Here is a 72,089-nt window from a genome sequence, read left to right on the forward strand (position 1 = left end):
AAAGTTAGCCTTAGAGGATTTCACCAGTGACCTTATTTGCTTATTCAGACAAAGGAGAGATTACTTCCAACTTGGCACCTGCTCCTTCTTGGACCTGGACAGCAATTTTTTTCATTTTATTATAAAGTCTGTTTATTGCTGCTGTCCACCAGACAGGTTTACTCTTCCTTGAGGAAAATGATTTTGTCCTGTCAGGTATTGCTGAGTCCATGCAGATATATAGGTGGTCATATAGTTTTCTGGTGTAGACTTGGACATTAGTGCTTGTTCCAACTGAAGGGATGGTGGCTGTGAAGCTGCTTATAACTGCTCTCAGGAGGTTCTAGTCAGCTTTGGAAAATATTTTTTGTAAAACCCTAGCAAGGGGGTGGAGGAGGTCAGGGGAGATGGTGCTTTGAAAGATCTTAACAAGGAGGATGACACTGTAGGGGGTGCTACAGTGGCTACTCATGTTGGTTAGTACCAGGTCCAGGATATTTTCACCTCTTGTGGGAGAGTTGAACAGCTGATCCAATGCACTGGCATTGACAAAGTCAAGGAATCTCTTGGCATTTGTGTTTGAGCTAGAATATGTCTTTCACTGTATGGTTGGGTAGTTAAAGTCACCCAGAATCAGAGTAGAGGGTTGAATCTTGATGGATTCATATTCCAGATATGAAATTCAATAAATATGTTGTTGTTGTTTGTCTTTCGGCTTTTCCCGGTTAGGGGTCGCCACAGCGGAACTCCGGTCCGCTATTGATTGGCAGTAGATTTTCACGAACGCCGAGGTGCCAGCTCGACGTCCAACCTTCAACGAAGGCTCGCCCATTTACGCATGTCTTTCGAATGCCCACCCAACTGCGGGGAGTTTTGCTTTTATTACATGTAACTGCACAAAACATTTTAAATGCAGAGCAAAATATTTATCATAACACTATGGAAGAGTAGTCCTGTACAACATACTTAGATGAAAAGCATAACTATTTGAATTGTTCATAGAAGTTAAACATTTTAGTGAGCTATATTATACATTTCAGTTGAACTAAATCAATAATTAAGTGAATGTTTCACAGTAGTTGAAAGATTTTAAAGTGATATACACCAGCTAGTCATTTGAACTGTTACTTCCATTATCATGCCTAGTCTTTTAAATAAGCTGGCTTCTTTTTATCTCATCTTGAAAATCCTCTACATATAAAATCATTGTGAGTAGTTCCAACTAAATTTTTTTACAGTCAAGATTTGAATAAAACTGCTACTATTATACCTATTAAATAGTGTATTCTACTATTATATCCATTTCTACATGGTTGTATTGAATCTTTAATGTCATAATTCAATAAAGCTCATTGGGAAAAGAGGAGTTGGTTTGTTGAATCGTAAACCAGTATACAATCTCACGTTTTATAGTTATGTCATATGCAGTGTCTAGTCCTTATGCATATTCCTCTATTTTCATTTTCTTCCTCTTCTGTCATTGGCATGCTCATTACAAGTCTTCTTGGAATAAGTACATTTTGTTAAAAAAAGGATGTTTTGTTCTAAAAATCAGTTTTCAGCAGTATCTCTGCAGAGGAATGGCCTGAAGTACCTTGAGATGTGATTCTATAGCCTACACTGTTTCTATGGTATTTCCTTGGCAAATCCAGTTCGTACTGCCTTCTTAATTATGAACACAAATCTTTCAACGACACTTGTTTGCAGCCAGTAATATCTAGATCCCATGTATTCAGTGATGATGGACCATTATCAGCTCTCAAATGTCCGACATGTCAAATAGAAAATACTTTACCAGTTACTTAGATTACTACATTCAAATATATAGAAATGACTGGCTCATTGGCAAAGTATCTGCTATGATCAACAGTAATGACTAGAAGGTATAAACCATAAACATACAACCACAAAAATCAGTACTGTCTTATTTTGCTTCTTGTGTCAACTCTCATATGTGAATTTGCATGGCTGATCTGTTTGTACATTTGCCTGACAAATTATACATCTTGAAGTACAGTCACCAGATATCTTTCACAAACAGTAAATCAGATTCTTTTTTCTCACAAATGCCCTTGTTTTCTATACAAGTCTCATGTTAATTCCAGAGAGCGCTGTCTCGTAAAGACAGAGATATTATTAACTTTATCATTGTCCCAATAAACTTTTCTTAAGAAGAAACACTGAGTTCTTGCTGTCAGTTATGTTTCTACAAAATGGAAGCATTCTTTATGCCATTTCTCAGCTTATGCCTTTAACTGACATCCCACAGTTCATTAACCTGCTGATGTACTGGACCATTACATGCTCCTACAGTAATTAGAACTAAATCACATGTATTAAAACAATACATTTTCAGCTGCCTTATTGTTCTCTGTTTATTACTTATCAAATGTTATGGAAATACATTGACAAGAAGTCTGCTATGCTTTCTTTTCTTTTCTAAACAATTTTTGTGAAATTTGTTTACGTAAAGTGGCTCCTTCTCTTCCTTGTTTTTAGTTTGAATAAAAGACTCTTTGTAAGGTTCACGTGGGCTCTTCTATCTTATTTAGATACTTAACTATTTCTTATTTTACACTTAAACTAATTTCTGAGTTCATCATTTAATCAGGAATAACAGTGAATTTTCCCACTGGAGAAAGTGCAATTTCCAGTTTATTGCACAAAAATTATCGTTATTTTGATTTTTGAATCTTTAACAAATACTACAATTTCTAGGAATGACAAGTAGGATGGAGCTGTGTGGTTATGACTTTGATAAGAAAGGTACAACTATTTTCTAGAAAAATTAAAAATAAAAAAGGAAAGTAGACACATTATTACAAAAGGGAGGTAGGAGGGACAGAAATGAACTGTTGTTAACCTTTGTATACCTCCAGGTATGATTCAGTTATGAATGATGACAATCTCTGCTCCAGGAGAATTTCACATTGCATGTGTTGAGAACATCCCCCTTGCTGTTAAGTAACAGATATCTATCCACAATGGACGAGTTGTATTTGTCCTTCAACTGCTACACTGCTTTTCATGCTGATTTAATTCATTTTCTTGAATCAATAAGACAGTGATACCTAAAGACATCAGGCATGCCCTCTTTCTTTTTAAAACTATTCCCCAAAGTGGATGACTTTAAAGAAAAAAAAAGATAAGGACATTTTTTTCAATCATTGTCAGGACACAGATGTGTATCCAGAATGTTGGGAGATGTTTCAGACCTCATTAGCACAGATGTTGAGAACTTTTACAGAGGGAAAGTTTCAGTCAATGAGTATAAGTCTTATATACTACCATTATATGTTGCTTAACGTACACAGTAACTTGACACAACTTTCTTCAGGACTGAAAAGGCAGGCGTTAGAAATGAAAGAGAAAAGTAATACGGATTTGAGTTAAAAGTTGGACTTTGACCTAAGCAAATTACAACTAAAAAACTTTTCTAATGCTCCCTCTTGTCAAAGACATTGAACACTAAGGCTTAGATATCAGGCTTTGGGTGGAATAGTAACCAAGATCAGAGATGATCTCTTTAAAAAGTGGAAAGTCTTAAATGAGCTATGTAATGTTTGAGTGAGGGAGAGACCAAAAAATTTAAAAAATCTGTTTGTTAACTTTTCTAGTTCTGTATGCCTGCAAATCTCCATGCAGAAGGGTGATTTAGCCAGGGACTTAGTTTTTTGTTGTTTATTCTGCACTTCAGAGCTGCTTTTGCATTAGGAAATTCCAGGATCATTCATTTTGTGGCAGAAGGTGTTTACCTGGTCTTTTTGAGTTGGAAAGCACTGTTTCAATTTTTCCCTGTAAAGCTTCTGATTTGAAAGCCACTGGGAAGAAGAAATGATAAAAGCTAGTCTATCTAAAATATATTTTACTTGAGTAACTGGTGGGACTGGAGAAAATTAGCTGTCTCTTTGAGGAAGTAGAGAAATTGTGATGCTGCAGTTGAAATGGAATGGCTAGGCAAAACTGCTAAAATTGTCTATGTCAGTAAGCAAGACCAGAATCATTACTACCATTGAAAACCAGCCTTTGAGAATAAACTCTGTATAAGCTGAAGTAGAGGAAAGGCATAGTTCAAGCTTTTGAGCCATGTTTGCATCATCTGTTGCTCTGGAAAGCCCACTCATACATTCTCATGTTCTCTCTCTACAAAAATAATAGGACTGAGTTATTTCTTGCATGTTGAGGCACTATTATATTGCAGTATTGCCTGAATAAATGGAAATGTAGCCTTGTGGAATCCAGTTCTGGTGAGCTTGGTGGCATAGAAGAATTGCTGAAATCTCTAAGTCACTGATAAGAAGTTTCATTGGTTATCTAGACTAGAATCCTTGTGCTGGGTAGCTCAGACAGTGGCCTTCTCATTCCAGCAAGTATGGTTAATGTCAAGATTACCACCCTGTGGTGGAGAGGGGAATAGTTTGATCAAGAGAATTAGCATCAATAAAACTGGGGATTTTTTAAATGTTTTTGTTCATATCACCTTTTTCCACGATATCCTCACTGTGCTACCAAAAGGCTCAGGCCTACACTACTGTAATATTAAGCTTTCATCTTATTCGTATCCTCACCCTTTTCCTCTGGAATATGAATGATTAGGTTCTCCATTACCTGCTGACTCTGAAACTCTACTCCCTTGCCACCACCATTTTGGTTAACTATCAAATCCATATTGGCTTAATTTCTTGTCAGTTACCCAGTCTACTGTTGAAACTTTACCTTAACCATAATATGCACTGACCTTTAAATACATCCTTCATTTAGAAGACACCCACTTCACAAATGGCAAATTTAGATATATAACCCTTACATCTTTCGTCCACCTACTATCATGTTATCTTGCTCTTGGACATCTGAGAGCACAGCTATGTAAGGTACTTAGCATAACAGTAAACCTTTCAGGATAGGTCACAGTACGAATATATCATAACTGAGTTCACAGCATCATAGGAAGTTACTAGGCTATTGGCCCTGAGGCCCTTACAAACCTAGCCAAGAATTTAGCCCATGTTCTGACAAGTCAGCACCTGATGCCCCTGTCCAGCAGGGGCATGGAGTGCTGACTTGTTGGAACTTTTCTCTTTCTTGTATCTTGTGTTTTTTTAAGCTGCTTGCATTTCCCTCCACGGACTATGGCTAGTTTGTGCTTGTGAAGGTTTGTACACAGGTGATGCAACACTGTTATATACAGCCAGCATTATCACGGGGCCTATTTAATTCTTTGAGCTTGAAATCCCCATAGACAGTGAATATATGATTGAGAAAGACAAATACTCAGTACTGAAAAATAATAGTACCAAACAATAAGCATTCATAATTACTAAGAAACACTTTTGTTCTGATTGTTAGAACAACATGAATAGTAACAATATAAACAACACCTATACGGGAGGGGAAGAGGCAGAGCATTTTGCACTTACAGTCAGTAAATGCCTTATAGATGGTCATCCTGTCATCTCCATAGAGAGGCACTGAAAAAGTAAACCATAACATCTAATTAGATGCACAAGCAGTGTGAACTCCCATATGAGAGGTGACAAGCTTGAGAGACTTATTTTCCATTCATGTAGGCAAGATTTCCATATATTAGAACTTCTGGCTTCCTTTAGGATAGTTAACACCTGACTTGAAAAGGAATCATTGGTAGGACTTAGTATGCTATTTCTCCATCTAAGAGATTCAGTGCTTTGTGACAGGGCTGCAACACCTTGTCCTACTGCTGGAGTTATCAAGGACCTGTGAAGATTTACAAGTCATGGAAGAAGACCGGTTAATTTAATCTAGAAACACTTAACAATTGGCTTGGCCAAGAAGGAGCTATGACAAGGAAGATAGCTCTGTCTTGCTCTCAGTAGACAAATTTTAGCAGATCACATCATATACAATGTGTAGCCAAATAATAGGAAATAATATACAGGCAAAAATAGTATACTTGAAGCATGGCAAACTGGCAACAGTACATGACTCTGTATTAACTGAATAAAGTCTAAATAAAATAAAGTAATGAAAACATGAATCCTTACAAATTAAGTTCTATAAGTAACTAAAAGCAACTAAACTGCTTACACTCTAGCATTGACGAGGCAGTAACCAGGTATTTGCGATAAAAGTTAAGTAGAAGACCTATCAGGCATACTCAGCAGATTCATGATAATAATTGCATTGGAGGTAAGATTTAGCTATTTAAATGCTTACTGTTATCCTCAAAGACTGCATAAAGGTGTTGTTATAACTGATGCATTTCAAAATCCTGGGTGACTGGGTTACTAGCAGGAAATCATCCAGGTACAGAAAAATGTTTTATTTTATGAGGTATACAAAGTGTCAGCTTGCAAACTGAAAATGATGATAAGCGTATCTGAAATCTCAAGTACAGTCTGTGAGCTCTCCTTATGAATGTATACAAGTATGCATCTTCTTTGTCCAGAGTTGCCATGTCGATGCCTTTCCCATTAATGGAAACATTATTTTGAACATTGGCATCCTGAATTTCTTTGCCTATATAAATGTATTTGAGTCTGACAAATCAAATACTGTTCTGAAACGCTGTCTTCTTTGGGAATCTGAAATATCCTGGAATCATACCTCTCAACCTCTTAGCACTAGAAATCTGGATAAAGCCTAAAATAATGGGGGGGGGCGCAAAACCCAAAAATATGGACACTTTTTAAATATCGGTCTTATAAACTTAGAAAGTTGCTAGAATAACAGGATTTGTATTAGCAAACATTTTCTGAAGGATGTGAACTCTGAAATTAAAATGCATGCCATTATTTGCTGGCTTCAAACCTCAGTGACCTGCCAGAAAAACTGGAAATTTTATGAGGAACAGGCCAAAAATGTGAGTCAGAAATCTGGACACTTGAGAGGTTTGCCTAGAATAGTAACCATGTTCACTTTCAATGGAATATATTTGCTGTATTACCTCCTTTTTGTAGCACAGTCACTGGAGTCTGATGGAACTGGATGTGAGGAATAAAGTGTGGCAGTGGAATATGTAGAAAGTTGATTATGTAATCATAAAGTACTTGCAATATATGTGATATATACATTATAATAATATATAATTCATAATCTTTCTCTCCGTCTTTTCATCAAAACTGGTTTCAAGCTAACAGCATTATTTAAACCAGGAGCATGGTCTGCTTGTAGTCTAATAATCCATTCAAACTCTTTAAGCTCCAACAAGTTATTCATGTCACCTTTCCTTAAACCCATTTGTACTATATCTAAAACCCTAAACCAAAAACTATGTTGCTCACCCTTATCTAAAACATGCTTGCTCAACGCAACAACTAGGAAGCTTAAGGAAAGGATTATAGAGCATAAATCGGATATGAGAAGAAAGGTAATAACAAATGCTGTTAGCTTGAAACCAGTTTTGATGAAAAGACGGAGAGAAAGATTATGAATTATATATTATTATAATGTATATATACATATATTTTTTTATATATGTATATGTGTTTATGAATGTATTAGTTTAAATAATATGTTTTTAGTAAAAGTTTATAGGTGGATGTTTTATTATGCATTTTAATAGTATTTATGTATATTTTAAAAGTTATTTATGTTTCTTTAAGTCTTAAGTGTTAAATGGTTTGATAGGTTGGCTGAAGCATGTGATTTAGTTTTATTTCCTATTTAAATGCTGAATGTGATTAGTTTATTTGTACATGGCCTTGTATGTCAGGCAGAGATCACCTCTGAGTAGGCAGTATGCAATCGAATACAGCTGGAGTTTCTTCAGTCGAGCTGCATAGGGTATCTGTTTGAGGCCAGTGATCCTCTTGGTGAGGTACTTCTGTAGTCTTTCCAGCTGTTGCAGGTGTCTTGTAAGATACATCCCAAATGGGGAGTTGTACTCTATGATGTGTCTGATGAGCAATGAGTAGAGGGGCACAATGACCTCTTTTGATCTGGATGTGAACCCTTTTGTGATAAGGTGTGTCATGTAGAAGGATTTTCTAACCACTTTGGCAATGTGATTATCAAAGGAGAGTTTACTATCTAAGTGGATCCCCAGATCCCTTATTACATCTTCCGTATTTAGGGGACTACCTCCTATGTGGTAGTTTGTGGGTACTTTGTTTTTTCCAAAGGGGATGACTATGCACTTTTTGGCATTTAGCTTGAGGCCATGATTTTGACACCAGGTGTCCGTCTCAGTGACACCCTTTTGGAGGATGTCTGTGTCAGTCAGAGAGTCAATTATAGCCCCTAGTTTGCAGTCATCTGCGAACTTGGTCAGCCATAGTCCTCCTCTGCTTACCTGTACCTCTGATAAGTATATGCCAAACAGGAGGGGTCCTAGGACTGAGCCCTGGGGAATGCCACTTGTAACCGGTTTAGAGTCAGACCTAGCTCCCGCAACTCTTAACATGTGGGTTCTGTCCGTGAGCCAGTTGGCAACCCATCTTGTGACGTAGGGGTTTATGTTCAGGCTGGTGAGCTTTTCTATAATACCAGAATGGGGAATGGTGTCAAAGGCCTTTGCGAGGTCTAGGTAGGCTGTGTGTACCACCTTTCCCTCGTCTATAGCCTTGGTAACTGTCTCAATGAAGTCCACCAAGTTTAGGAGGCATGATCTGCCCTTAACAAAGCCGAACTGGGTAGGGTTTTGTTAATATATTCACTTCATGAATATTCATAATTACATCATAATGACGCTAAACGTCAGTAAGTTTGGAAAGGTCAAATGAAACTTGTCGGAAACGGATGTTTCAAAATTTTAAGTGTTCGTGTTTCATAACTTTCATAGTTTACAGTTCGATATTCACGTATTCGAACATCTGCTAGTTCGACTACGTGATATAGACCCACTGGAGGCTGTTTTCTTTTGTACTTTCTCCGATTATGAGGCTGCTGGACAGCACACTTTTCCCATAAAATGTTCTTGAGACAGTAAATGTAGATCAGTTTAAAATGATCTCACTTTGCCCTTCTTCTCAAAGCCTTTATGACTGATGAGTGGGATCACTGCCATCAAATGTGAGGGAGAAGGGGCACCATTGTTGCCAAAGTTTGAAGTAATAGCAGGAAAGTGCATGCAAGTTTGTTTCAATGATTAATCCCCAAACAAGAAAGTTCACACACGCCTGTTTCAATTATTAATCCACAAAATACAACCTAGTTCCCACAAAAAGGAATATGTACTGCTGTCCTGTGTATGAGCTTCCAAACTCCACACACAAACTGAAATGCCCAGCTACCTAGATGAGCCTTTTTGTTCAGCACTCCCAGACTCCTGACTCACTGCTCTGTCTGTGAACTAGTGTCAGCCACTGCTCCTTTATCCAAAGTAACCGTCGTTCGCACAAACTGTTATTTTCTCACATACTGGCAGAATTCTGCTGTTCAACACAACTTTACTCCTGGTTTGGTAATACTGCTACCACTGTGATAAAAAACGGAGTCTTCCAATTAATATTTGCTCTGAAATAAAACCAAATATGAAATACACCATTTAATATCTCTTTCACTGGTAGCTGCCCAAAGCACTCTTGTAGGTGTGTGTCATACAGCCTGCATCTCCAGAGTGTTAATAATAATTACCCTCTTGTCAGATAAATAAAAGTGTATAAATATACCTATAAATTAGCACCAGACACAAGCCCTTGAATGTGAATTAATGAAATTTACTTAAATAATATAGACAATACTGTATATAGATAGTAAAATGTACATAGAATTGCACACAAAATGAACATTGTAAGAAATAATTAAACATAGGTAGGATGCATAAAGAAATACCTAAGTTCCAGATGTCAAAGTTAACTGCCAGGTTTACTACAATAATATTATCCTCATAAAAATAGTTAGTACTTTAAGATGGTTCATCAGACAAGGCAAGACAGCATCAAGACAAAACAGCCTCACCAACTGCTATAGTATACTGTTATATTATCATTCCCAGTCCCAGCGTCCATGTCATCATCATCCTACTGCTGGGTGAAACACACCATCAACCCAGTTGTTGTACCAAGGTTTTTCAAAACACACCAACATCAACTTTCTTTGAATCCTGCATCACAGATGTGTCTTAAAGTAATTATATCCCACTGGTCTTTCATCTTTGTGTGTTGCATTAACAAGAGGAGCTACCATGTCTGACGCTTCCCTCATTTCATAGACATTCTCTGTTCTTTAACATTCAGAAAAAAACAAAATTACACATTCCTATCATAAGAACACACACTGCAGATGCTCTTGAGAAGAACTTCAACCAAATGAGATTTCAAGTCTTCAGGATAAGTTTCAAACCTGAGACAATCATGTATTTTTATAACTACTCATGATATGTTAATATCAAGGGAGCATCTACTTCATCACTGGTGCATTTATAGGATCATAAGAAGTTACTAGGCTACTGGCCCTGAGGCCCTTATAAGTCTAGCCAAGAGTTTATCCCATGATTAGACAAGTCAGCACCCAAAGCCCCTGTCCAGTAGGGGCACAGGTGGAATCCCAGGGGTGTATTTTCTGTTTCCCATCCAGTTATTCAGGTTGCTCTTAAAAAGGGATAATGAGGTAATCTGCTTGATGTGAAGAGGGAGTCTATTTCACAGATGGGGAGTCTCTAGGACACAAATCTGTCCCAACAACAAATCCTATTAATGTCACAGAAAAGGTTGAGGTCACGGGTGCAGATTACTCGAGTACAGCTTGACTTGCTGATATGCAGCAGTCCCATCAAGGCGGGGTCTGAGATTGCTTTGTATGCCAGACAGAGGTCATCTCTGAGGAGTCTGTATGAAACTGAGCAGAGGGACAGGGCTTTTAGTGCATCTGTGCTCTTTGGGAGGTAAATGTCGAAGGGGGAATTGTACTCAATAATTGGCCTTATAAGGGAAGACTACATGGATGTTATGACCTTCTTGTCCCTGGATGAGATACCCTTAAGTATGAGGGGAGCCATGTAGAAAGCTTTCCATACAACGGAAGCAATATGGTGGTCAAAAGTCAGGTTGCTATCAACCTGGGTGCCCAAATCCCTCACAACTGATTGCATGCTTAGGACGTTGTTATTAATTTGATAATATGTGGGAACATCACTCTCCCCAAAGGGGATGATGATGCATTTTTTTAGCATTCAGCTTGAGGCCATGTTTCTGACACCAGTCATTTATTTGGATGAGACCCTCTTGGAGGATGCCCACATCACTTGGGGAATTGATGGCCACACCCAGCTTGCAGTCATCTGTAAACTTGGTCAGCCATAGCCCACTGGTTTTGGCCTGCACCTCAGAGAAGTATATCCTGAATAACAGAGGCCCCAAGACTGATCCCTGGGGTACGCCTCTCCTTATGGGTCTACTGCTTGAGGTTGCTTCCCCTATTTTGATTAGGTGGGTTCTATCAGTGAGCCAGTTTGCTGGCCATCTGATAACATATCGATTGTTGCCTAGGTGAGAGAGTTTATCTGTTATGCTTGAGTGGGTAATAGTGTTGAAGGCTTTGGCCAAGTCAAAGTAGGCGGTATGCACCATCTTCCCCTCATCCATGGCTTTGGTGATTGTCTCAAAGAAGTCAACCAAATTTAACAGACATGACCTTTCCTTGACAAAGCCAAACTGTGTGGGGCGGGTGTTTGGAGGTTGCCAATGTCCCTGTTAATGAGGTCCGTGATAAGCCGTTCCATGGCCTTGCAGATCAGGCTAGTTAGGGTGATGGGTCTATAATTTCCTGGATCGGTGGATGCTCCACCTTTCTGTAAAGGGATGACAGTGGCTGTCCTCCTCGGCTGGGACAAAGCTGGTACTCAGGCTTTGGTTGAATAGGGCATGGGTACCTTACTTTTTCAACCATAGTATAAAATTGGGATTTTCTTCTTTTTTTTGGCTTGTCCTTACTGACAGACTCTGGAAGTTTTTGTATATACTCCTCCACTTGGACCTCGATGGAACTCTGAGATGCACTCTTGTGAGCCATAAAATGTATGGCCCTTGTAGCCAAATTACTGTATGTATGTATATATATATATATGCACACACTTTCTTGCCATAAACGTTAAGTAACCTCAATGCTCTATCAGCAGGTAACAGGTGAAATGGTAATGGTGAGGGTACTTCTACCCTTAGACTGGGCAAGTGTGAGAGAGAGACATGGTGGCAGGATCAGCTTTGTTTATTATCATAAAGATCCTGCCTATTTATTGGTGCCCTATAGGGCCTATCTGTACTTATTATTGCATGTGTCCGGGATGTTGGGTGATGATAACTAGTCTTCTTAACACCCTGAAATGTCTGAAACAGAGCAGAGATAATCCATTTCAGCACTGACAAATGTACAATTTTTGTGTACTTTTTCTTGGGGAAGAGGGGCATCCAACAGGTCAGCAAAAGTACTCTTGTTTAAAGTTGAATACCTCAGGGAAAGCGGTGTCCTCATTGCTGCATTTGATTCAGACTGAGAATCATGCAGGCACAGGTGTGAATATCAGATTTGTATTTTGACTCCCAAATATTTGAAACACTAATATCAAATGCCAAAGTTATATTTAGTTTGTGGTACTCAAAAGAAAAGGGGTTGTTTTATCAATGCTTAACTTGTAATATGAGGCTTTACTTTAGTTGTTGATTAGTAGTGGTAAATGGGGAATAGTTCTGGTTGAATTCTGAAAGTACAAAAACATGTCATCCACAAATCAACCATTGTTAATGTTTATGTTAAAAAGATAATCTCTAATAGTTTCAGTTGATGAAGGATTCTATAAAGCAGGGGTACCAAGAAGGTATAGATAATGTAACAGATGACACTATTGCCTAGTACCAGAATAAATCTTTACAGAAGGGAAGCTTTTTCATTTATACCTATACAAGTTGGGTCTGAATCATCATGACCATATAAAATCTTAATATATTGAATATAACTGTCTGAGGGCATGTTTATTTAACTTAAAAAAGAGGACATGCAGTGAAGCAAATGCTTTCCTTACTTCTAGTGCAAACACCTTATGTTGATTGTCTCATCTTGTATTATGATTTAGACAAATCCTGTTATTCTGGGCCAGTCTTGAGTTCATGAAATTTTAAATTATTTGGTTGGCAGCAACATGAAATCTTTTAACTACTATCACTGGATAAGTCTTAATATCAAGCTTATTCAGTGATATAACAGCATTTAGTTAAACAAGAATCTTCATTTGGTTTGATATAAAATTGTTCTTGATTAGTTCATATGTTTATAACTGATACCACTTGTTTAAATGTAATTCTATAATTTTAATGAAAATATGGATAACTGCTGTTTAACCTGTTTGGAAAAAAAATGCAATGAAACAATTTGGTTCAGGAACCTTGTTTAATTTAAGGTATGCTATAGTTTCCAGAACTTCCTGTAATGTTACATTTGTGCCCAATTTCAAACTAAAGCAAACTGGGAGAAAATTTGGGGCAAATCCTGACAGAATTGTTTCTATATCAAGTTTATCTATATGAGAGTTTTGGAAAGTGTAAATCTGCTCATACATTTAATAAAATACATTGAGAATATATGCCAGTTGTTTAAAAACACTGCTTTCTTCTACTACTAACCGTCTGTTTCAGCTGTGACCATTTTAATAAGCTTGACTAAACAGAGTAGATACCCAGATGGCATGATTTGAGTTCATGATGTACAATTGGTAATAATGTAAATTTATCAGTTCCAGCTCATTATCCAACTGCAAAATATGATTGTCAAGACCATATGCTGCTTTACTAATAATGAGGATACTAAGCATGCTACTGAAGTTATCCCATCTAACATCAAATATTACGAACTTATCTTGATGCATGAAAATGATTGTGTCAGTGGTATGATGTGATCTTCAACATCCTTATTTTGCAATAGAAGATGAATTGACTCTCAAATGGCACCAGTCTTATTGTTTGGCTGAGTAATGTTTATGTGGATTAAAGAATAACAGAAATAACATTGGCTCTAAGCTACATTCAACGTAATATATTTAAGAAAACAGGACAGCAGGAAAAAAGTCCTCAACCAAGATCAATGTGATGATAAAGAGGAAGTGATTTCCTTCCCTACTGAATGTAGAGCTTTACATGGCTCAAAAAGATTATGAGCATTAACAAACTCTATTAATAATGACCTATGTCTATTATTATGGGACAGAAATTAACCATGTTTATCTAGGGAAGATGTCAAGAGCTACGTTCCACTGAAAACAAAATAGCGATTGTTGAAAACACATAGAATATGTAAGAGCTGAAGGAAAAGCCTGGCGATGTCATGACATAGTACATAGACTGAAGCCAACATTAACGGGAGTGAAAAGTATGGATGGATGCATTTCATTATAATATTCCTCCAGTCGGTGTTATTCCTGATCTTTAGTATGTTAAGTGGAAACCTCTTGTTAACTGGATGGCTACTCCACAACTATTGGTTGTGTTACCTAAAGGGCATATATTGTGGTGCCAATTTCTTCTATGTATCAGAGATGCAGACATATTTCTTGTATAAAACATACACTCCTCTTCATATCGTAGAAGAAATGACAATAGGGTTTCCTGTTAGCTATGACTTGTATGCTATGTAGCTTTGTGGAATACTTATTTGTCATCTCACATGCAGCTCTTTTTATGATGACAAAGTGGTATATACCTACCCAACTCCCTAGTTAGGCAGAGAATAAATGAACCAGAATAACAATATAACACAATGACTTTAGCATTTGAAAAGTAATATAGTAAAACTCTGTGCTACTAATAGATTTTATCTCAGGACAGCAATGCTAAAGCTGAATGAAGTGACGCTACCATTCAGAATCTAATCCTACCAACTCTTAACATGCCTAGCTAATAACATATAAATCCTAAATATAACTCCCTCCACTAACACAAACGCCAATAACTTAAGTGTTTACAATATATTTTATTTAGCCTACAACAGTTGTCAGCATTACATTGCAGTATACTGACAGCCTACTCTGCATGCTGAAACATTACGCTGGTTATGCAAATATACTTGCAATATTAAACAGGTCTGTAATATGGGCTACCATTTGAAAATAGTGGTATGATACCACAAAAACATGCAGTTCTATAAATGCAAATTAATTAACAAAGTACAAAAATGCACCTGAGATGGCAAAATGTTTAGCTTTTACTGAATATCAAAGTAAATCAAACAAGCTGATAATTTATGATGAACCAGAAAATATACACGAAAAACCATTTACATACATCTGCTTTCGGATAAACTCCCTAACAGTAGCACATCCAGTGAAACACTACAAATTCCACCTAATCACAGAAAAATAGATTAAGGATTCTACCCAAGCCAACAAATAAATTAAAATAGGAATTCACTACTGGAACAACTATGGCAAAACATATTTAGAATACCACTGACACATATCATGTACGAAATACAGAACAAATACAAATGCAGGGAATCCCCTCTTCCACAATAGAAGACCACAAGAAAAGTGTGCTACCATGAAATGCACCTATAGATGGCAATTATATTACAATATTAATTTCCCGATAGCCTGCAACTATTATTTCCCTCAGTGATACCAATATCACTCCGTACACACAAGAAACAATACAAGATCTTAAGCTGGAGCAAAGATTGGGTTTATCTTCAATAATGTTATGTGTATGCTTCTGATAACTGACTATTGACCTTGACAGAAGTAAACTAAGACAACGTATAATACAGTATCCAAAACAACACTGATATTGCAATGTAGACATAGAAATTGTCTTATAATGAATACTGACTAGTTGAGCAATACATGTAATTATTTAAATGCACCTGTAATCCCAGGTGATACAGATTTCAACCTCAGGAAAGGTGATGTATCTAATAACAACCTCAAAAAAGAGAGGTACGCAGAACATGGAAGGTATCTTTTGCTGTCAGTATTATAAGCTCAAGATGGTTCCCCTGTGGTGAGAGAGGGAGGGAACCAGGTATCAAAAATAACACACTTCAGCACACCAAGTTTAATAAATCATAATCCAAAAGTTTAGCACTTTCATCCTGGAGGACTCGGGCTTTATCAGAACAAATGATGACTGCAGAGACCTGTATACTTTATCAACATACATTGCAGGTTCGGTCACCAAGTTAAAAATTCATTGCACAAGACAGCCAGGTTTATCTTTAGTATGGCTTCCCATAAGCCCTCATTATTAACTTGTTTCTTCAGCTCTACTTTCTTGGTTAATAAGGGCTTCATTCACAGACTTAGTGAGAATATTAGGCTCATTTCCCCTAGGAAGCATATTTGCATGGAAATCTTCCAGAATGGAAGCCATTTTTTTCATTTTCAGAAAATCATAATTATAAACTTCTGTAGTGAGTTTTTAATGTGCACAACACCGTCTTACAATTTGCAAACTTAAGGACACAAGGGGGATACGTCTTTCTTTAATGTAGATATAAGCAGCACTGCAAGATCTTGCAAAGTTAACTAAGAATTCACAATGCTATTTATATTTCTATGAGGAGTGCTAGAAGCCTGCATTCTGAAGTTACAGAAACTCTCCAATATCAACATGTATCTGGAATTCCTCTTGAAGTCAATCAGATGACATCTACATTTTATTATATTTCTCATCAAGTGAAAAAGAGAAGATCTTGGGGATTTGAACTGCATATTACTGTGCACTTCAGTGACTGAATTACTGCTCTTGTTTTTCACCATGGCTCAAAACATGTACATACTTCAAACCATCAAATAAGTAAAATATTCTCTTCAGTTATACCCTGTCCTCATCAGACTGTTAGAAGCTGAACTGCTAATGAAAGCAGTTGTGTTATGAATGTCCTCTTGTTGCTTGTAGAATGTTAACTCGGTATCCCTTCCATAACTTTTGACCACCATGTGTCTACTGTTGTAAGAAAGTCCTTCTATATTGCACAGCTTATAAACAAAGGGATTGTGTCTAGATCTAGGGATTTCACTGTCCCTTTTACTCAGCCCTCATTAGGCCAGTCATTGAGTAGATGCCTTCTTTGGCATGTATCTGTCCAGACACATGCAACAACTGGAATACCCACAGAGATATCCTACTAAAAGGATGTAAGGCATAAACAATGTCCTATAAGGACTGACTCAAAGCCCTGTTATTATACTCAGTATCCTATACACTGCTAAGAGGTGACCTGTGTCCAGAATACAAGACATCCTCCATCCCATTACTGATGTATTTACTGCAGATCAGCAAGTCAAATGGCAACAAAAATACTCTTATACAACATCAACAGTACAGTTTAGGGGGACAAGTATATATATTTTGCAGTGGATACCACTGCTGTGGAATATACTCCTCATCTACATAAAACAAAGTTCATCCCTGTCCATAATCAAGAGGAACTTAGATCTATGGATAGGAAACAAAACATTTACCCCAGGACTACTGCCTTTACTACTAATGTATAGAGGCAGCTCCTAAATGCTTTATCCCATTCATGGCTCCCCTCAGATTATCTATGATATGATCCCAATTTTTCTTATTAAGGGCAATATATGATTATCACCCATGGGATGGGTAAGGTCAGTCCATAACCAAATGGGATAGGTTATCTCAAGCACTAAACAGGAAATTGTCTAGGCTTAAAATGGCCCACAAGGGCAGCTATCCTAGTACTTACCTATGAACATATAAACACTTGATACTTTTAAGCAACAAAAATTATTTAACTAAAATAAAGATGTACCTTGGGATTTAGAAAGGGTTTACTTCTGTGTGGAAACCTTAACTCTGGAAGTTACCTCAGTGTGGTAACCTTGAGCAATTCAAGAACTTTTAAGTGTGTCTACTAAAGATGTATATGGCCGGGACTATTATGCTCTCTTTGATCGCTTGCCTAGTATTGTTTCTACGTTCCTATGTTCATAGACTGCTGTCCAACTGTTCTAATATGCAGGCATTGACCATAACGCAGACAGAAAAAGTCTCATGCAAATGTGGCAGTGTAGGAGGAGTGTCTAATGCAAACTATTCATGTGCTTTCCTCTGGAAAATTGCACTTGTCTGAAAATAAATCTGTAGAGTGATTCACAGAATTTTTCTACAGAGTAATTTTATTTCTGAGGAGGAAAACATACACCCATTCACCCCAGTGGAATGATTACAGCTCATACTGCAACTAAAGGTAGGCATCAGGGAGCCATGCATATGTGTGTGTGTCTCTATGTGAGCATGTTTGTGGATATATGTGTGCATGCTTGTAGGGGTATGAATGCAGATGCATAGATGTATGTATGTAATCACTCTGGGGGAGGGGGAGTCAAGTACAGTGTGTGTGTGTGTGTGTGTGTGTGTGTGTGTGTGTGTGTGTGTGTGTGTGTGTGTGTGTGTGTCTGTAGGAGCTTGTTTATTGCTGTATGAATGAATATATTTATATATATATATATATATATATATATATATATATATATATATATATATATATACATATATACACACAGATATATATGTGTGTGTGTGTGCGTGTGAGTGTGTGTGTGCATGCGTGCGCAGCTATACAAGTGTGTATATAAGTGCATGAGTGAGCATGTTGGGATGTGCAATAGAGAGGCATATGCTGCTAGGGAGAACACTAGCACAGTAATGCATTGTTTCATTCAGAAACATGATAATTAGCTGCTCACAAAGTGTTTCTCAGAACAGCTTTACCTTGTCTCTGAATCAGAAATCGTTGCAGTCATGCTAATTGCCAGCCAGTTAGTTTTGGTGTGCGAATCTCTTTGAATTGCATGGACAATCCCTTGAGTAATATCAGAAAAAATTGCAATCACAAGCCAGTCAGAAAAAACGTATTGCATGTTTTTTCACTAAGAACAGCTCAAGAAAGAGTGCAGTGTAGAACAGCAAACTTGACTGCTTATATTGACACCATCCTGCCAATAACTATATTTTGAATGCTTTTCAAGAGGCCTTTAAGTACTTCTCAGATATGAAAAAAGTGACTTCAATTGTCTTACTCTAGTACTCTTGCTAACCTTCAAATACATATCAAAAGACTGCAATTTATGTGCCGGCTCTGTCAAAACAAGTATCAGACTATATAAATTCAGGTTCTGTAAACTGAGAAATAATTATTTTGCCTAATTTTTATACAAAAGATATTAAAAGAGAGTATGAATAAAACGTTCTGACCATGAATTGCCATAGCTTGACTACTGTTTCACTGAAAATAACTGTTCTGAAATTGCTAGCATGCATTTTATACTTAAAGTTGAGATAAATACTGACAAGACTGTAGTATCCAATTACAAATAAATTATGCAGATACCCCCCCCCCCCCGGTAAAATATATTTGCATTTCACAGCTGAATGCTTTCTGGTGATTTTCAGCCAAAAATACAAGAGATTAGTTTTCACAGAGGCTATTGTGTCATAAAGTTCCATCTGATGTCTCAAATAAATATTTGTAAATGTCAGTGAAAAATTTAACAACCTTTTCAGAACTAGCATAGTAATTTTGGAGTAAGCCTGCATACCTTCTCTTTTCCAGATGTCTATTAGATATAAACGCATTGGATTTAGCATCTAGATCACCACCTCTATACATTATTATATTGAGTCATTATTATATAGGCATGAAGCATCTATATCACTACCCCTATACATTATTATATAGGCATGAAGCATCTATATCACCACCTCTAGTCATTATTATATAGGCATGAAGCATCAATATCACCACCTATAGTCATTATTATATAGGCATGAAGCATGTATATCACCACCCCTATACATTATTATATAGGCATGAAGCATCTATATCACCACCTCTAGTCATTATTATATAGGCATGAAGCATCTATATCACTACCCCAATGCATTACATAGGCATGAAGCATCTATATCACCACCCCTATACATTATTATATAGGCATGAAGCATCTATATCACCCCCTCTACATTATTATATAGGTATGAAGCATTTTAGATGTTAGGACTGAGTTAAATGATGGCCCCATCCAAAATCTAATCAGTTCTCCCTTACAAATTTATTGTGTTAAGTCACCAGATAAATATCCACTTAATCCAATACCAAGAAAGTAGCTACTGTCTTAATATCTTTTGTCAGTTCTCTTAATATGTACCTGGTTTAGATCTACAATCAGCTCCTCTTACCAAATGATGTTATAAAGACACTATAAAACTTCAGAATATAGATACTGCATCAGTTTTACAAGGAATTCTCCAACCAATTTTGTAGCTCTGTGCTAAGAAAATGTCTATCCTGAAAGCAGAATTTGCAGAGGAAAAATATGCATTTGACTTTTGATAACAAGATGGGCTAAGTGAAAGCAATGGTCTCTTGTTGCAAGGATGTAGCATATGGCTGATGGGCTCTGACATCCCATCTCCAGTTTTTCAACTAAATCACTGGGCTATATTATTAAGGAACTAGATGTGACTGTTTGCAGATTTGGGTGGCATCTGCAAAGAGACAGTTGCTTCCTATTACAGTTTCAAGGACTAGAATTTTTTGAGTCCTTGCCAAAATTGAAAAATAGAAAAAAAAAAAAAAAAACAGGCATTTACAAGGTGTTTTGTTTTTTCTTTTGACAGGGAATTATACTCCTTTCTTCCCAAATGTGTGTTTGTGTGGGGGGGGGGGGGCCTTGCCTTTTCAAACTCTAACCATTAAATATATGTTATCTCTATGACTTATGTACGATGGAGGATGAGGCAAATGTAACATCCCTTTTACAGTTTCAAGACTCAGAATGTCACTCCTCCAAATTATGGTAGGCAATCATTTGCAACACAGTGGATAGTCCATGTAGAAGCAGGTACAGTAGATAACTGCTAAATTAGAATTCTCTGTCAAAGACAGAGTTTAGAATGCAATAAAAAAAGACCCAGAAGCAAAGTATTACCTTAGAAGTGTGATACCGTAGTCGTCAAATAGGAAACACCCCCATAAATGACTCAGCTGAATACCATCATTGTGGCCAGGCAATATGACAAGCTGCTGATTAACAATGTTTCACAGAGAAGGGTCACCAAATGTAAAAATTAAAATGTGGCATGGACTTTATACAAATGCCCGAACAGAATGTCATACACTGCTAGGACTGCAGCCATAGAAGTACACACAGAGAATGAAGGCAATATAGAAGATAGATGAAACGGTGCAACATTTGTATTAGAATACTTAAGGAAGAGTATTATGAGTAAGTGAGTCAAAGACATGGAAATAACTCGGGGGGGGGGGGCTTGGGTAAGTACAGTGTGAACGTATTATTTTGAAACAAAGGTCTACAAACACAAAGTGATAACAAGCCAGACCAACTGAAAAAGAGTCAGGGTAACTCTTCAGGTAAATTTTGTAACCATCTCCCCACAGATTGGAAAGTAGTGGCAGTAGTGGTTGAAACTTATAATGGACTGAAATGCAGAAGACAGTTTGAGATCCCTGTGAATGGAAAGAGTAACAGGAAGTAAATAAGGAAGAGATCAGGTAGGACTCCATGAAGAGCATAGCAGTCAATGAAAAAAGGTGAATCGCATGACCTTTATCTGCTGCTGCAGTCTAGGTTACTATGTAATTTGCACTCAGGCAGCAGAAATTATAGTACATTGCATGTAAAATTATGAACCAGAAGCTGATGTCATACAGAATGCATCATATCCCCTAGTTATACGGATTCTATACTAATTACCTTTCAGTCGTACATGCTACTTTTTGGTACCATTTCATTATGTGTTACGGCTCTGCAGGAATTATGAATCATAATGATAACTTAGCAAGAACATGATATTTCAGACTCCCAGGAGACTAAAAATATTTATTCTAAAATTAAACCACTTAACCTTGTGTGGTGCTTCCCACCTGATACACTACTTACAATCTTCCTGAAGAAAGCTTCATGTAATACAAGTATTTAAAACTTTTTCCAGACATGCTGAAAATATCAGACTTGTACTCTAATAGCTTGTCAGTATTACGTATAGGCATTATTTCAAACATTTCAGAAATTACCATAGTATTTTGAAGTAAGATAGCATGAACATCTTTTAAAAATAATAAGCAAATATCATTTCAAATGAATATACTAAAATATTCTGCCCACTGTATTTAGCAGTATGAGTCAACAAAGCAGGACGTTGTTATAGCTTAGAGTACTTTAGCAGCCACTCACATCTGTTTCACAGACTTAGCATGATGCAGATAGTAAGTCTCTGCATGTTACTAGTGTGTAACCAATGTCTGCTACTAGTTATCTGTTGTTATTGTTGCAGTTACTATGAAGGCTGATTTATTTACATTTTTGTTTAGTCCTTTTTTGTAAAGTAACACTATCAGTGTGACAAATAAATGCAGATATCACACACACTGAATTTATCAATTAAAACACATTTACATAACAAGAATATTCGGTACTTACTTTTTATTGCAACCAGATTTATGAAGACCCACACTTTCTACTGTTTTCAAGAAACCACATCTGCAAACCTATCAAGGGGTGTGTAAACTCTGCAAGTGTTACTGTGTCAGATAATTTTTCACAGTGTAAGAGGAATAACCGTTAAAATCCTCTTCCCTGGGTACGTTCCCTGCAGACCTATACACCTGACTGCCACTTGGAAGTATTCATTAATGTCACAACTCGTGAAAGTCACCGCTTTTGCAGCAAGACAAGGAATCAAGAACATGGCTCGTTGAGAAAAACTGACCCACTTCATTTTGAAATCTCCTTTGGCAGGTATCTCAGCAGTTGTCACACACCCCTGTTACAGACCGGCCTCTGACAAGGCATGTTCATTCACTTTTAAGTCAGACTTACTGATTTAACATTCGGTGGTAGTGCTGAGGTAGCATTGTCACCTCACAGTAAGACGCTGTCCGGTTTGATTCTCAGCTAGAGCGTCTTCTGCGTGGAGACATGCGTGAATGGGTGTACTTTCGTTGAAGGTTGTGCGTCAGGGCTGGTAACTCGGCATGTAAAAATCAACTACCAATCATTAGCGGACCGGAGTTTTGCTGTGTCGACCCCTAACTGGGAAAAGCCATAAGACACAACAAGTTCTGTTTGCAGTGGTTTGCAGATGTCACTCCATGACTTTTTCCTCTGTAATGATATCTAGTTGTTGTGTATGACACAGCAGTTGCTACATGCTGTGCTGGATTTCAAAAACAGTTAAGCCCATTCCTTAAAATGAACCCCATGCACTAGAAACAGTCATGATCGCTAATGAGGAATGCAAGTTTTGTGCAGCGGTCTGCCAGTACAGACTTCACAGAGGACATGAGGGGTGCCATGAAGGAGTACAAAAATTCACTGTCATTCCTCTGCCTGCCTCATGCCTGCTGTGACCAAGAAGTGCTTACTTGTCAATACACCCCTTTTCAGGTTAGCATTCCTGCTTTCACAGTACCTTAATGAATTAAGTGTCTTCGCAAATGTGGTTGCGATAATACATAAGTACCGAACATTCTTATTGTATCATTGAGCTAACAATAAAACAGCAAGAACATGGATGTTTGATTAGATACTGCAATAGTTGTTTCAGTTAAGATTTTGTAATATAAGTAGAAATCTGGTTAGCCTATGGGATTCCAGTATACTACTGCCATTTCTGATGTCAAAGACACTGGTTTAAGGTCAGCTACTGGGATCAGAGTTGGCACACAATCTACACAAGGATGCAGTCCAGTATCTTTTTACAACAGTTTCCAACACAAATGAAGAAGGATTTTGTCTTCAGAACTATGCTGTCAGCTATGTGACTGTAGCTGGCAAAGTCTTCAAAGCTCATACTAAGTATATGTCAAAATGCTGAATTCTCCATGCTACAACATTCAGAAAAGAGCACACGAAATAAGCTAAAATGACACAGCACACATTTTGCCTCATATCACATGTTTATCTATGTCCATCACAGTTTTCTACTGGCACTGAGCGACAAACAGTCAGACAAAAGTCAAGAGGAAAACATGATAAATATGCCCATACTAATTTCAGCCAGTGACAGGTCATAGTATTATAAAAGACCTCCGTCAGCCACTTTCACTTGAATTTAGGATACTATGGAATGGGATCAGGAGTGTTACTTTGGATTAAACTCAGCTGTATTAGCTGCAGATATTTACAGAAACAAAAGGGCCACCATATCACCAGGGAATACTACTCTGCAATATCTAGATGATCAGGGAGAACGTGGTGTCAGTAAGACGACTACAAATTTTATTTATGTCTTGCAGGTTCTGGGCAGAACATATCCATGGGACCATCAGGAACAGCCTTTGATATGCTGTAGTCTTGGGAAGTACATAATGCAGGCCTGTGCCATTCAGTCACTACAAAACAGAATCTTAATGAAGACTCTGTACTTGCCATTACACTTGTTGTGTGTCATGAACACATAAGCATGTGGCTTTTAGTGATTTCCTCACTGAACTATACAAGAGCTGTACCGCAGGATGTTGTTCCGCACTCTGTATGATGGGAGTTCAGTAACACAACCTACCAGGATCAGGATCTGGAGTTTGATTCTGAGTTATGGTTACTGTCTGTGGACAGTCTGGTGGATCTCTCCATGTCTATAAGAAATTTCCTTTGGCACTCTGGTTTCCTCCAGTCTCCCTAAGACATGCTGGTTAATGGGCTGTTCTGAAGTGATCACATAATACATTGTCTTTGCCTTTGGTGCAGTTAAAGGATCAGTTCATAACTATTCATTTAACAGCTGATTGCAGACAGAATGCACCTCACTCCCTGCTGGCTCTGAATACAATGCTGAGTAGTAAATATATGCATTTGTATATATCCAGTACAGTTTAGCTGGAAATAATATGTAATTCTCCCTGGAAACCTTTAGTGGTCTAATATAACCTGTAAATCAGGAAGCAAACATTATTCAGTCCTGAATGTTTATTGCTCAATATATATGTTATAGTTTTCATTTCTTATTAGTGAGAAAATATTCATTATAGATATGACATATGGTTGTTGAACTTTTCTTTTGAAAAATACATCCAAAAAAATCACTTTCAGATTGTCAAAATATATCTTAACTACAATTTAAGCACTGTTTGTTATGCTGAAGAATTGTACAAGCAAGAAAGTATTATAAATGTACGATAAGACAAAGCTACAAAATACCAAAAGTACAAACCACTGCATGTAATTTAATAGAATGCATTTCCAATTTAAAATATGATGATTTTATAAAACACACACACACACACACACACACACACACACACACACACACACACACACACACAAACTTCTTTGTGCCGGTCTCAAGCCCGGATAAATGGGGAGGGTTGCGTCAGGAAGTGCATCCGGCGTAAAAATTCTGCCACATCACTTATGGCGCAAAAATGTCATATTTCCATACAGGATCGGTCGAGGCCTGTGTTAACAATGACCGCCACCAGTACTGTTAGCCAACAGGGTGCTGGCGGAAATTGGGCTACTGTTGGCCAAAGGAGAAGAGGAGGGCGAAGGCATGCCCGAAGGCAGGAAGAGAGGAGGAAGGTTAGGAGTATAGCAGTGAGGGTAGGAACTTTGAATGTTGGCAGTATGACTGGTATAGGAAGAGAGCTAGCTGATATGATGGAGAGAAGGAAGGCTGATATATTGTGCGTGCAAGAGACAAGATGGAAGGGAAGTAAGTCCAGGTGTTTAGGAAATGGGTTCAAATTGTTCTATCATGGTGTGGATGGCAGAAGAAATGGGGTAGGGGTTATATTAAAGGAACAATATGCCATGAGTGTTTTAGACGTGAAGAGAGTGTCTGACAGAGTGATGTTTATGAAGCTCAAAATTGATGGTGTAATGATGAATGTTGTTAGTGCATATGCTCCACAAGTTGGGTGTGCGATGGATGAGAAAGAGAAATTTTGGAGTGAGTTGGATGAAGTTGTGGTGAGTGTACCCAAGGGTGAGAGACTAGTGATTGGAGCGGACTTTAATGGGCATGTTGGTGAAGTGAACAGAGGGGATGAGGAAGTGATGGGTAGGTATGGTGTTAAGGAGAGGAATGCAGAAGGTCAGATGATTGTGGATTTTGCGAAAAGGATGGATATGGCTGTGGTGAATACGTATTTTAAGAAGAGGGAGGAGCATAGGGTGACGTACAAGAGTGGAGGAAGATGCACACAGGTGGATTATATCCTATGTAGAAGGGTCAGTCTGAAGGAGATTGGAGTCTGTAAAGTGGTGGCAGGGGAAAGTGTAGTTAAGCAGCATAGAATGGTGGTCTGTAGGATGACGTTGGTGATCAAGAAGAGGAGGAGGAGTGTGAAAGCAGTGCCAAGGATTAAATGGTGGAAGTTAAAAAAGGGTGATTGTGAAGTGGAGTTTAGGGAAGAGTTAAGACAGGCACTGGGAGGCAGTGGAGAGTTACCGAATAGCTGGATAACTATAGCAGGACTAGTAAGGGAGACTGCTAGAAAGGTGCTTGATGTGTCTTCTGGACAGAGGAAGGACAAGGAGACCTGGTGGTGGAATGAGGAAGTACAGGAGAGTATACAGAGGAAGAGGCTGGCGAAGAAGAAGTGGGATTGTCAAAGAGATGAAGAAAGTAGACATGAGTATAAGGAGATGAGGCACATGGCAAAGAGAGAGGTGGCAAAAGCTAAGGATAAGGTGTATGGAGAGTTGTATGAGAGATTGCACACTAAAGAGGGAGAGGGAGAAAAGGACCTGTACCGATTGGCTAGACAGAGGGACAGAGCTGGGAAAGATGTGCAGCAAGTAAGGGTGATAAAGGATAGTGAGGAAAAGGTACTCACAAGAGAGGAGAGTGTGTTGAGTAGATGGAAAGAGTATTTTGAGAGGCTGATAAATGAAGAGAATGAGAGAGAGAGAAGGTTGGACGATGTGGGGATAGTGAATCAGGAAGGGAAACAGATTAGCAAGGAGGAAATAAGGACAGCTATGAAGAGGATGAAGAATGGAAAGGCTGTTGGCCCAGATGACATACCAATGGAAGCATGGAGGTGCTTAGGAGAAATGGCAGTGGAATTTTTAACTAGATTGTTTAATAAAATTTTGGAAAGTCAGAGGATGCCTGAGGAGTGGAGAAAAAGTGTTTTGGTACCTATCTTTAAGAATAAGAGTGATGTGCAGAGCTGCAGTAACTACAGAGAGATAAAATTGGTCAGTCACAACTTGAAGTTATGGGAAAGAGTAGTAGAAGCTAGGTTAAGAAGGGAGGTGATGATTAGTGATCAGCAGTATGGTTTCATGCCAGGAAAGAGCACTATAGATGCAATGTTTGCTCTGAGAGTGTTATTGGAGAAATACAGAGAAGGTCAGAAGGAGTTGCATTGTGTCTTTGTAGACTTGGAGAAAGCATACGACAGGGTGCCTAGAGAAGAGTTGTGGTATTGTACGAGGAAGTCGGGAATGGCAGAGAAGTATGTAAGAGTGGTACAGGATATGTACGAGGGTAGTGTGACAGTGATGAGGACTGCAGTGGGAGTGACAGATCCATTTAAGGTGGAGGTGGGATTACATCAAGGATCAGCTCTGAGTCCTTTCTTATTTGCAGTGGTGATGGACAGGTTGACAGATGAGATCAGACAGGAGGCCCCGTGGACTATGATGTTTGCAGATGACATTGTGATCTGTAGTGAGAGTAGGAATCAGGTTGAGGAGACTCTGGAGAGGTGGAGATATGCTCTAGAGAGCAGGGGAATGAAGGTCAGCAGGGCTAAGACAGAATATATGTGTGTAAATGAGAGGGAGGGTAGAGGAATGGTGAGGATGCAGGGAGTAGAGTTGGTAAAGGTGGACGAGTTTAAGTACTTGGGATCAACAGTTCAGAGTAATGGTGAATGTGGAAGAGAGGTGAAGAAGAGAGTACAGGCAGGGTGGAATGGGTGGAGAAGAGTGTGAGGAGTGATTTGTGACAGACGGGTACCAGTAAGAGTGAAAGGGAAGGTCTACAAGAGGGTAGTGAGACCAGCTATGTTATATGGGTTGGAGACAGTGGCATTGACAAAAAGGCAGGAGTCAGAGCTGGATGTGGCAGAGTTAAAGATGTTAAGATTTGCACTCGGTGTGACTATAATGGAAAGGATTAGGAATCAGTATATTAGAGGGTCAGCTCATGTTGGACAGTTTGGAGACAAAGCAAGAGAGATGAGATTGCGTTGGTTTGGACGTGCTGAGGATGGATGATGGGTATATTGGGAAAAAGATGCTAAGGATGGAGCTGCCAGGTAAGAGGAAAAGAGGAAGGCCTAAGATAAGGTTTATGGACGTGGTAAGAGAGGACATGCAGGCGGTTGGTGTGACAGAGCAAGATGCAGAAGATAGGAAGAAATGGAAAGAGATGATCCGCTGTGGAGACTCCTAATGGGAAAAGCCGAAAGATGATGATGATAGAGAGAGAGAGAGAGAGGGGTGCACCTTAGATGCATCAAAATGCTACTGCTAGGCATATTCTGCAGTGCCCCACCACCACCATCCCACACAAACACACAATTTTGCTCCCTTTTTCCTTCTACCACAGGTACTTTAGAGCCCTAAGAATAAGAATACAAATAAAAATACTCATTTGTTAACCAGGTAGGCCCAATAGACACAATTTTTTAGATTAATATTCCAGCTCCTCCTCTAACAATGCAGTCCAGCAATCCACAACATTTTTTTGACATACTTCCAATTGGGAGTTTTAAGTAATCCCCCTTTAGCTGCCACCTGTGCCATTGTCTTCTCTCACTCTTGCCCTTTGGTTACATACCACCAACTTGCCTCATTCTGCAAAGCATCTGTGTCATGTTCTTCCTTTTACTTCTCCTTCTAGTTTATACCTTTACAGTAAGCCTCCTACTTCACTTCTCATCTTGGCAATTCCTACTGGAAATTATCAACTACCTCTATACCCCTGAACCAATATGGTCTTTAGAAGCAAAGTAATATTCTACTTGAAACCTTACCAATGCCCTACATAATGGGAAGATGACACATACCTTCTAAGTTCACAAACCTAGCAAGATACTTCAGTATTCTGCTGGCATTTACTACTGACTTCTCACATTGGACAACAGATGTCATACCACTCCATTTCCCCTTTCTTCACTGAGAGTAGTTCTAGCACCAGTCACACTCCATTCTGAGTAACATTGCATTTTTAGTGCTAAACCATGGCTATGATGTATCTGCCCAGACTGTAAACAACACTAGGATGTACAAAGATGCTTGGATGCCACTGTGGTATTGATGTTATCTGTTGACAGGCTAACCTTATACAATATGACCATTGTTAAGGCTGATAAAACCAGGCTGAACAGGACAAGTCTCAGTATCATTCCTTATGCTACCACACAAGTCAATGGTTGCTGGTCTGAATATTCACCAAACAGCTACCCCCTGCCTCCTATTAGCTAGATAATTTCCTAGTGACTCACCTTGTCAGTCTGAGCCCATAAACATATCAGACTAGATAAAGTGCTAACCATTATCATCTGATCTTTGAGAAAGGCCCTCTGCAGTGGATTTTATTTGTTTGCTTATTAGCTTATTGTGCTTTGTTGACTTGGTTGACCTAATGGATGGTGCTTATGTGTAGAGGGGACTTTGAAGGGGAGCTCAACAGGTGTTACATAGGCTGGATAAGTAAGCAAAAAAAGATGAAAGACAGTTAAATAAAAATGTATAGACAAAATAAGGTATGAGAATAGTAGGCAATGTAAGACTGTACAATATGCACACTGAATAATATATGTATGCCACTGTACAGAACACTTAACTCAGTCCAATAATATGTGTGGACAAGGCATCCTACACACTTTGGACATAGTATAGAGGGTATCTGATCCAATGTAACAAAAAACTATTTCCTGAAAAATATATATATATATATATATATATATATATATATATATATATATATATATATATATATATATATATATATATGGTTCTACCTGACATAGTCGAAACCACACGACACCGACAACGACATCACCGACACCACATAATCGACAGTGCATTAACACGAAAACTCACATACCCGACAACGAAATAACCGACGGTACACAAACACGAAACCCCATACACTGCACACACCACAATAACAACAATAAAAAACAAAACACATCCCCATTCCACAAACCACACACACAACACAAGCATACCAAAATCCTTACAAACCCACACTAAACCTTACATACACAACTATCGACAACCCTAACCCTAAGGTCCATCACTATCGCACGTACCTAACCCGCTCCTAACCCTAACTCACTTAACCGCCTAACCCAAAGTCTATCCCTACCGCACTTACCTAACCCGCTCCCTAACCCTAACTCACTTAACCCGCCCCTATCCCAAAGTCTATCCCTACCGCACACTTACCTAACCCGCTCCTAACCTAACTCACTTAACCCACCCCTATCCCCACAGACCGTCAATATCCACACTTACCTGACTCGCACCCTAACGTCCGTCACTACCGCATACTCACACAGCCTTTTCCCATGTCGGCATCCTCGGCGTCGGTGTTGTCATCCGTCGTGTCAGTCTTCTGCATTGTCGATGTTCTGGCACTCGCGATTCGCGTCGGTCTTCTTCATTGTCGATCTTCTGGAGCTCCAGATTCTGTTGTCGGTGTTCTGCGCTGTCGACTAAGTCAGGTAGAACCATATATATACGCATACAGACTGAATACACTTAAAATTACTTAATTAAGAGAATCAATATATACCCCTTCACCTCCCTTTACAAATGACTGTTCCCCAGAATAATAGCCTCCTGAGCTGGAACAAGGGATATAAAGAGTACTGAGGTACATGGTCAGAATAATCATGTTTATAAATTATGAAAACCAATGACTGTCAGTCAAGGCAGATAGTACTTACAATATATATTGGGTACCCTTTCTCCAACCTCTTACTTCTGCGAGGTAAGAAGGTCTGGATGGCATTTCCTCATGCCAGTGTTGGGAGTGCCTGCTCACCAGAGTGGAGTATACCTGTCACATCAGACAGTGCCCAGCCAAGACAATACCAGGCATCCATTATATTGGGGACCATCAAAAAGAGAGTTCCGAGTCAAGCACCCCAAATGGTCCCTATGCAGAAAATAAAGAAACAAATCATGTATGTTATACCACTAGGACGCCCAGCCAAACTCAGTGCTTCTGGAAGCCATTACTAACCACCAGGTCACATTATAGATAACTATGGTGGGCCTCTTGCTGTCACATTTGTTCACTTTTTCAGCACATGGCATGCACCATAGTGCATTGTTAGCATGACTTGTTATGCTATGACCATTATGCAGCACACAAATGATGGTATAAGCAGGTTCATGTTGAGGTATGAACACTGGCATGAAATGTGTGCAGCAGGAGAGTGTTGCCTAACTATGACAGCAGTCTCACTCTTAAGGGCCTCCTTTGGATAAAAAAGTAAACTATCTTTTCCATGTCCCTATAAGGGTCATTTATCCATGCATGTATCTCAAAGGTGTTAATGCAAGTGCATGAGGTCAAGACAGCCTCTTAGCTTGACCTGGCTGACAACCATGACATGTAAAAAATACTGTTCAGGAAGACTCATTAGTCAGTGCCTTTTTAGTATAAGCACCATGCTAGAAGCCTCGAATGTATATGATATAAATGTTCACAGTCACCATAGGCTTTCTTTTGCTACAGAAAACTTCAGGCTGGTTATTTCCAAGGCTTGTGGAAATCATAGCTGTAGATGACTCATCTAGCACCCTGTGCCAGTCCCACACACGTGTGCCTTACCCCCTCAGCTCTTCAAGTGAGGATAAAAACAAAGGACTTCCTATAGTACAACAGCCAATCCACGCACCCCCAACTCTTCAAGTGAAGAGCAAAACAAAGGACTTCCTATAGTACAGCAGCCAATCCATGTACCTCCAGCTCTTCAAGTGAAGAGCAAAACAAAGGACTTCCTCTAGTACAACAGCCAATCCATGCACCCCCATGTCTTCGAGTGAAGAGCAAAACAAAGGACTTCCTCTAGTACAACAGCCAATCCATGTACCTCCAGATCTTCAAGTAAATAGCAAAACAAAGGACTTCCTCTAGTACAACAGCCAATCCATGCACTCCCATGTCTTCGAGTGAAGAGCAAAACAAAGGACTTCCTATAGTACAGCAGCCGATCCATGTACCTCCAGATCTTCAAGTGAAGAGCAAAACAAAGGACTTCCTATAGTACAGCAGCCAATCCATGTACCTCCAGCTCTTCAAGTGAAGAGCAAAACAAAGGACTTCCTATAGTACAGCAGCCAATCCATGCACCCTCAGCTCTTCAAGTGAAGAGCAAAACAAAGGACTTCCTATAGAACAGCAGCCAATCCATGTACCTCCAGCTCTTCAAGTGAAGAGCAAAACAAAGGACTTCCTCTAGTACAACAGCCAATCCATGCACCCCCATGTCTTCAAGTGAAGAGCAAAACAAAGGACTTCCTATAGTACAGCAGCCAATCCATGCACCCTCAGCTCTTCAAGTGAAGAGCAAAACAAAGGACTTCCTATAGTACAGCAGCCGATCCATGTACCTCCAGCTCTTCAAGTGAAGAGCAAAACAAAGGACTTCCTCTAGTACAACAGCCAATCCATGCACTCCCATGTCTTCAAGTGAAGAGCAAAACAAAAGACTTCCTATAGTACAGCAGCCAATCCATGCACCCTCAGCTCTTCAAGTGAAGAGCAAAACAAAGGACTTCCTATAGTACAGCAGCCGATCCATGTACCTCCAGCTCTTCAAGTGAAGAGCAAAACAAAGGACTTCCTCTAGTACAACAGCCAATCCATGCACTCCCATGTCTTTGAGTGAAGAGCAAAACAAAGGACTTCCTATAGTACAGCAGCCGATCCATGTACCTCCAGCTCTTCAAGTGAAGAGCAAAACAAAGGACTTCCTCTAGTACAACAGCCAATCCATGCACCCCCATGTCTTCAAGTGAAGAGCAAAACAAAGGACTTCCTATAGTACAGCAGCCGATCCATGTACCTCCAGCTCTTCAAGTGAAGAGCAAAACAAAGGACTTCCTCTAGTACAACAGCCAATCCATGCACCCCCATGTCTTCGAGTGAAGAGCAAAACAAAAGACTTCCTCTAGTACAGCAGCCAATCCATGTACCTCCAGCTCTTCAAGTGAAGAGCAAAACAAAGGACTTCCTATAGTACAACAGCTAATACATGCACCCCCAGCTCTTCAAGTGAAGAGCAAAACAAAGGACTTCCTATAGAACAGCAGCCAATCCATGTACCTCCAGCTCTTCAAGTGAAGAGCAAAACAAAGGACTTCCTATAGTACAGCAGCCAATCCATGTACCTCCAGCTCTTCAAGTGAAGAACAAAACAAAGGACTTCCTCTAGTACAACAGCCAATCCATGCACCCCCATGTCTTCAAGTGAAGAGCAAAACAAAGGACTTCCTCTAGTACAACAGCCAATCCATGCACTCCCATGTCTTCAAGTGAAGAGCAAAACAAAGGACTTCCTCTAGTACAACAGCCAATCCATGCACTCCCATGTCTTCAAGTGAAGAGCAAAACAAAAGACTTCCTATAGTACAGCAGCCAATCCATGTACCTCCAGCTCTTCAAGTAAAGAGCAAAACAAAGGACTTCCTATAGTACAACAGCTAATACATGCACCCCCAGCTCTTCAAGTGAAGAGCAAAAAAGAAAAATTAGTTTTCTACAGTAAATCTTCTAGTCAGTCCCCCCCCAGCTCTCAACTGCCCCACCCCTCCAGCCCTCAATTGAAGAGTAAAGAAAATCTTCAGATTACTATACAATTGGCTACCTACAGAATGGCAGCTAATCCATAGCCCCCAGCTCTTCAAATGAAGAGTAAAAAAAAAAAAAAAAAAAAAAAAAACACTAAACTCGAATGTCTTTCTATACTTGCATTTCTATACAGACAAATACCACTCTCAGTTGTGCCCCCCTAATGTCCTTGCACCCAGGGCTATTGCCCCCTTCATCCCACCCTTGCAATACTACCAGCTGAAATTAGAGAAGAAGTCATATTACTGAAAGCGACTTGCCTGCAAGATAAGTATGTACTTCAAAACTTTCCATTACCTACTAATTTCACAAAAAATATGCTTGCTTAGAATATGCAGCACTGTTGTGCCAGTCAAAACAATTGTTGTGGCTGAAAGTCAAAGGTGCACTCATGTAGAGTACTCATAGCTACTTCCAGTCATGGGGGGTGGGGGTACCTTGCCATGTAAAAGTGCAAGTTCCTGAGCAGCAATGCAGTACAGTCTACAGCATGTATTACTATGGGTAGGTGCCCTTGCAAAGTCTAGCCATTGCTGTAATGCAATCATACAGGTCTGAGTTATGCCTTGATTCTGTTTTTCAGTGCTGAATAGAGAGGCTGTTCACCCCTCAATGCCAGGAAAACCATAAGCAGGCTACTACCATCCTGCACTTGATAGACTGTTGTTACAGTATAACTTGTCTATGTAGCATTTTCTGTGGGAGGGAGTGGGGAGAAAAGGACTGTTTTTTGCACATATTACTGCTGGATATACCTGCATGAAGGAAGCATAGTAGGGCAGTAATGTGGCTTACAGATGTTTGCACTGTTTATGGAAATGTACATTGTATATTTGATACTTGCTGGAGTAAAGATTACTTATATATATTCCTCCTGTACAGACTGCATCAGAGTGCATTCTGAGTCTTTTAACCTGCACAATACACTCGACAGCAGAAATCATCTTTTCCTCCTAGGAAGGTAGCTTCTATGTCACTAATATAATTGTGTCATCAACACGGTTGTTGTTGTTGTGTCTTTCGGCTTATCCCGGTTAGGGGTCGCCACAGCGGAACTCCAGTCCGCTAATGTCTGGTAGTAGATTTTTACGTGCCAAGTTACCAGCCCTGATGCACAACCTTTAACGAAGGTACGCCCATACATGCATGCCTCCACACAGAAGACGCTCTAGCTGAGAATCGAACGCGACAACGTCTTGCTGTGAGGCGACAACGCTACCGCAGCATGTGTCATCAACACGGTACTGTCTGTAAAGTGAATATGCTCTGCCTATCTGCAGGCATACTCTTAGCCAACCATGGATAAACTCATATGCTGTCAAAGCCATAGCCTAGGAAAAGTCAGCCAGTGGCAGTCATAACAGTGCCTATGCATGCCAAGTGCAGGCTTTAAATGGTACCTGTTCAATGGCCTTTATTTTTATGGGGAACCACAATAGGAGGACAACACAATCTCTCTCTGTTAGCTTTAGTATTTGTGTGATACGGCCCACAGAGATGCATATGCAGTAAGTGTGCTTCTGCCCACAGAGGTATATTAAGAACACGTACCCCCACTATACAGGGACCCCATAGATTGTATCAGGGTTGGTATATGAGAGCTGTTGATGTGATTAGTCTCATACATTTAACGTTCCCATAGACACCAGGAAGCAACAAAGAAACAAAATTCAAGTTCTTCCATACAGAGAATCAGATGTTATCATAGGCCATCCATCTTCACGGTTGGTGGATGGCCATCCATAAAAAATCTGACCAACCCTTCCATAACCATTGCTGTCAGTAGCCAGAGCATAAATTATGAGTAAGTCAGACAGCGGGCCACTGTCATAACTGATGACGCAGGAGCTGAGGACAATGGGAGGGAGCCCTCCAACTGAAATACTTTTACTAAATATGGAGGAGTTCCTTGACTCTCTGCACTAGGATTCTGACTTGTCCAGACACCATGAGAGTCATAGACAGAGGAGCTGAACTGATCACCCACCAAGAATATTAGTTGATACCCCAGGTGGTGTATGTTTTTATGGGATCAAGTATCTATATACTGGATAAATGTGTGGTTATTACAGATTAAATGCATCATCACAATTTTTCACAGGACTATCAGGGCTTCAGATGTGAAGACCATTGGTAAAAGGTAGGTTATCTAGTATTCAGTCCTACTACTACTACTACTAACAAAAATATTTATTCATTCACTGGAATTCAGATAATGGTGATGGGTCTAACCTACTGTGGGTACTTTCCTTTGGTGATTTCACAGATAATGTTTTATCAACCTCCAGCACCGCAGATATACTGCTGGCTGCTGTCAGAGATGAATCAGACTGTGACACTGACAGCAGGCAAAATGTGGCACGGCCAGTGATCACAGTGTCAGTGTGACGACAGGCAATGTGTAGTCCAGACCCCAACCCCAGGAATGGGACATAGTCTCTGTGCCTGTGAAAGCCACAACAGACATGCACACAAGGGCACAGAAAGATAGGGAGTGAATGCAGTTTATTATAAGAGATTTTGTTGATGGCATCATTACTGAATTTCTGAAATTTGATGTAAATTTCCAAGATTAATTTTTTAGATGCAAGTATTTTGAAAATGATGAGGGCAATCTAGATACAAAAGTTTTTTTTTTAAATTTTGTACTTTAATCTAAAAAAATAATCTCATAACTTGGCAAATTTAAATCAAATTTCAGAAATAGCTGCAAATACCAGTCATTTTCTCACTGCAATGTAATTTAGCAGAAAACTGGAAGTGCAGATCTAGGAATTTGTTTTACTCCTCAAAGTAAGAAAAATAACTTAGGAGCCTTAAAAGATACAGTGTGACACATTTCTGAATGATGTTGGGGAAGAGACCTTGAGGGTATTTAACCCTCTTACTTTTACCAAAAAAGAATAATACAGAATAATAGCAATTAGACAGAATTTCAGCAATTATGACTCTATAAAATGACTATTTATTCATCTTTTATGCCTTACAAGGGCACAAAATTCTACAGAGATTATAGACGCTTATGTTACTAAGCTAAATAACCGAGCCAAAGGTTGTGAATTTGGTGTAAGGCATGATTCATTAATGCAAGAAAGAATATTTTGCGGTGTAAGAAATGACCAAACAAGGGGCAAACAAGTGAAAGAAACAGATCTGACATTATCAAACACTGTGTGTTTACAACCTGGCTCTTTGATGTAGAGGAATAAAGCCCATACTCTGACCCAGAATTGAATAATGTATTGTGCACTGGAAGAGCATTGTGGAAGTCACTGTCTTATACCAATACCTCTATTCTGTATGAGAGTGGTGGGGATCCTGTTCATGCAACCTGCAAGTGGAGGCTTGCACACAGCTAGAAGCTGTACCCCAGTAAACATGGGTTTGAAAATCCAAAGCCACTGATATTAGCCATCATGAGACATGCATATGGGGTACACACATCAGAGGTAGGACACCTTTGCAGTGACAGAGGTACTGACATTCAACAGGAGTAAGTGTTGGGTCCAAAAATATAAACACCCTGCCCTTGGCTACCTATATGATAGCCACATCTCTGATTGCTCTCATCCCAGTGATAGGGAATTAATGGACAGTGATGGTACCAAGACAGTTCACAGGCTCAGGAAAAACACTCTGGATGTATGTAAATTAAGTTAAATTGCAAAGTACATTGTTAGAAAATTAATTGAGGAAATGGAAGCTTGCAACATGAAATCTGAGTCAAAATAAAAATCAAAGTGGGAATGCATTATAAGAGTAACATAAGTTAAAGAGTGAGACAAGTGAGAATGTACTTAACAGTAGTGACGATAAGGCAGAGGGTCACAAGGTGTACAGAAATACATCATTGAATTTAAGCTTTATGTATGATGTGGACACTGTGAGCATAAGAGAAAGCGCTGTCATGCATGTAATCAGTTTTGAATAATCTGTGTTACAGTAAACAATTTTGCAAAGGTATATGAAAGCAAAAAAAAAAGGTGTGTTAAAATGATTTGCATGTAGCTGAACAAAAAACTCAAACCTGAGCTGCCTGTTGGTCTGCACTATTAAAATGAAAACATTGATACAATGAAGTGTGTAAGTATATCAAAGATACTGACATGAATGCTGGTCAGACTGTTTGCAAGAAATGATGAAAATTAATAAGCAAACTGCAGAATTTAAAATACGGATAAATACTGGATCAATAATTTATACTTGTATGGATGTTGGATGAGTTTAGAATGTTTAGCAATCCTGTCTTCACATGCTTTGGGGACATGGGCATATATAGCTCCATTTCCCATAATGTCGATTTGAGGAGTGCATATTTGGTCAACACTCATGCTAAATTGAATATTTTCAAGATAGGTTTCACCTTTTTAATTTCTCCAAGTCTTTTGGGTTTCTAATACCATGACAGGAACGGACCCCATTCCTAAGTCAAAGTACGATTAAAGTTCATGAAATTAGTAATATTTCACACTTTGATGTTAGCCAAAAGTGCTCTTCGCAGCACCCGCAATGTGCCAAGTAATGACTCTTTTTGCAATTCGTACGGTGTTACATGAAATGGTGACATATCTAAATACGATTGTAAATTATTTTTTATAAGACCAGTTGCTCCTACTACTATTGGAACTGTCCAGGTATCTTTCTTCCAGATGGCTCTCGTTTCTGCCTGCAGATCGAGGTATTTTATGACTTTGTGTTTCTCTGTACGCAATACACTGTACTCACTAGGTGTGGTGATTTCAATGATCAATGCTACTTTTGTCTTCTTTTCTTGGACCACTATATCTGGTTTTCTAGCATCTATCTTTTGGACTGTTGGTATTGGGTGATCCCATGTGATGTAAACTTCATAATTTTCTATGATTCTTTGTGGCTCATGTTTCCAGTGCTTTTCAGCCATTTTGATGCCATAATGTTTGCACAATCTCCAGTGTAACAATCTCACCACATTATTATGCCTTTCAGTATACAGTCCCTCTGCCATAAGAGAGTTGCAAAAAGCAATAAGGTGTGTGACTATTTCAATTCGGTTCCACAAAACCTACATATATCTGTTTCTCCCATATGTTCAATAGACTTAGTAAACCAATGTGTACGTAGCCCACTATCTTGGGCTGCCAATATTAATCTTTCATTTCTTGATGTAAATTCACCTCTCCTTAACCATTCCTGCGTTCGTTCTTGATAGACTCAACCGATGAGACATCTAGTCTTCCTAATGTTTGTGATATTTATGGACAAAATATCAAGGCAGAGCAAAGGTAAGTAGAAGTATCCAGTTTGGGAATATGAAGGTTGCATTTCTGTTTGAAGACAATGTTGTCCTTGTAGTCTGGACTGGCTATGATCTTTGGTGCATAATAAAGTGTTTTTTTTATATGTGCAAAGCGGTTGTGAGGAGAATCTGTACCTCCAAATCAGAGGTCAAGGTTCTTTCTCAAAACAGAGAAGACTGTTCTTAACTGGTGAGACTGTTCTTAACTGGTGAAGGGGAACTTGCTCATGTGGAAATATTTATCTTGGTGGTCTTTTTCAAGAATGAGAGTAGAGGAGAGGAGATTTGGAAATAGACCAGCAAATGGGTGCAACACCAGAAGCAACTGTATTGCAAGCATTGTACCAAAGCATGCTGTTGAAGCACGAACTAAGTCTGATGATGAAGTTATCAAAATACTAGCTAATCTATGGCCATATCTTGACTTATGGTAGAAAGGTTTGGATGGTGACTGAAAATAAATGAGATCATACATACAGGTGGGCACAATTTAAGTTTTTTTCAGGATTGCTGAGCCCACTGTTAACAGCGCAGTAAGGATTGTAGCAAGCTGGTCATAACTTGTGAGTAGAGTTGCTAATCCTCTGGATTGGGGGGCAGCTGTAATCATAGAAAAATAGGAGATTACTAGGCTATTTTAAGCTTAGCAGTTTCATCCCAATGTAATACCATAGAAATGCTACTCAATACCCAGTACTGCATTAAATGATGACTGCTCCTGTCCAGGAATGGTTGTGGGCTCTATCCCCAGTAAGAATTTACAGTGCCCATCCACTCATCCAGGTTCCTCTTGAACAGTGTCATTGAGCTTGTGCTCTGTTTCACATGAATTGGTAGCCTGTTCCAAAGATGTGGCAGTCGCTGGGAGATAATTCTGTCCCTCCAGAATGTTCTATTTAAGTTTCAGGCCATATTTAGGTTCCTGGATTGGGTAGCAGTAGTCCTGCTTGATTTACTGATATGCAGCAAGTTCATTAGGTTTGGGTCTTGGGTTGCTCTGTAGGCCAGGGCAGCTAGTGAACATGTACTCTGGTCACTTCCTGAGGGAGGTGTAACAGGTACAACTCACTGGTAGGAAGCCCCAGGCCAGAGATCTAGGACACACCATAAAGATTGTTTTCTCTCTGGCCTGGGAATACCTAAGGACCCACCAGGATCAGTGGGAGACTGTTACTTGGGATAGAGATATCTGGCTGCCTTTCTCTGTTTGCTACTCCATGGTCCTCTCCAGGTCAAGTGGTTTTAGAAAATGGGTGGACAAATATAAATTAGACTCAGGAACAGAGTATAACATTTTACCTGAAGATACGTTTGAAGCAATGAAGCTGAGGTGTGCTAAAGAGACAGAGGAGTCTACATTTCTAACATTTTGAGTATTCTAAGTAAATGCAGAGTCAAAAGGACCAGTAAATGAATCAATATAAAATCGGTGCATGTTCCTGCTTTTCAGTCTGCAGCACTTAACTTCTCCTCATATTTTAGACTGGTTTGTAATAAGATGGGAATATCAAAATGAATTCATAGTGTAAAAGTAGAGGGCACTTGTACAGCAATAGTCATGCAGTTGCAAAGATGTAATGAATACTAAAGACAGCCATAGAAAAGATGCCCTTCACTTCACAACTATGCTAATTTATTTATAGGCTCAAGAAGCTTGCAAAACAAAAACTAAATCTTGATACTATGGCATTAATACATGATCCAAAAAAGTACCATTAGCTCTCAAGTTTAGAACAGATCATGAGCTAAACTAGATTTAAAGCTTAAGCGTCATTAAGAAAGAAACGGAGCCAGTAGTACAAGTGAATAGTGTGGTTACTGCTGTAAATCCAGACTTGGGCAGGATTTATAGAGCAGTGCTTTGATGTGATACCTTGCTGGCACCTCATAGACATACTACACACTAATATTAAGTAGGGATTTACAGTAGGAGGAGGCAAATAGGAAAGCAGGTCAATGCAGACAAGAGCCTTCAAAAATAAAAATGTTAGTTCATCACTACAAATTAACTAAACTGCCTTGTTACACACATTGATATTTTGATAACAGTTGGTTTGCCTTGATTAATGTTGTGGCAGAGGATAGGTGCACTATTTGGAGCTCACTGGGAAGAGATCCATGTAAAATAAAAAAATGTTTTATATATATATATATATATATATATATATATATATATATATATATATATATATATGGTCAAAACTGAGATAGTCGATTTTTAATTGCTTCTGCATTTCATCAAACTTATTGGATCAATGTATGCAGAATTAATTAAAAATAGATGATGTGTGCCTGTGTTTGAATATGTGCTTGTATTTGAATGCATCTGTCTGAATGTATGCATGTGGGTTTGCTCGTGTGTGTGTGTGTGTGTGTGTGTGTGTGTGTGTGTGTGTGTGTGATTTGGGTTTGGGAAGATTTATGGTATTTGGTGTGAAATCTGTAACAATTTGGATACAGAGTTTTTCCTTATTCCCCACTCTTGGGTAATCTCAAAGTTAATATATAAAAGTAACAGGGTTGGAGGTTGCAGCCCACAAAGTAGGTAGTGCAGAGGGGTTTGCTCACTGCAAAAACACTGTCATTTTTTTTTTATTGTTTGAGACATTCAATGCTTTGGCTTGTTACACTGAAACATTGATTTAGTGAATTCTGAAGTTTCAATATAAATCCATATGTATGTATATATGTGTTCCGTGAGATTAGTTGAGTGTGGCTATGATCGACCTCTGTATTATCGATCCACTTTGGTGGACAATGGAAATGGTAGACAGTTGTGCAAGAAAGGATAATCCCCAGGGAGGGGAATATATCCTTTACCTGGGGAATGTGCAGTCTCATAGTTATTATATATAATTAGCAGTGGTTGTGTGGGAATAACATCCCCCCACACATGGGGTGTGCATGGGGGCTTGCCCCCCTGCATAAACACTGTTTTTGTATTTCTTGTTCTGAAAAGTAACCTTGGAGCATGTTTAAAAGCTTGTTGACATTGTGTGATTCAAAGTTACTGTGTCAATGTCCATCACATGGTTCCTGGATTGGGTAGCAGTAGTCCTGCTTGATTTACTGATATGCAGCAAGTTCATTAGGTTTGGGTCTTGGGTTGCTCTGTAGGCCAGGGCAGCTAGTGAACATGTTCTCTGGTCACTTCCTGAGGGAGGTGTAACAGGTACAACTCACTGGTAGGAAGCCCCAGGCCAGAGATCTAGGAGGACACACCATAAAGATTGTTTTCTCTCTGGCCTGGGAATACCTAAGGACCCACCAGGATCAGTGGGAGACTGTTACTTGGGATAGAGATATCTGGCTGCCTTTCTCTGTTTGCTACTCCATGGTCCTCTCCAGGTCAAGTGGTTTTAGAAAATGGGTGGACAAATATAAATTAGACTCAGGAACAGAGTATAACATTTTACCTGAAGATACGTTTGAAGCAATGAAGCTGAGGTGTGCTAAAGAGACAGAGGAGTCTACATTTCTAACATTCTGAGTATTCTAAGTAAATGCAGAGTCAAAAGGACCAGTAAATGAATCAATATAAAATCGGTGCATGTTCCTGCTTTTCTGTCTGCGGCACTTAACTTCTCCTCATATTTTAGACTGGTTTGTAATAAGATGGGAATATCAAAATGAATTCATAGTGTAAAAGTAGAGGGCACTTGTACAGCAATAGTCATGCAGTTCCTAAGATGTAATGAATACTGAAGACAGCCATAGAAAAGATGCCCTTCACTTCACAACTATGCTAATTTATTTATAGGCTCAAGAAGCTTGCAAAACAAAAACTAGATCTTGATACTATGGCATTAATACATGATCCAAAAAAGTACCATTAGCTCTCAAGTTTAGAACAGATCATGAGCTAAACTATATTTAAAGCTTAAGCGTCATTAAGAAAGAAACGGAGCCAGTAGTACAAGTGAATAGTGTGGTTACTGCTGTAAATCCAGACTTGGGCAGGATTTATAGAGCAGTGCTTTGATGTGATACCTTGCTGGCACCTCATAGACATACTACACACTAATATTAAGTAGGGATTTACAGTAGGAGGAGGCAAATAGGAAAGCAGGTCAATGCAGACAAGAGCCTTCAAAAATAAAAATGTTAGTTCATCACTACAAATTAACTAAACTGCCTTGTTACACACATTGATATTTTGATAACAGCTGGTTTGCCTTGATTAATGTTGTGGCAGAGGATAGGTACACTATTTGGAGCTCTCTGGGAAGAGATCCATGTAAAATAAAAAAAAATGTTTTATATATATATATATATATATATATATATATATATATATATATATATATATATATATCTTTGGTCAAAACTGAGATAGTCGATTTTTAATTGCTTCTGCATTTCATCAAACTTATTGGGTCAATGTATGCAGAATTAATTAAAAATAGATGATGTGTACCTGTGTCTGAATATGCGCTTGTATTTGAATGCATTTGTCTGAATGTATGCATGTGTGTTTGCTCGTGTGTGTGTATTTATTTACGTGTGTGTGTGTGTGTGAGTGTGTGTGTGCGTGTGTGTGTGATTTGGGTTTGGGAAGATTTATGGTATTTGGTGTGAGATCTGTAACAATTTGGATACAGAGTTTTTCCTTATTCCCCACTCTTGGGTAATCTCAAAGTTAATATATAAAAGTAACAGGGTTGGAGGTTGCAGCCCACAAAGTAGGTAGTGCAGAGGGGTTTGTTCACTGCAAAAACACTGTCAATTTTTTTTTATTGTTTGAGACATTCAATGCTTTGGCTTGTTACACTGAAACATTGATTTAGTGAATTTTGAAGTTTCAATATAGATCCATATGTATGTATATATGTGTTCCGTGAGATTAGTTGAGTGTGGCTATGATCGACCTCTGTATTATCGATCCACTTTGGTGGACAATGGAAATGGTAGACAGTTGTGCAAGAAAGGATAATCCCCAGGGAGGGGAATATATCCTTTACCTGGGGAATGTGCAGTCTCATAGTTATTATATATAATTAGCAGTGGTTGTGGGGGAATAACCCCCTCCCCCACACATGGGGTGTGCATGGGGGCTTGCCCCCCTGCATAAACACTGTTTTTGTATTTCTTGTTCTGAAAAGTAACCTTGGAGCATGTTTAAAAGCTTGTTGACATTGTGTGATTCAAAGTTACTGTGTCAATGTCCATCACATTGATGTCATGCCAAAATGATCTTTACTACAAATTTTATATACCTATATATATATATATATATATATATATATATATATATATATATATAGATATATATATGTGTGTGTGTGTGTGTGTGTGTGTGTGTGTGAGAGACTAGGTACTGAAGTCATGTAAAATATTGTACTATTCTTCAATGTTAATACCAGTTATAATTTTTGTTAGATCTATCCTATTCGTACAAAGCTGTGAAATCTAAGTATTATAACAGAGTTTAAGAAATGCCAAATAGTTTGAGAAGTAACTTTGCTTCCATGGATTTACTTATAGAAAATCTTTGATCAACAGTATTTCCAATACCATAACTCCAAGTCACAGTGACAACTGAACTGGAAAAAATCATCAATGCAGAGGAGAGTAGATGCCTTTTGAAAGTCAAGTGAAAAGGTATTGAGAGACTCAACAATCGTTGCTACTTTACTGACTAAAATACCTATCTATTTTGTATCAGTAGCAAAATCTAAACAGATAAACTGCAAAATGAAGCAATAATGGTACCAATTTGCATCTTGCCAGCTGTTACCCACTAATATTTTTATTACTATTAAAAAAGAATGGCGTAACTTATCACTTGGGCCCTGAATAAACCTAGTAAACTCCCCTTATATGTCCAGCAAACATTCTTTGCTTGCATAAAAATGCAATCACACGTTTATACCTCTAAACTCTTACCTCTAGTATTATGGTCAAAACAACAACTACTAGTAATAATAATTAGGGAACAGATCCCAAATTAGGGATACTTTTTAAATTCTGGTACTAGTACCTTAGAACTTCTCAAAGTAATTTCTACTTTTTCGAGGGATGCTGCAAAATTTTGAGAAAAAAAAGTAGCGCATACTTCCTAAATCAGGACAGTTGAGAGGTATGAAATGAAACTGTAGATCGTAGAACCAGACCCAATTTAAAAATATCACAATTTGTCTTCAAATTAACAAGCCACTACATAGCTTTTTTTGTGAAACAAATAAAAGTGACAATTCCAACTGCCCATATATTCGTTTCATTTGAAGGACTGACATTTTAAATGTTCAGATACTGGACAAATAAATGTAATTTTGATGAATGGCAAGATACTTGACTAGACATCATCCATAGTGGTGCTTTCACAGCAGCTTTCCTCTTGGGACTTCCTGTGTACTGTAAAACATCTTAGATGCTTCCCTTTCTCCATCTACATACTAAGTTTCACGTTGTAATTTTAGTAGAATAATCTTCTAGAACTGTACTTATGGTTTTAAACCAAAGGAGTTTTGCCTACATGCTCTACAAATTACTTATAAGGTGGTGGGCTACTTTACAATTCTCCCAGACCCCATAATATAGTAGGGGTTCAAATGTAATGTATATATCTTAGAAAAAGAAAGTTAGAGGCTAGAGCTCTAAATGTTCCTCACAGTAGTTCAAACACTATTTTGATGCCCATCTCTTTATATCAACATGTTTTGAAATTCTAAACTAAATACAATATTTTTCAGTTTAATGATGTACCTTATCAAATTTTACGTCTACACAAAAATAAGTTGCACAATATGCACCTTCCATGTCCAAGACTTTAAACCCTATCATATTTAGCATTCAGTAAGATGGTTCTGCTATACCTTCTTTGCAAGAATGCAGACAAAAGTATGACTAGGTGAAACAAATTAACAGAAGTTTCAAAGAGATGGAAACAAAATAAAATAAGTGTGTTTGTAGGGGCTAGTCCACATCCTCTTTACAGATGCACAACTCTAGATAAACCTGAAAAGGCTAAAAACTTTGAATATCTTCTGGCTCAAAAAACAGAAACCATGCCAATAGTGATTCCCTACACAGATCACTTAAGTTGCAGATTATGAAAGTGTGCTCAACAAATTAACATCTCCTCCAGAGTAAGTTGAACCAAGAATATGTAAGACATCTGTTCACCATGTAATGTAGTGTTTAGCAACCTTCTTTTAAACATCTTGTCAACTGAAACTAACGTAATAAATTTTAGCTGCGGAAAGCCAGTTTGTTCACAGACAATGTCATTATACAATCACTGCACTTAGTTTATTTGCATGGTACAAAATAAACACCTTTGTCAAGACAGGGATGACTGTGTTCTCCTTAGACAATTATCCGTAGGGGTCTGAGTCTGTCTTAAGGCAGTGACAGTGTTTATAAAATGTGTTATACATTTCAGCAGCACTCAACATTACTACTACTGATGAGTAATACTGACTTGTACTCCTTGGGATGGGGCTACGATAACATAGTGATTTACACACAGATTAATTACATGGGACTGAGACATCCATTCTGCATTTAAGTTACACAATGCCTCTTTCTGGCAGCACATGCAGGCAGCATGACAAATATAATGGCACAGATGATATACAAAATATGCTGCTGAATTCTTCCCAGCACTATAAGGGATGTTTAATGCCATACATGTGGTATGTTACAAAACATGCTCCTTGACAAGCGTTGTTCCACAGTAATATGGGAGTATGCCTTACTTACTACACTTGAATAATGACTGCATTATTGTGCAATTCATGCTACTTTATGGGGATGCTTTACTAATTAACTACCATACTTTTAAATTTTACTGTAATAACCATAACATTATATCTGTAATTTTTCTAATATTTCCGCCACTAATTTGCTTACTGGATAGCTGATTATTCCATGTTTGCAACCACAAATAAGGCTGTGCAATAATGTTATGTACAGTTTCTTAATGTTTACTACAATCATACTGTCAGAGAATTTACTATTTTATTTATTTTGTACTGTTCCATCTGAAATTGTAAAGATGCTGTACTTAACCATTTTCTTTTCAGCTGCTGGTGTATAACTCTTAGAATAACTGTGTGCAATATATTGCCATGTCATGGAGAATTTTCTGTTTAGGACTCCAGTTAAAATGCAACTTCCCACATGAATATTCCTGGTTAAAAAAATACTAACAAAAATAAAAATTATGTTGTACATCCTACTATTATGTAGGATGTACAGGAATTATGATAAAAATTAGAAGAGAAAATCTTTATTATAAAACAAAGAAAAAATGACAGTTTGTGAATATTTTCTGATGTGGTGCAATGTTGCTGAATTTTTATAAAGTTATACATCACTGCAAAGACTGTGCAACACAAAACCAGATTTGTCACATCTCAAACAAATAACATAGTTAGTTGGGGTACCTTCTTCATGGAATATGTATGTTATATTTTTCTGTGGATTTCTGCTAAGGTCTCTCATTTCCAGGCACATTTCAAACATATGTTAACATAGACTGATGGTGCTAAATTAGCTGTACTGTATTGGCTCTGTGTGGGCATGTCAATTTGTGTATTTTACTGTAACTCAGCAATGAACTGCCATCCCACAGGCTGATTCCTCTCTCACACCCCTTGCTTGTCAGGACAGGCTTGGTCTCCTTGCATCTCAGAACTGAATGAAGTGTGTAAAAGAAAAGAAAGGTTAGGTAAATGGAGGCATGCACACACACATTTGATATCATGTGCCACAGTAAATTGGTTCTGTAAAGCATTTATAAATGAAAGAATTATTATACAACAATAGTTGACAGTGCCAGTACCCAGATTACAACCCAAATAATCCAGGACTGACTAGGAACTCAAGAGATGGAGGAAGTGCCCGGGGACAGGGTGAATGATTGGTTAACAATGGAGCACAGATCCGGAGAGAGGAAGGCAACTCAGCCTGCTGCATTAAGGGCAGCCATTGGTAGCTACACCACCAAACACTGAAGAGGCTATGCATGTAAACTTGGTCTGCTGCACTGTAATCCCATGGTATGGCATGTGTGCAGAACCATACACACATTACTAGCATTAGCACTGCAGCCCCTCCCTCAGTGGCCTGCAGGGTTAGGTAAAGGAGTGAAGTTGTTGACATCTGCATGGATGATATATAGTCTGCCAAATGATCTCACTCCCCATAAAAAAAAAAAAAAAAAAAAAAAAAAACACGGAAGAATAAATGGGCTGAGTGGTTCAAGAAAAGGAAGCTAATGATTAGCAGGGCACATGGGCAAGGAAAAAAAATGCAGAGATGGGGTATTTTTGCAGCAGTCTTTCTACTAACCATGTTATGATTTTCAAATACAGCAAATGATCCAAACTAGGGGCTTTACATTTTTAAGAACACCCATTCACCACCCATTTCAGCTTGGATACCAATAATTAGTTACAATACGACTGATACAAACTGTTAAAAAGGAAAAGATGTGCCAAGTTTTTGTATACATTAGCTACAATACATATGATCAAAATGCTTCAAAATTAGATCTAGGATCTATAGCACAGAGGGATAAAGCCATGATTATGACCCAGATAACACAAATGTGAACAGTACCTCAGGTGCTGGAAAAGCCAAGCAATAGACCTTAGAAATGAGTGGCTAATCTAATTTGGCTCCATAGGGGAGGCAATGATGCTCCAGTGTCTATTTTGCACAAACACCTCCACTGGTTGTTGGCTCTTGCCTCTACTCTGGGGAACATGTCGGCGGCAGTACAGTAAATGGTCTCAAAATCAATGGGAGGTCTCATGGTCAGCAGGTCTGTAAGGAAACTGGCTTAAAAAAGTTAGATAGTATTTTATTCTGTATGATCTGAGGATGTAGACTAAGATGTACAATACCTAAAGGACAGAATGTTTAAATAAAGGGGCGAGAATTAAACTTTTTCTTCCTGGCACTCTAGTTTACAAAACTGGTCAAAAATAGGAAAATGGAAGGTTAGAGGTAGCAACTCTTTTAATCACAACATTGTCTGTACAGTTTGCAGACCTCATTCTGTGATAAACAGTAATTACTTTCATATATACCTCTCAAGCTGCAGGCACTGAAAAGAAGTATAATGGCCCTTGAAAAGAAAGTATAGCTACCCAAAAATCTAGACATACAATTAGCATAAAATGTAAATACCAAATACCACACAACCTCCAGTAGCAATGTGAGACACTACTCAGAAACGCCTTTAAAAATATAGGGCAGGATTCAGGAAGCCTCCGTGTAAGAGTTATAACTCTTACACGGAGGCTGCAGTTAAACGGTGTGATGTCAGTATGTTATGCATATGCATGAGGTGAATGAGGCATGCTGAATCACACTGTAACTCTTACACGGTCTGTGTAAGACAGTAGGGGGCGTGTCCGTAGGCTAAGCCCTGCAAGCGGACACGCCCCTGGAAGTCTAGAATGGCAGAAAGTAAACACCCACGAGAGAGGCCGTGGAAATGTGAATAAACACACTACACAACACATGCCCCCACAGACCAGCAATGTAAAATGTAAAAAATGAACAGATGTTATAAAATGTAAAATGAAAACTTGTTTATTTTTTTTAAAACCCCGTAAATGTTTGCTAATGCGTGCGCTCGTGTGAGCGGGTGTGCTACTAGCGCAACTGCAGTTAGCAATCACTGGAAAAGGATATAAGAACTAAATATGCAAAGTAAGCCAAGAAGTAATAGCATAGTGGTAGAGTTTTCAGCTTAAGAGCAAGCAGGCAGGCAAGGTTCGAGCCCACACAACATCCTTTTTTTTTGTAAATAAGCACTAAAAAGGCCCCTGACAGTATTGTACAAATGTAAAAGTATTTCTTTTTGTAAAATGGAATGAAATGGATCATATATTTTCAAGTAATACAATAATAAAAATATTTAGAAATGTACTGATAGCTAAGCTGCTGTCAAACAAGGTGAGACAGAGTGCCCGTAGCTGAGCAGTGTTTCAAAGGCTGCAAATTGCTTGCCCGTAGCTAAGCACTGGTTTAACAGGCTCAAACTGTGTGCAACTAGCTGTGCTTAGCTTAACATGTGTGTTAATAGCCAATTAAGGTTTAACCCAGTGCACACCGTTTGCGCGGAGGTGCGCGTTGCGCCCACAAGCTAACCGCTGGGCAACGTTAAGCAAGCTGTATCAAAAGTGCCTTTACACAGACACACCCCTCAGCCTGTCTAGACAGTCATAAAACTTAAAAATCAGTGGTCAGACTCGAACCCAGGATACCATGCACTAGAGTCAAGGTACTAAACCACTAAGCCATGACAGCAGTACTTTGAAATGCAGAAATAGCATATATATAGGATGTAATCCAAAATGGAGCATGATAAAGCAGTTTCTGTGAAGTTGATACAATTCCAAAACGGCCAATCATAGAAATGTGCGGGGAAAATCGGCATATATAAGCCCCACAGGCGGGAATACACAGCATAAACGATTGTAGAATAGACCTGCAGGCAGAATGAGTGGAGTAGGGGAGGGACGTTGCTTTTGAGCACAGCGGTGGGGCGTTGAGGAGTCCAGATACATGGTCTGGCTCCTAGTTCATCATCATGAGGCCCAACTCATGCAGGGCCAGGTCTCATGGGGAGCATACAGGGCAGAGGCATGGGACCAGTTGGCTCATGATCTCACCAGTGCTACTGGGATTCCACTTACCGGTGAGCAGGTCCGTCACCACCATGCGGACCTGAAGTGACGCAAACAAGACCAGTTGACCCAATGGATTCAGGAGGCCCGGGATATGCCCAACGCCCCACTACTGAGTAAGTTGCATTTTACTTATGTATGTAAGGAATTCAACTAGCTGATATCATGGAGATGTGTATTCCAATATTACTTGTTTTGTATTACAGCTGCAGGTGTCCGCTCTGCGAATCGCAGGGCACATGACAGCAGGCTGGTGCGGCTGCGCCACAATGCAGGGTAGTAACCCCACCTAGTACTTGTAAATAAATATTATAGTGTAGCACTTAGCAGAACACTGCAGTGTATTCATTAAAAGTAATTGAATGTGCAAGCAACAAGTGAAAGTGTGCAGGTATGGCTGCATGAAGTTCATCAGTATGTAAGTGAAACTGGAAATATAATTGATAGAAATAAATAGTTCTGTAATACAGATGTCCCACCATTAATTAAATGTAGTATAACCTGCAGTAGTCTCAAGAGTACAGCTTCAGAAGATGAGTTAATCACATGTGAGATATATCCCCTGTTGAAATGCTGAATCATGACAGAAGTGAGGCTGCTGGAAAGTGTTTGAATCACCACAGGTCTAATATGTGAACAAAGCCTAGAAGTACCAACCTGAACTGTGAAATAGCAGGATGTGTGAGAGTGACAGAAAGGGTCATGTATCAATAAATAAAGTAGTAATAACTCCTGAATATATAAGCCTCAGTGTGGTTCTACAGAACTAAATGCATGTGGGAATTAAAAATTAACATCCCAAACTGATTTCAGTGTGTCTGAATCTTGAATGTTTAAGCCAAAATGTGTATATGGTGATCACAGTCAACAATTTTCAGATAGAATGAATGATTGTCTGACATACTAAACATCCATAGTTGTCCCCTGCCCTGTCATCAAAATGTAGCAGGATGATGTATCTGATCAAATTCAAAATAACTAGGATAGTGATGTATCTGTAACAGGTCTAGCATGACAGTCAATTAAAAATCATTTGAAAACTATCACCCACAAGTTAATTGTGTTTCTATTACAAATGTATATCAATGTATAATTTATGAATGTGTCAACATTTTCTTTCTCCACCCCACCCTATAATTGCAAATTAAAAACTCACTAAATATTGGTATGTGAACATTTCATTAACCATGGACATTTGTCCTGTTGTTTCAAAAATATATGCATGTCTGTTGTTGCATGTGCCCTGTTCATACCTGCAAACCTGATGGCCTGTTGCCATTAATCAACCCTGCATGTTGTTTGATTGTGTATTTCTGTTCAAATAATGCATGTGATATTGATATGCCTGTTGTTCAATGGTGTTAATATCTGGGTGTTTGTTTAATGGGAATACCAATGCATGCTGTTACAACTAATTTGAATGGAATAATATGCTACTAACCCAAACTAACATAACATACTCACAAACCTAGAACGCTTGGGAAGGCGGGTCCCAGCGGACCCACCTCTCCCACCTCATCTGGCGATTGCACCTGGCACTAGTGCCCAGGCCGGACCCTCCTCCGGTGACCCTGTGCCACCTTCGGGTGGAAGCGCTGCAGGGGATGGGGCCTGTCCCCCCTCTGCAAGCGTGGCCGGAGGAGCCCATCCACTCACCCTCCAAGGTGTCCGGTCTGTGGTGCGAAGGGAGATTCAAGACTGTTCTTGGGCCCCTACGCCAGCTTGAGGCCTGGGTGGCACAGCTTACGGGCATGCCCGTTGTCCCGCCTGCACAGCCTCCAGCACAGCCCCGTCCTGGGCTGTGAAGGAACAGTGGCAACTGCCTATGGGTGGGGATATCAGTTCCACTGTTGCCATCTGTGGTCTCATGTGCCCTGGATATCCCAACCTCCGTCCCCGTCAATTGTGTAACCCCCCCACATGTGTCATACACCGTCCCTGTATGCGTCTTGTCTGTCTTGTCTGTTAACCTACCCAACCTACCTCCCCAGCTATACCGACTACCTTCACCTGAAAAAAAAAAAAAGGGCACTCTGTACCCACAAAAAAATTATGCCCCATACATAGCTGTCCATGTTGCACACATGTCCGCTGGACATTGAAACTGTTAATTACAATTGGCTGTACAACAGGTATTAATGTTGTCCTGACACCTCTCTCAGGGGTGGAAGGTTTCAAATGTCACACCAAATTACAGACAAATGCACAGCTGTTGCTGAGAAAGACATGGGCAGCTATGTGCCTCACCTACATCCCTCCTGCAAATCCCAAGCTTGTTTCCCTACTGTCTTACCCTCTTTGTGACCCCTTTTTCACCGCTTTCCTGTCACCCCTTTTTCTTTTCTTTCAAAGAAAATAGCGGGTGTGTGTGTTAGTGGAGCTCACCGCCAGTGCATGTGAGCTCAGCAAAGCAGCGCAGACCTGGTTTTAAGTGCTTAAAAGTGCCTTTGGCACTTTTGATTGACAGGTCCTGTACTCATTCGAAAGAAAAATAAATTCCCACTGTCAATCTTGAACCCAGGACCTTGGTAACACTAGTCTGTATGACCTACCACTAAGCCATGGCTCTCATACAAGAATGTAGTGCTAAAATAAATATAACATGTAATAGTAGGAATCAATATAAAGGCAATATAGGATGTGTACTACCCAAAGCATGTCAGGTAGATTTTTAATGTCCGAATTACTGGAGTCCCATACTAGTTTAGTGTTAACAGAAACAGCCCTGCTAATTGTTCGCTTGTACATAATAATGTAAGGTAATGTACATATATGAAAGTATGTATATGTACACATATATATATCTATATATATATATATTAATACATATGAAATATAGTTGTAGGTGTCAGTATTCATACACACTCACTACAGGAAACAGTGAAGATAAATGCAGCAACCAGAATCTACAACACAGCCTGACTCCTGTGAGACTTACTAACCCTTTTAACTGCTGAAAGGTGCCTTCAGCACTTTGATTGACAGGCCCTGTACTCAATTTGAAAGCAAAATAAAAGCATACTATTAGGCCCTACCACAAGACCATTGTAACACTAGTCTGTATGACCTACCACTAAGCCATGACTCTCATACAGGAATATAGTGCTAAAATAAGTATAACATGTAATAGTAGGAATGAAGATAAAGGCAATATAGGATGTGTACTACCCAAAGCATGTCAGGTAGACTTTTACTGTCCTAATTACTGGATTCCCATACTAGTTTAGTGTTAACAGAAACAGCCCTGCTAATTGTTAGCTTGTACTTAATAATGTAAGCTAATGTACATATATGAAAGTATGTATATGTACACACACACATATATATATATGTATATATATATATATATATATATATATATATATATATATATATTAATACATATGGAAATATGGTTGTAGGTGTCAGTATGCATACACACTCACTACAGGGAACAGGTGAGAGAAATGCAGCAACCTGAATTTACAACACAGCATGAATCATGAGAGACTTACTAACCTTCACACTCACAGAACACTGTTGACAGCATACCAGCATGGTCCACGCCCTTACAATCTGAAAGGGCAACGCCTATCTCACATACCCTTTTATAGCACTGTCCTGAAATCACAGTGAGACATGCAATCAGTACACAACTGGCTGCATGCAATTAGCAAATGCTGCCTTACAATTGGTGCAGAGGGCATCACATGGACCTATGCAGATACCTACAAAAGCATCCAGTACTAACACTCCACACATGCAATACATTCATTGCACCAAACCGACGGAAAAAGAGAGAGAGAGAGAGAAAAAGAAAGAAAGAAAGAAATAAAGCAATAAAGGCAGTGATAAAAAAAAAAAACTGCATCATCACAGCAACAAAACCAGCAGCAGCAGCAGCAAATAGCAATTACCACCAGTGACACAGCAACAGCTGACACAAACACAGGTAATGCAAAGTAGCAGGTTAATACTGTGTTTACTGTGAAACCTCCAAATGTATCATAGTTCACTATCTATAGGTATGTCCATGAGATAGGTTGTGTGTACATAGTCCTGATATATATACATATGTAATATTGCTGTACATGTCTTCCATACTTAAAACTTCCATAGCTTAGAACACAAGGCCAGTTATGCATATGATGCAGTAGTTCCCAGAGTCAGTAGAGGTTCCTCCTCATTGGTGTGGGACCACTGTGTATGTATGGCACTGTTCAGGTACATATCCTGTAGTATGGCCAGGGTTTAATATCAGTCTGTAATGTGGTGCTATGTCCTCTAGGGGTGAATGTATCACACATCCTGGGATACCATTTTGTAACAGTGATGCTGTGTGTTCTGCAATGTTGAGGGTGGCCCTCACCTGGACATGTGAGATGATAGTGAGGTTACATTCATCTGTGATAACTAATTCCACTTGTGTAGGAGAATGGGGGGGGGGATACCTGCACCTAAACTGTCTGCAACAATGTTGCCAATATCTGTGCATTTGGTGAATGTGAAGCATCTTACCACTGCTGACCACAGATGCCTTGCCTTCATGTGAATCTGCTCTGTGCTGCAGTAGCCTCCTGCTATTGTTATACAATGTACCTGTATCTGTAGTCCACTGGACAGGATAAATAAGTGGTGTGCATACGGTCTGGGTTAGATATGTGTGTGCACATTACATGCACTATGTGGGATGTCTGTGGTAAGCTTTGGCAAAGGGGCCAGCAGTATGTGTTGTGGCTTCCACTGGCCCAGTGGGCTGCATGGATAGCATCACAGTCCTAACTAGTGAATAACTGTGTAATTACATACATACATAGCAAGGTAGTGTACTGTGCTTGTGGTGTTGTTGGGATATGTATATCCAGGCTGAGTAATGTGTGTCCACATCACAGTGTTGGATGGCAACACACATACAGTATGTTGGGATGAACACCCAGAGTGTTTCAGAAGTGTTGCCTGTGCAGAAATATCTGGCCATTACCTGCATCCCCACAACACACACACATGCAACATATGGCAGAAGTAGTATAGCAGTACACATAGGTTCATAGGTCCATACTAGGCTATTTGCCCTAGGGCATTGATAAGCCTAGCCAGAATGTGTTTGTCTTTTGCCACCCAATTAAACTTTATTTTGCTATGCCCTTTTCCGAGGTTAGTATACTGTGCCTCTGTCTAACAGTGACATAGAAGTGATACCCGGGGTACAACTATGATCTCCCATCCACTCATCCAGATTCCTATGGAAGAGAGTCAATGAGGGACTCTGCCTAACCTGTACTGTGAGTTCATTACAGAGTGAAGGGAGCCTCTGGGTTATGAATCTGTCCCTCCAGTATGTCCTATTTATTTCAGTGCTAAGGTTCAGGTCTCTTGAGCGTGTGGCTGTATGGGATTTTGATTTCCTGAGGTGCAGCATGTCCATTACTTCTGGGTTGGACATGGCTGTATACGTCAGGCACAGATTGCCTCTGAACAGGCAGTATGCCACTGAGTCCAGCTGGATTTTCTTTAACCGGGCAGCATATGGCATCTGTTTGAGCCCTTTGATCCTCTTGATGAGGTACTGTTGGGGTTTTTCCAGTTGCTGTAGGTGTCTGGTTAGGTACATCCCAAAAGGGGCATTGTACTCAATTATAGGCCTGATGATGGATGAGTAAAGAGGCACGATGATGTACATGTGAATCCCTTCATGATTAGCTGGGCTATATAACATGTTTTTCAATCCACTTTGGCCACGTGGTTGTCAAATGACAGATTGCTATCAAGTTTGTTCCCCAGGTCCCCAATTACTTCTTCTGTACTTAATGGCTTAACACCTATGTGGTACTTTGCCACCAATGTGGAGGTGTGGGTATCTTTGATGAATATTGATACTCCCCCTCCTTTTGTTGTTTGGTCCAAGTGTTGGGGCCAACAAGAATGGTAACAGGTATAACCTGGTAGTGCTGGTGTGCTCTTGGGAAACCTGAATCAGGTTTCTGTTACTGCACAGATATCGATGTCCATAATGCTAAGTAGAGTTTTAAGTGCGTGTATCTTGAGGTTTAGACTTCTGGCGTTGAGTAGCATTACTCTTAGTTCCTCATCCTTTGTGATACCTATGGATGTGGGTTTGCCTTATGAGCCTTGCCTAATAAAGGCACTATGGGTGTAGCAAGAGCCTTTGCCAAAATCCAAAAGCCCAGGGATGACAGGTGCAAGCTGTCCCTAGCAAAGCATCGTGGCTTGTACAGCATATCCAAGCTGACAGGCATTGGATCACCTTTGAATGACACCAGTACTTCAGTCAATTGTTGAAAGTGATCATCTTGCCTTGATATTGTGGCATCATTCTTGGTGAGGGTAAGATGCTACTCAAGGTCAGGTTCATACTGTCTTGGGCTACATGCTCAGAGAGCTCCTTTCTGTCTCTTTTCATGTAGTCCAGGGAGGTATGTGTCAGGTCATTCACACCAGCATGGACATATTTGTACTTGCCTTGATGTGACTTGAGTGCAACCTCCACTATGTTTCAGACTGTTATGCAGGCACAGGTGCGTATGGAAAGGTACACCAGACAGGGTCTGAGGGAGCTGACTGCATGTCACACAGCCATGACAGATGGCATGCGTGACATTGCGAATGCTATTCGTAATTTCACAGATGTCGTTGACAGACGTTGTGGGGACATACAACAGCTGCTCCACAACCAGATGTCCATGGGCCAGGGCGATGGTGTGCGTTTGCGGCATCAACGTGGCCGTATGCCAGCAACAGCACCAGCTGGTAGTCGCCGTGGATGACAACAGGCCCACTCATGCACCTCAAGTGCCAGCAGCAGCCCCAGCAATGCTGGGTTAGTGCTGTCATCAGGACGCCCCAGGAGACCACGTACACGTGGCTCTGGACAGTCCCAACAGGGAACTGTGTCCAGTCAACACACACCCGCTTCCGATGGCAGTACCCAGTCTGGGTTAGTACCGGATACGGTCCGTAGCACCCCTGCCAGGCGCAGGTACCATGTCCATGCCCACAAACACTGATCTGGATGACCTGACAGGTGCAGTCTGTGGCTGTCCACAAAACCCTGTACATGGCAGCCATTATGTGGGACTGTGTGCATGCTTACACACATGCAGAAATTTAACACCTAGGGCAAACACATACACACACACACTGCACCAACACTGGTCCACCCTGTACTGCTGCCCCTCACAAACACACATACACACACATGTCAATTGGTGGTACCAGTGGCTGGCTTGGGCATACCTAACCCACACCCTGTGCATATGATGACACTGTGCCACCTCTTGCATACTACAATATCAGTGCAGGAAAAGGTAAACACGTTGCTGATGCACAGGGTGACTACATAGATGTGTATAAGTAGTAGCATGTTGGTAACTGTTCACTGTTCCACTATGATTGTCTGTATATCCCAGCATTCCTGCTGCAGTAACTGTATGAATGTCCTGAATTGTTATCTGCACCCATACTACTTACCAAAGTGTACCAGCTGCACACCATCACATACTACCATTGACTATGGGAATGTGCATCATGTGCTGTATTGTAGATTCAGCTATATGTATCTGTTCTGTCACACATGCATTTACACACACCCTGCTACCCCACACATGCACACGCTCACCTGCCATTTCCATTATTTATTACCCTACATGAGTAGCTGTCGACACATGACAGGTACACATTTGAAAAGTGCACTATTTGGATTACTACCGATTTCCTCTTCTCTACCTGTACTCACAGGGTGCAGGCAACCTCATTAGTTTAAAAGTGTAATGTGCATCAGGTACTGTGGTTCCCTGATTGCCACATCCAACATGTTTTCCATATGGAAATGCACACACAGAAACATCCCACATCCACACACTTGCCACATTCAGGTTTCAAAACACTATCTAGGTATGTTCTGGTACATGTGCGTGTTACAGTAGCATGTAGCACTATACTGAGTACTGGCAGTTGTCTGTTGTCATGTTGTTTGTATAGGGTGCTGTCAACATCACTGTTTGCTAAGGGAAATGTGCACCCTGCAGTGCATAGCCCCATTTGGCAAAAGCCACATCCCACCCCCAGCATTGTGCACACACACTTACCCCACTCACACTAAAGCACATACTTTCCATTTGCAAGATTCAAACTCCTACCTAACTGTGTTATGACACTAGAGAGAGACACATTAGCAGAGTGCGCTATTTGCATTAGTGGGAGAAATCCTTTCTAATGCTGTACTTAGAGGGTGCTGACATCATCTGTGTTTAGGAAGAGGGATGTGCACCCTGTAGTGTGTTCTCCCAGTTGGCAAAAGGCACTTTTCCCTCACAGCATTATGCACACACACAAACCCCACTCACACTAACTCACATACATTCCCTTTGCAAGATTCAAACCCCTACCTAACTATGTTATGACACTAGAGACAGATGCATTAGCAGAGCACGCTATACGAATTACTGGGGAGCTTTAATTCAGGTAATATAGTTATAGAGTGCTGACATCATCAGTGTTTCAAAAGGGGAATCTGCATCCTGTAGTGTACTTTCACAGTTGCTAATAGGGGCATTTCCCGCACACACATAGATGTGTTTGAGGTTTGCATATGTGGGGGATCCAGTACTCCAGTGTGATTTTTATATGGTTCGATTGCAACAATGAGGGATATACTTCAAGTGGTGAGCATTTTGTACTCATGTTTGTGATGATCAGGTCTAGTATATTTTTCCCTCTTGTGGGAATGTTGACTACTTGTTCGATAGCTAAAGAGTTTCTGAACTATGGGAACCCTAGAGCTTGGGTATTGTGGCTTGAGTAATGTTCACAGTCTATGTTTGGGTAGTTGAAGTCACCCCGTATGATGGTGTTTGCAGAGAAATCTATACTCTCCTGTGTCGTCATGAAGGCTGTGTGGGATTCCTGAGTTTGACAGGGTGATGTAAGAGCTCCTCTGTGTCTCTTTCCATGTGGTCCAGGGAGGTACGTCTCAGGTTGTTCACACCAGCATGGACAATGACTGCCTCATACTTGTACTTGCTGTGGAGTGACCTGAGTGCTTGTGTTATGTGGCACATTCTATCACCCGACAGGTAGCTAAATGTGACCCTCACCTTGCTCAGTCTGGAGAGTGGGACGTCAGTGTGTCTGACTATGGCATCACCTATTATAGGTGTGCCACACATTGTGTTTGGCCTTATGGGCTGTGCCTGTTAAGAACACTGACTTTGTGAGGTCTGTGTTGCTTGTGATATGTGTTCATGTGGGATGCAGTGTGTCTGGCCATGTCATTTCTGTCCGTAGTCTGGTAAGTATCACCTTTGGTGACATAGGTATCCATATGTCAGCTGGTGAGCATTTGCAGTGTTACCTACTGAAAGTGGTACAGCTTGTTTGTTGTACAATGGACTACATGCAGCCCTGCTTACAGTAGCTATGTTTGCATGCATGTTTCCTTGCAGTTACCCTGGAATACTGATCCGACCTGCCATGCAGAGTTACACAGCTTCTGTGGACTCCTAGTGCCATCTGCATAGCTTACTATATGTATGTTCATGTCTCACTTGACAGAATGTCACTGTTTCTCCTGTTCACATGTACGTTGCCTGTGACACTTTGCATATGACTTACCTGGCATCTGCCCATGTGAGCAGTCATATACGCAACTGCAGGACTCTAAACCTGATGATGCACACACTCGAAACATTCCTCAGCATGGAGAACATCGCTATCTGTGCAGTAACAGATACCGGATTCAGGGCTACCAACAGCACCCCAGCACTACCAAGTTATACCTCATACCATGCTTTTCAGGCCCAAAACTTGCACAAAACCACAAAAGGAGGGGGTGTATTGATATTCATCCAAGATACCCACACCTCCAGGTTGGTGGCAAAGCACCAAACATCAGAGACTATCCATATGCAAGTAACAATGGGTAAAACTGCCTTCCAGGTTATAGCCTGCTACAGACCACCCTCACAAACACAAGAACCGCACTTGGCCTTCCTGAAAACAGTTGGAAATATGTAGGTCTGTCCATACACCATTATATTGGGTGAGTTAAACTACCCAAACATAGACTGGGAGCATGACTGTAGCTCCAACACCCTAGCCCAAAGATTACTGGAATTTATATACCAAAATGCTATGGAACAACTTGTTACCACTCACACAAGAGGGGAAAACATACTGAACCTGATCATCACCAACATGGGGACTCTATGCTCCAGACCAGAAGTGTATCCCTCACTGGTAAGATCAGACCATAAACTAATCTCACTGGATATTCCCATCCCAAGGCCACCCCCTGCACAGAAGAATACAGTCAACAACTCATGTAATGCATGTTCACACTCCTCATAAATGATGTGGAAACCTTCAAAGCCCCCAGGCCTGTTGAAAATATGGACCAGACTGCAGATACCTGTATAAAGGCATTCTATGGACACCTTCAGGAATGCATGGATCATGCAATCCCAAATAAAAGCAAGACCCAATCCTCCAAAGGCAGACGTCCTGTGTGGTGGACACCAGCCATAAACAAACTATACAATAGAAGGATGAAGCTACTAAATGATACAACAAACTTCCAAAATGTGAATGCATCACTGATGAGTATTAGAAGAAAACTACAGGCACTCATAAGATTGTCTAAGGCCATCTTTGAGAGAAGATTCCACAAGACACTGAGGATAATCACAAGGCTTTCTTTAGTTATGTTAGGAACCTGGGTGGTAATTCCCAGATATGCTCAGAAGTAGTCCAAGATGTCAAAAGAAATACCAAACACACAGACATTGCCAACATCCTAGTGGACAGGTTCACTGCTAACTTCTCTCCCCCTCCACACCAAAAGGGCAAATATTTCTCCCAGCAGAGTGCTGCCCCCCTGACATCTCAGATGCTCAGGTAAGAGCTGCCCTCTCCAACGCAATAAACACTGCATCAATGGGACCAGACAGTGTCCCAGGCTGTGTCCTACATGAACTCCAAGAAGAGCTACACCCAGACATAACACTACTGTTCAATCCCAGCCTTACTACACGATATGTGGCCAAAGAGTGGCATTCAGCAACAGTGGTCCCTCTACATTTAGGTGGTGCCTTAACGGATCCTGGACACTATCGCCCCATAAGTCTGAATAGCTTGGTCTGCAAAGCTATGGCAAGGATCATCATGAACCTCATAAATATAGATATTGGGGACCTACAGACACTGCATCATACACAGTTTGGCTTTGTTAATGGCAGATCCTGCCTCTCAAACCTGTTTGATTTCTTTGAAACAGTCACCAAGGCCACTGTCAAGGGGAAGGTGGTCTACACAGCCTACCTGGACCTAGCATAAGCCTTTGCTACAATACCCCACTTGTGCATTCTAGGGAAGCTCACCAGTGTACATATTAACCCCTATGTCACTACATATATTGCACAGTGGCTCAAGGGCAGAACACACATGGTTAGAATTGCTGGAGCCATGTCAGCCTCAAAACCAGTTACAAGTGGTGTCCCACAAGGCTCAGCCCTGGGATCTGTCTTGTTCAGTATATATTTATCAGAGGTACAGGCCAACATGGAAGGACTGTGGCTGAGCAAGTCGCAGATGACTGCAAACTGGACACCATAATCAACTCTCCAGCCAACACACATCCTCCAAAAGGGCCTCTTAGAAACAGACGACTTGTGCCACAGCTATGGCCTCAAGCTGAATGCCAAAAAGTGTATAGTCATCCCCTTTGGCAAAAACAAAGTGACCACAAAGTACCACATATGTGTTAATCCATTAAGTACAGAAGAAGGAATTATGGACCTTGGGGCACACAAGTTGATAGCATTCTCTCATTTGACAACCACATGGCCAAAGTGGTTAGAAAAACATTTTATATAGGCCACCTCATCATGAAGGGATTCACATGTAGATCAGGGGAGGACATTGTGCCTCTTTACTCATCCCTCATCATGCCCATAATTGACTACAATGCCCCTGTCGGCATGCACCTTACCAGACACCTGCAGCAATGGAAAGACCACAAAAGTACCTCAACAAGAGGATCAAAGGGCTCAAACATATGCCACATACTGGCTGGTTAAAGAAACAGCAGCTCTACTCAGTGGCATACTGCCTCTTCATAGGCAATCTGTGCCTGACATATAAAGCCATGTCAAACCCTGACTTAATGGTCATGCTGCACCTCAGAATATCCAAATCCCATCAAGCTACACGCTGGAAAGCCTTGAACCTCAGGAGTGATATACATAGGACATGCTGGAGGGACACATTCATAACTCAGAGGCTCCCTTCACTCTGGAATATTATCACAATACAGGTTAGGCAGAGTCACTCAGTGACTGTCTTCAAGAGGAATATTAATGACTGGATGGGACATTGTAGGTTTACCCTGGGTATCACTTATGTGTCACTGTTAGACAGAGGCACAGTATACTAACCTTGGAAAAGGGCATAGCAAGATAGATTTACAATGCATGGTGAAAGCCACACACATTCTGGCTAGGTTTATAAATGCCCTAGGGCAGATAGCCTAGTATGAACCTATGAACCTATGTATCTTGTTCACCATTGGCCCTATGTGCTGTTAATCACCAATGCAATCTCAATACTATGGTAGCATGTGCAAAGGTCAGTTGTCAGTCACCTCTATGGTACAGTTGTGGAATATGTGAGTCATGTAGTAATGTCACAGCTGCCACATGTACACAGTCAACCCTATCCCCTACCCATGGATGTACAACACATGTATGAGATGGAAACACATAGCCAAACTGTGGACTAAGCACTCTGAACCCAGTACTGGCATAACCTGTCAGGTGGCATGAAATACTACAGTGACTGCAATACCAGTCTGATGTAGACCTACACTGACAGCAATACAAGCACGGAACACACGGGGCCATTCGTGGAGCCTAAGAATGGCATCCTGCCTGAGTGGCAGACACCTCTGCAGCTGGCACACAGGCATACGTTAGGCCTGAACACAGCATGCATAACACATAGCACACAAATCCTGTGTGCCAAACAAGCACAATCTGTACAGCTATACAACACTCCTGCTGCAGTTGTGTTAGGTACTTTATTGTCCGTACAGTGAGGTCATGCTCACCAGGCTGGACAAGGTGAAGGTCACAGTGATATGTTCATGGGGCACTATGGTCCACCACATAACACAAGCATACAGGTCAGTCAGATGCATGGACACATATGACTCAGTCATTGTCCATGCCACTACAGCTGACATGTGATGTCCCTCACTGGAATACATGATAGGGAACATGGAAGGGCTCACTGAGCAAGTGGCACAGGCTGGTAGAACCCTGACCTTGGTTGGCATCATACCCTCACCAGGAATGCTGACATATTACTGAATGCTAATGAATTACTGTAGCTACAACACCCTAGCTGAAAGGTTCTTAGCATGCGGTCACTGCATTGCTATGGAACAACTTCTTACCACTCCCACAGCAGGTGAAAACATGCAGCACCTCTTCATCAACAACATGTAGACTATATGCCCCAGACCAGGTGTGTATCCCTCACTACTAGGTTGATAGCATCTACATCTCACACTGTATATACACATCCCACATGCAGCACCTGCACAGAAGACCACAGTCATAATGTTATCCTGTGCAAATACCATGTATTCACATGTGGCAGGCATCACACATGGTAACTATTGAAGGTCACAGGTACATATGTGTATTTGGCACACACATACATCATGTGTGCATTGCCATAACTGGTTTAATCGATGTCATGCATTATTGTGAGAAACAACCCGCACACATGGGCATTCTGTGTGAGCAAAACACACGTGACGTGTGGAATCAAAAGCCATAAATAATTGTGCTATTGTTTAGAAAGGGGTATGTGCATCCTGTAGTGTGTTTTCCCAGTTGCCAAAAGGGATGTTCCTTTCATACAAACTTACACACACGCACTAACCCCCCTTCCCACACACTTGCCACTTGCTGGATTCAAACCCCTACCTAACTATGTTATGACATTAGAGACAGATACATTAGCGGAGCGCACTATTCGCATTACTGGGAGATTTCTTTTCTCCTGATATACTTATAGGGTGCTGACATCATCAGTGTTTAGAAAGGGGAATGGGCATCCTGTGGTGTGTTTTCACAGTTGCCAAAAGGGATGTTCCTTTCATACACACTTACACTAACCCCCCTTCACACACACTTGCCACTTGCTAGATTCAAACCCCTACCTAACTATGTTATGACACTAGAGACAGACGCATTAGCAGAGCACGCTATTCGGATTACTGGGAGATTTCCTTTCTCCTGATATACTTATAGGGTGCTGACATCATCAGTGTTTAGAAAGGGAAATTAGCATCCTGTGGTGTGTTTTCCCAGTTGCTAAAAGGAACATTTCCCTCACACAGACTTGCACACAGACCAACCACAATCACCCACAACACAAACTCTGGATAAGCTGCCATTCCCTAGGGCAAACAGCCTAGTGTTGACCTCTACACCCATATGTTTAACTTTCAGATGCACATTATTTGGTGCTGATAGCAGTGTTTGCAGGTCTTTATTGCCATAACATTTCCTGTTTGTATGAACAACTTGTGTATCTGTGGAAGATGTTTGCATATGGGGGAAATCCACTATATCATGTATGTCTCTGTAGTCATTTAAGTGTGAGCACTGGTCAGATTGCTATAATGTTGTTGGTTACTGGAATAACACGTACATATACCAGATATATGTGGCAAAATGCTAAACTGATATTTGGACTAAGTGTGTGAGCATGCCCAGTTCAGCCTTCCCATGGCATGTTGTGTGAAAGATGTCTCATTTATCAAAGTGTGTGAGCATGCCCAGTGTGAGCTTTCCATATGTTGAACTCTGCAGCCCATCACATTTGTGGATGAGTGTGAACTTCAACAAATATCTCCTGTTTATGGTTGTGTGTTCTGTGTCATGTTATGTAGTTACTGTCCAAATGCTTTTTGTGTGAACACAACAGGGATTATACTGTGCCTGCAGGGTTTGCATGGGATACTTTGCATACAATTGTCAACATCCGTTTATACTGACCTAACACTGTAGTACTGTATAGTGTAGGGGTTCAGTACTTTCACTGTGGTGGACAGTATCCTGGGCTTTAGTCCTATCACTGCTTTACATTTCCATAGTGAGCACAACAGCCTGGTTAGGGTCCAGTTGTGCACATCTGACCATGTTGCATTATGTTCAGATATTAACTACTTACAACAGCCTCGTCCAACATCAGTAGTGTATTCCACAACATAGGTGTACATTGGCAAACACTACCGATGTGCCCTAGGCCATTTCTAATGCTAGTCAGAGAGTGTGTTTGTCCTTCAACACATTGTAAGTGTAGTTTGCCATGACATATGTCATGTTTAGTATACTGTGCCTCTATCTACCCGTGACATAACAGTGATACCCAGGGTAAACCTACCATCTCCCATCCACTCATTAAGATTCCTGTTGAGGAGAATCAATGAATGACTCGATGGATAACCTGTACTGGTAGTTTACTCATGCGTGGGGGTGGCTTCTGTGTTATGGATAATGCAGTACAGCTTGTCCTATGTATGTCAGTGATGGGGTTCAGGTCCCTCATGTGTATAGCTCACTGCCATTCAGATTGTATAAGGTGCAGCATGTTCACTGATTCCAGCTTGGACATGGCTTTCTACATCAGGCACAGCTTGCGTCTGGGTGGCCAGCATGGCAGTGTGTGGAGTTGCACTCTGTTTAATCAGGCAACACATTACATCTGTTCAAGCTCTTTGATACTCCTGGTGAGGTATTGTTGTGGACTTTACAGTTGATGGAGGTGTCTGCTGAGGTACACCCCAGAGGGGCTGTTGTAGTCAATTGTAATGCTGATGAAGGATAACTGCAGAACCACAATGACCTCCCCTTATCTAGATGTCATAACCTTCATGATTAGGTTGGTATATGGATTGTTTCTGTTAACACTACAGCCACATGTTTGTCCAATGCAGGATATCTATCACCTTGTGTACCCAGGTCTGTCATTACATGTTAAGTATGTAATGGGTTAACACCTATGTGGTAATTGGTGGTCACTTACTGTATATCCACAGAGGTTGACTATACAGTTTTCTCCATTTAACTTGCTGACATGGCTATGGCACCAGTTGCCTGTTTCTATGTGGCCCTTTTGTGGGATGCTTGTGTCAGCTGGAGTGTCAGATATGTTGGGCAGTTTGTAGTCCTCTGCAAACATGTTCAGGCACAGTCCTTACATGTTGGCCTGTACCTATGGGGCATATATACCAGACGGGAAGGTCCCAGGACCAAGCTTTGTGGGATACCTGTTATATGTGGTTTGTAGTCTGACATGGCTGCAGCATGTCTGACCATGTCAGTTCTGTCATTGGTCTGGTTTGCAACCCCTCTAGTGACATAGGGGTGTATATATAAGCTGGTGAGCATATCTATATTGAACATGTAGGGTATTGTATGGAAGGCTTTGCAAGGTCCAGCTACAATGTGGACCACATTGCCCTCATCAGTGACCTCAATTACTGTTTCAACTGAGTCACACATGTTTAGGGGCAGGGTCTGCACTTAATAAACCCACACTGGGTAGGGTCGGGTGTCAATAGATCCCCAATATCTTTATGTCTGCGGTACATGCTGATCCTTTCCATAGCTGTGCAGACCAAGCTTCTCAGGATTCTGTGGTGGTTGTTTAGTATCCATTCAGGTGACACCTTTCTTGAGAACGACCACTGTTGTTATACACTGCTCTTTGGGTACATATCCTGTGGTAAGGCTGACATAATGTCAGGGAGGCAGCAGTCTGCTGGGAAAGATATTTTGCATTATGGGGGGGGGGGTTTGCACTGCACCTGTCAGGATGTATGTTGGCAATACGTGTGTGTGTTTGGTATGTTGTTTGTAATATTTGTGTGATCCAGAGCATATCTGGGAATTCACAACACGCTTCCTACCATCAGTTGCAGCAGCCTTGGGATTATCCTTAGTGTCCTGTACAATTTGTATCAATAGGTTCATAGGTTCATACTAGGCTATCCACCCTAGGGCATTTCTAAGCCTAGCCACAGTGTGTGTGGCTTTTGCCATCCCTTGCTATGTGAATATTATGGCCATTTATGATTTACTTAGCTGTGCCTCTGTCTGGACATGACACAGTAAAGACCCCCAGTGTACATCTACAGTTATCCATCCATTTTGCCAACTTCCTGTTGAAGAGTGTCAGTGAGGGGCTCTGCCTAACATGTAGTGGTATTCTGTTGCAGGGTGTGGAGAGCCTCAGGGTTAGGTATCTGTCCCTCCAGCACATCCTATTTCATTATGTGTTGAGGTTGACATCTCTGACTCACACAGCTCCGATGGCTTTGAGTTTTCTGGGGTGGAGCATGTCCATTACTTCTGTGTTGGACATGGACTTGTACAACAGACATACAATGCCTCTGTGTAGGCTGTATGTTACTGCATTCAGCTGTGGTGTCTACAGCCAGGCAGCATATGACATATATTTGAGACCCTTTCTGACTCTTGGTGAGGTACCTTTCAGGTCTTTCTAACTGCTGCAAGTGCCAGGTAATGTACATCCCAAATGAGGCATTGTACTACATTATGGGTCTGATAAGGGAACAGTATAGGGGCACAATGACCTTTGTTGACGTAGATGTGACTCCTTTCATGATACAGTGTCCAATATAGACAGTCTTCCTAGCCAGATTGGTAATGTGACTGTCACATAACAGGTTACTGTCCACTTGTGTCACTAGGTCCCTGATTACTCCTTCTATACATAATGGTTTACCACCTATGTGGTAGTTTGTGTGTACCTTGTTTTGTATTTGGTGGTACATTCATACTGTCCACTGTCTTCAGGACAGCGGGGTGGGGTTCCTGTGTGTGAGAGTGTGGTCTGTAGCAGCAGTCTTGCCTATGGTTAGTTGCACATGGGTGGACTGCAATGATGTAAGCATTGTCAGTTAACTGGACGTATAGGTGTCTGTGCTGAATATGGATACTCACCCTCCTTTTATGTTTTGTTCCAGGTTTTGTGGCCATAACACATGATATGTGGTATTACCTGGTAGTGTTGGTGTGCTGTCACGAGGCTTGCAGCAGGTTTCTATCACTGGACAGACATCGATGTTCTCCATACTGGGGAGGGCCTCAGGAGAATGCATATTGAGGTTTACACGTCTGGCATTGATCAGCATTACCCTTCTGTTTCTTTCCAGTTTTGTTTTCTATGGTGGTGGGTTAGTCTTTTCGGCCTTGCCTACAAAAGGATCTCTGTAGGTTGCAACAGCCTTAGGCAATATCCAGATGCCCATGGGTAACAAGTGCAAGCCATCCCTGGAACAGCAGCATGTCTCACTATGGAGTCACCTATTACAACTGTATCAGGCATGTTGTTTCTCCTTCTGTCCTGTGACTGTTTGGCACACCAGCTTTGTGTACTATGTGTTACATGTGCTATGTCTGGAGGTTGTTTTATTGGGTGTCTGCTTTGGAGGCTTGTGTTGGTGTTGTGTGTTTGTAATTAGGGCCTCTGGGAATGTTTTTGTGTTTATGTGTTTGGTTTACAGTCGTTGTAGGTCTATGTGGGACTGAGTTTGTGGTGTATGTGGTTACCTTCTCCTCCTGACTAGTTTTGACAGTACTGATTTGGGGGTGCTCGGGCTCCGGTTTGGCTACTTGGTTGCGTCTATCACATATATTTGTATTTATTGGGGTGAGTTGTTGTTGTGTGTGTACTTGGGACAGGTGTCACATTGCCTCTGGATTCACAGATTCTACTTGTTTTGCCTGGCCTTAGTGGATTGTATGTGTGGACACATTTTATTGCCATACTAGTGATCACTGATTACTTCACTTTTTATGTTTGATCTATCATGTGGTAGCTTCCTCATTCTCTTCAATGGTTTAGTAATTGCTGGAGTCCAGCATGCCAGATGCCTGGGTGTGTGGCATTGTGTCTTGTTGTTATTTGTGATTGCAGACTCCAAGCACTCTTGGCTGTGTTCATGGAATGCCTGTATAACATGTTCTGCAGTGTGTCCCATATTCTGGACTTGCACAGGGCCTTTCATGGATTCCACATTGGTTTGTAGGGGTGCAAGCTATGCTTTATACATGTGTTTCACTGTGGTATTCTGGCCAGGGACTGAGGTCGGGATGTGTAACTACAGTGTGATTACTCTATGGTCTGGTCTTACCAGTGAGGGATACACTTCTCATCTTGACATCCAGTACACATATTTCTGATTATCACATCCAGTATGCTTACCTCTCTTGTGGAAGTGTTACATTTTGCATGTCCATTTTGTTTGATGGATTCTGGGAAATTTTCTACAAATGTGTCGGTGCTAGTATAATACAAAGAGTATAGTGACAAACTTCTCAAAAGCTGACTTCACACTTCTTCAGACTGAGATGGTATCCTTTAAGCCCACTGGGCCAGTGGAAACCACAACACACAATGGTGACTCCTTCACAAACGCTTTCTACGGACATCTCCAAGAAAGCATGGACCATGCAATCACAAATAAAACAAAGACCCTCTCCACCAAGGGAAAGTGGCCTGTCTGATGGACCCCAGCCATAAATGAACTGTATCACAAAAGAAGGATACTAATGCAAAACAGAGCTAAATCTCCTAAAGGGAAAGCAGCTGTGATCATCACTAGTAAAAAGCTACATTCTCTCATAAAGACATCCAAGGTCAACTTTGAGACAAAAATCACCAAAGACAATAAAGATAACCACAATGCCTTCTTCAGTTATGTCAGAAACCTGGGTGGGAACCCTCAGATATGCTCAGAGTTGGTACACAACAACATAAATTTCAGTGACCCGACAGATATTGCCAACATTCTGGCAGACAGATTCAGTGCAATTTTCTCCCTCCCTCACCCCCAAAAGATGATAGTTATCACAGCTGAATGTAACCTCACTGTCATCTCAGATGTCTATGTGAGAGCCGCACTCAGCAAAGACAAAAACACAGCATCAATGGGACCTGATGGTATCCCCAGTTGCGTGCTACGTGAACTCCAAGAGGAGCTAAACCCGTATATAAAAATGCTATTTAACCTTAGCCTTGCTACAGGATATGTACCTGAACACTGGCGTACAGCAACAGTGGTCCCACTCCACAAAGGAGATGGCTCCACAGACCCTGGGAACTACCACCACACAAGCTTAACCAGCCTTGTCTGCAAAGCTATGGAGAGTCATTATGGAGCTCTTAAACAGAGACATTGGTGACCTACAGACTCTTGATCCCACCCAGTTCAGCTTTGTAAAGGGCAGATCCTGCCTTTTGAACCTAGTTGACTATTTTGAAACTGTCACTAGGGCCATTGATGAGGGCTAGGCGGTCCACACAGCCTACCTGCACTTGGCTAAGGCCTTTGACACAATACCCCATTCAGGCATCATAGACAAGCTCAACAGCTGAAATATAAATCCATATGTCACAGGATAGGTTGCACAATGGCTAAAAAACAGAACCCATAAAGTCGACACTGCAGGTGCCTTGTCAGATTCAAAGCCAGTCACAAGTGGTGTCCCACAGGGATCTGTCCTGGGACCCCTCTTATTTGGCATTTACTTTTCAGATGTGAAAACAAACATAGGAGGGTTGTGGCTGACACAGTTTGCAGATGACTGCAACATAGGCACCATAGTGAATACATCAGCTGACACACACATCCTACAGAATGCCCTCACAAAAACAGATAGCTGGTGCCGGAATCATGGCCTGAAACTGAATGCAACTGATGTGTAGTCATCCCCTTTGGGAGGAACAAAGTACCCACAAATTAACACATAGACAGCAACCCACTGAGCACAGAAAAAAAAAATCAGACACCTGGGGACCCATGTAGATAGTGACCTCTCGTTTGACACCCATGTTGCCAAAGTGATTAGAAAGACTTTCTATCTTGCCCACCTTATCATGAAGGGTTTTCCATCCAGATCAAAGGAGGTCATTGTACCCCTATACTTCTCCCTTATCAGGCCCATGATTGAATACAAAGCCCCATTTGGTATGTACCTCACCCAGCACTTGCAACAGCTGGGGAGACCCCAAAAGTACCTTACCAAGAGGATCAAGGGTCCACAACACATGTCATATGCTTCCAGACTAAAGAAAATCCAGCTCTATTCAGTAGCATACCGCCTACTTACAGGTGACCTATGCCTGACATACAAGACCATGTCCAATCAGGATTTGATGGACATGCTCCACTGCAAGCAATCCAAATCCACCAGAACCATGAGAGCTAAAGATTTGAACCTCAGCACATACATGTATAGGACATGCTGGAGGGACAGATTCATAACTCAGGGGCTTCTCACACTCTAGCACAGAATCCCAGTTCATGTTAGACAGAGTCCCTCACTGACTCTCTTCAAGAGAAATCTGGACAAGTGGATGTGAGATCATAGGATT

Source organism: Protopterus annectens, chromosome 6.part0, assembly GCF_019279795.1.
Source record: "Protopterus annectens isolate FY-2018-M chromosome 6.part0, PAN1.0, whole genome shotgun sequence".
NCBI classification, from domain to species: Eukaryota; Metazoa; Chordata; order Ceratodontiformes; family Protopteridae; genus Protopterus; species Protopterus annectens.